This window comes from Parus major, chromosome 4 (assembly GCF_001522545.3).
Source record: "Parus major isolate Abel chromosome 4, Parus_major1.1, whole genome shotgun sequence".
In the NCBI taxonomy this organism is placed as follows: domain Eukaryota; kingdom Metazoa; phylum Chordata; class Aves; order Passeriformes; family Paridae; genus Parus; species Parus major.
This window is the reverse complement of record NC_031771.1, coordinates 3,534,170-3,605,985: the sequence shown is the minus strand read 5'-3', so window position 1 is coordinate 3,605,985 and position 71,816 is coordinate 3,534,170. Positions and strand designations below refer to the sequence as shown.

General features: G+C 45.0%; 1 protein-coding gene and 1 long non-coding RNA gene across 6 annotated transcripts; one reads left to right on the top strand and one right to left on the bottom strand.

Annotated features, from left to right (window-relative positions):
• Positions 1-17,470: 17,470 nt before the first annotated feature.
• On the bottom strand, positions 17,471-52,441 carry UGT8 (UDP glycosyltransferase 8). Of its 5 annotated transcripts, none has more exons than XM_015624597.2 (6): positions 51,911-52,441; positions 36,738-37,561; positions 23,684-23,826; positions 22,156-22,232; positions 20,825-21,044; positions 19,501-19,864 (listed from the first exon to the last, which is right to left on the bottom strand). In XM_015624597.2, exons 2-6 carry the CDS (start codon positions 37,557-37,559, stop codon positions 19,501-19,503), a joined length of 1,626 nt encoding a protein of 541 aa, XP_015480083.1. In that variant the 5' UTR covers positions 37,560-37,561; positions 51,911-52,441. The 5 variants fall into 5 exon arrangements, with proteins under 5 accessions (XP_033369517.1, XP_015480083.1, XP_015480085.1 ...); XM_015624599.2 differs by lacking the exon at positions 51,911-52,441 and adding an exon at positions 51,251-51,337; XM_015624598.3 differs by lacking the exon at positions 51,911-52,441 and adding an exon at positions 39,762-40,076.
• On the top strand, positions 51,294-66,134 carry LOC117244244. The gene is made up of 4 exons (XR_004496948.1): positions 51,294-51,381; positions 61,786-61,836; positions 63,954-64,055; positions 66,014-66,134. It is a non-coding gene; the product is annotated as an uncharacterized LOC117244244 (long non-coding RNA).
• Positions 66,135-71,816: the final 5,682 nt, after the last annotated feature.

Below are 71,816 nucleotides of genomic sequence, written 5' to 3'. Positions count from 1 at the left end.
AGAAACAAGGAGGAATAGGATTATTCTAATCCAATGTGACATAATTAAATGCAGGAATCAAAGGCTCTTAGTGGCACAGAACTTGTTAGAGCCTTGAAGTGGCTATTTGCACTTTATTCTGACATGCTGCAGCCTCTTCACAAAAACAAAGCTCCTCCAGAAGGGATGAAACCATGACAGAGACAGTCGTAAATCACTCGGAAAAAAGGCAAAATAAGCAAAAAAAAAAAAACAACAAACCCATAAAACAACATTACAGCAAAAGGCTGCTCCTCAAAAAACACCCAGCAAAACCAAAGCATAAAAATCCCTGGCAGCACTGGTGATGACATTATTTTGAGATCTTTTTTTCCCCAGTTGTGTCTTAATAATCATCTTGCAAGCTGCCAGCATCAGCTACCAGAAGGAAATTTGTCCTCTGCCAAGATGATTCCAGGGAACACCTGGAGAACAAAGAATTTAAGGTAAAAATGAGCTCATGAACTCATGGTGTATTTTGTGTCTGAGCTCCAGTGTTTTGTTTGGGCAGTTTTGGTGGGTTTGGAGGAAATGGGGGGGAATGATCCCACGGAATCCTGCTGGGATTGATGTGGCTGGGATCCACGCTTCCATGGGAATGCTGCCCTGGAGCTCAGTGACTTCTCACAGTTCTATTCTCCAGCACCAGCCCCATCCCCAGGTCTCCCAACATCAGCTGAAATAAGTACATTTAATTCCAGGAGCTGGAATACCCCACTCGTTTCACTCACTTCTCATGGAGCTTTTCCAGAACGCGGGAGGCGCCTGCTGATGGAGACAATCCCAGCTTCTGCAGAACCTCAGGAGATAAACAGGGATGGGTGTCCTTGAGGGGCAGCCTCCCTGCCTGCCTAATTCCAGAATATGCTGAGCACACCCGGAATTTTGAGTGGGAGAAGTTGTGCCAAGGCCAGGTGTCGGGTGTTTGCAGGAATGAGGTTAAATCCCGGCACTACGGAGCCCGTGGAACGCAGCTCCCACTTTCCATACCAATGAAAAGTCATCCAATTCATTTCTTCCAATAATTCAATACTAAACCAAATTCTGACTAGATTAATAGAAGGATGTCAGGAGCTGTCTTCTCAGGGTTGGGGCTTGGGTTTTTTTCCTGTTTAGCTTTTCCTGTTTTTTCCCTTTTTGCTGTCATCCTTGTTTTCTCTGCTCCCAAGATGGGAAAAGAGGACAAGAGGTCAAAAAAGAAATATATTGCATTTACCCACTCTCTAAAAAAATAAAAGAAACCCTGACATCCCCAAGCTCTTGCCATGGCTTTTTTTTTTCCCCCCCAGCTTCTCAGAAGAGAGAAAAGAGAGGAAAACAAGGCATTTCTTTCCTTTTAACAGGCTCAGAGACAAAGTGGGAACACACAAAAATTTATCACCGTCCCTTTCTGGGTAATCAATACACCTGAAGCAGCCTTTCCCATTGATCCCCCAGCTCCTGTATCCTTGTGCTGGTGTCAAAACCGCATCCAAGGATCCCGGGTGGTGGAGAAACAACAAATAAAAAGTGACATGTCTGTCGTGAAATGTGGATGAGCTGGCTGTGAAACCATTGGGAAGAGCTCCCCGTGGGTGCCTGCCTTGTACTGCTGCCACAAGCTTGGTGCTTTGGTTGGAAGCCCCTTTGAAGCAGGCAGAGATGGGATATTGAGGGAAGACAGAGCTCTGGGCTGATGGAACAGGACATCTTTGCTACCTCCTGTGTCCCACCTTTCCAAGTTTGAACACTCACAGAGCAGCAAGGAGCTGTGTCTTCTCCCCTGACTGAATTTATTCAGGTTCAAATGCCTTTGCTTTTTTTTTTTTTTTTTTAATTTTAATTTAACTGAGTATTTCAGCTCCGTTTCAGGCAAGGGAGGGAGGGAGGGAGGCAGCAGCAAGCAAAGCAGGGACTCACCTTTCCCCTCCCTGGCAGGATCAGGCACCCCGGGTGAACAGCCCCACAGTGCCACCTTGCTCATTTCTTCGGCAGCAGCTCCAGGCAGGGCACAGCTGGATCATTTCCCTCCTGACTCGTGCACACATCACTCCCCAGAACACATCAACACATTAAAAAACCCCCAAAGCAATAAAACAACCCCACTTTTCCATCCCAGCCTTGGGAATTGGCTTCCTGGGCAGTGTCACCAGGATTATAAAGCCACCCACAGCTTTCCCCCTGCTGACCTGTGAGAGGAGAGGGCTCAAAGTACCCAGGGGACTCTCAGAGAGCTCCTGGGAGCAGCATTTTCCCTCCTAAAATCAATTCATGCTCCAGGGCAGAGCTGCCACGGATATACACACACAACCTGAGGCCCACAAATCTACCTCTGCACTCCTCAGCTGCCCACAAATAAGGCAGCAAAGCTTGTGTGGGGGGAAAAAAAAGAAAAAAAAATCCCTAAGAAATCCAGAGAAATCTTGTGGCTATGAGCTGCAATCCAAAGAAGATTCCTGGATAATGAATTAATTAGAATTAAATGACTGAATATAGGTTTTTAAATTTTTTTAAGTCCTTAAGCTCAAAGCTGTCATAAAGCCTGCGCCACTGCAGTGTCTGGAATACTTATAAGCTGCCAAGGAGAGAACCTGCCTTTATTTTTTATGGATTAATTCCGTGGTGCCGGGTAGGAGGCTTTGCTCTCCTAGGGCCACCTGCTAATCTCATTATAAAATGTCTTGTACCGAGTCAGGACCTGCGATGAAGCACCCAGAGATGCTGCACAGGTACAGAGGGGGTCGGCAGAGCCTCGTCCTGCTCTCCCTACTCACCTCCATCTCTGTGAGGAGAGCAGGAGCCCCACACAGCCCCCTGGAAGCCTCTGTTCACACCCAGAAACATCCACAAAACTCCATTTTTTACTGGGATGCTGCAGAGCCTTTTGGCAGCAGCGCTGGGGGGAGATGGGGCGGTGCCATGTCCAAATCCTCATCAATCCCAGGAGCTTGGAGCAGCTCTGAGCCTCCGAGTCACCCTCCCTGCCTCAGCTCCTGCGGGCTGGGCAGACCCAGAACCTGCTCTTCAATCCCCTTTTGTCCTCCAGCAGCGAGCCAAAACCAAACCCAGCATTTACCCCTCTCCTCCTCTCCCTGCACCGGCCCGGGAGAACTTCCTTGGGTTTGTTTGCTCTCTGATCCAGCAGAAACTGGAAGAGGGGCTCTGGAAACAAAGTCACCTTTGTGGCACCTGTCAGCAGAGTTTTATTATTGTTTCCATCCCGATGGCTGTCGAGATAAGAGGAGGAGTTCTTTCAGATCACACAATGGATGTAATTTAATAAGTGATCAACGCAGCAGTGGTGAGCAAGGAACTCTGCTCTTTCTCCTCCCTTTCCTCTGTGGCCCAGTCATTTGTCTCTCATCCCTCCCAATTCCCAGGGTCAATTCTTGTCTGCCCAGGGAGCAAACAGGAGGTGCTGGGCAGAGCCACGTCCCCCCACTGTGGGTGGTTTAATGCCTACCTGAATCGGGAGCTCTTCTGGAAAACAAAGATGATTCTCTGGGAGAAAAGAATTGAGGCTTGCACGTGAATTTTCCCTCTAACCAGCTATTATATCCCTTCCTTTCTGCAAGAAAGAGCTGCAGTATCTGGTGTCCTCCTGCCAGAGGGACATCCCCACCTGGTTTTGGTTTTTTAGCACCCTCTGACACCCTCCACCCAGCGAGGAGAAACCACAAACCCCATTTTAGCCCCCTCACTGAAGGCAGCCAGGCGCTGCCAGCTCAGCTGCGCTTGTGCATCCCAAGAGCAATCGGATGGAGTCAAGCACCGGGAGATTTACAGCTGGAACAGCAGCACCCGCCCAGCTCCGGGGCTCTCGTTTCCCATCCCCATCCAAACACCATCTGCCTCGGCCAGAGCCTGGGAGAGCAGGGTGGGATCACACGGGCTCCTCCGGATCCTGAGAAAACACGCCTGAAAAAGAGCTCCCCGAATCTCTCAGCAGGTTTCCTCATTTTGGGCACTTCACAACCCACATTTACCTTATCCCAAGGTGCTTTTGTCCCCGAGGCCTCCCTGAAAAGGTCCAGCAGCAGGAAAGCGCTGCCAGCATCCCACAGTAACACCTGAGCTGGGGGAAAGCCGCCAAGGCCCGAGCACAACGGAGCTGTCACCCGGCAAATCGGGGACTGCACCAAAAATCCCAACTCCTGAGGAGGTGCAAAGGTAACCTGGGACAGGGAGCAGCTAAACACCACTCCCAGGGAACAGGGAAGAGCCTCCCATCCCTGCAGGATGCTGCTGGATGTGTCAGCATTGTGAGATAGGGGTGGATTGTTCCCTGAATAAAATCTGCTCCTGTGAGCAGAGCCTGGGGGATCCCCTCGTGCCCCACAGCCTGAGGCCAGCTGGGCTTCCAGGTGGAAGCCAATGCCAAACCACAGAATCCTGGAATGGTTTGGGTTGGAAGGGACCTTCAATTTGGTCCAGTCCCAACCCTCTGCCATGGGCAGTGACACCTCCCACTATCCCAGGTTGCTCCCAAGCCCCATCCAAGCTGGCCTTGGACACCTGCAGAGATCCAAGGGCAGCCACAGCTCCCCCAAGCACTCAGTGCCACGGCCTCACCACCCTGACAGGGAGGAATGAAACCATGAAGCTCAGGATAGGGTTGGATCTCTTGACTGTCCTTCTCTTTTTTGTCAGGCACACCCCAGATTCCCCACTCCCTGTCCCGGGGCTCTGCTCCTGACTGATCCCCTCGGGCCAAAGACTATTCCCATTTGTGGCAGTTTGCCGCTTTGGAATAATTTTGGGCACTGGAATGCTTTGTTCTGTACATGTTTCCCTGGCACACGTCAGTCTGTTGACTCCCAGCACGCAGGGAGAGCGGTCTGCACTCTGGGAATGAAAGGGAAATGGAGACAGGCTCTGCCATGCACACGCTCCCAAAATTGCCAGAGCTTTGGATCCAGACACTCAGAAGACATCGCCTCGTTCCCCTGATTTATCTCCTGTTGTTCCAGCCAGAAAAAATACAACCTTAAATAATTCCATCATTTTTGATGTCCAGCCTTTTATAAATTCCAAGGGACATTTGTGGGAACGCTTCCCACTCAGCTTCTAATTTGATGGAGGTTATTTGAAACATGCTGAATATTTTTTTTTCCTCCCTTGGCAGATAAAACAGCCCCTCCAGGAGGACGTGGAAACAAACAGCAAGCGAGGGAGATGAACGGGAAGCCTTCACTCACAAGGTAAGGACCGGATTTTTGCACGCTATCACCTCTTTTCCCCATGGAATGATGAGTTCTGCAGCAGGGCTAAGTGGCATGAAGAATATTCCTTGTTGGAATCCCGCTGTCAGTTGAAGTCTCAGAGGTGAGGGCTGGCAGATTTAACCTGCTTTGCTCCCTCTGACTGCAGAGACAATGCCTGCAGGGACGTGAGCACCGGTGGCCTCGGCAGCTCCGAGCCATCCCGAGGACGGGATGAGCCGGAACAAAGCCCCGGAGGAGACAAAGCGCCGCTCTCAGCCCTGAGCACAGAGGCGATTCCAATCCCATCAGCTCCAGCAGCCAGGACTTCTCCCGAGGCCACAGGAATGGAGTTCTGCTCTAAAGGAGACAGACACACTTGGGACCAGGGGAATACAAGCCCAGGCTCTGGAGAGACACAGCTCTTATAAAACAAGGGAAAAGGGGCAGGGACACCTTCCAGTATCCCAGGTTGCTTCAAGTCCTGTCCAATCTGACCTTGGACACTCCCAGGGATGCTACAGCAAGAGCCCTGCTGCAAAGGACCACAGTTCAGGCAGTGCTTGTGCTTCCTTTCTTTTGCAGATAATCATGCTCCAAACACCTGGAGAAAAAGCACCCTGAAGCGTTTTCCACAGAGCAACAAAACAAACCAATTGGCCAAAGGCTTCCAATCCCTAATTCCCACATAACCACTGGACACCAAGGGATTTCTAGGCCTTTGCAGCCCCCCCAGGAGGATGCTGGCCACCACCTCAGCTCCCACGGCTCCTTCCCAGCTCCACCATCTCCCACACAGCGCTCCCAAAGCACAGGGAGAACCTAAACACCAAAAATCCATGGGGTGGATAATTCAGCTGCTTCAGACAAGGCAGAACCACCAGAGTCACTCGTTCTTTCCACCAAAGCTCAACTATTTGGTCAAAATGTGCATTTTTCGGTGTTTTCCACAGCACAGCACAGCCCTCAGCTCACTCAGTCTGACGCTTCCTTGGGGATGAACTCAAATGTAAAGATGGATTCTGGTTTAATTCTTCAGGGCAGGCAGGGAAAGGGAAAAACCAGTAACCCACATTAAGCCCTCAGCATCCCTAGGTTTGAGTAACTCCTTAATATATTTAGACAGCAATGAAGAAATGTTTCCAACAGAATTTTTTCCATCTGCTCTACTGGGAAGCAACAGCAATTAATTTTCAAAATATTTATAAATTTTGCTATGCAATTACTCTGTGTTTAGGAATTATTTGTAAGCTGTCCATTTCTGTAAATATTTATTCTTAGAGATAGCGATTTGGCTATCCCTTAGGAAAAGATAATTACTTCTCCTCATTTGTGCAGCCCACTCTTAAAAAGAAAATCTCTTCTGAGAGGGAATCCCAGGATGGTTTGTGTTGGAAGGTACCTTCAAGACCATCCAGTTCCCAGCTCCTGCCATGGGCAGGGACACTTTTCACTATCCCAGGCTGCTCCAAGCTCCATCCAACCCAGCCTTGGACACTTCCAGGGATGGGGCACAGAGGGAATAACAGAGGCAGCTGCTTCCCTGGTTTTGCCCCATGTCTCATCCCTGGAGCTGGTCAGGCCCTGTCCCATCTGCTCAGCTCAGAACCTCCAATCCACAGGCTCACCACGCTGCTCCCACTGCCCTCAGAGACAGGGAGGAAGGGAAAAGCCTAGCTCAGAACCGTTTGTCCTGTTCTGGTACCTCCAGCAGAGACAGCCAGGAGTTAGATCCAGTGATCTGATGGAGAGTACCCTTGTTGAGTCCAGATGGAAGAGCCCTGATTAATGAGGATAACACACCGGGAACCAGAGGAATTTCTGAGCACCCTAAGCTGACACCCAGGCTTCACCCCGGGATACGCAGCCCTGTGGCTGCCGAGTGTTCCCTGAGGCACTCTGGGCACTGCTGGGAGCATCCAGCAGGATTTTGCCACGGGCACCGATGTTTGCCATCCCATCTATTCCAGACAGATGCTTTGCTAGGGTTTCCCCACCCCCTGACAAGCAGGCAGGCTCTGAAGGGAGAGCAGTGGGAAGCATTCCACAGCTCAGGCCTCCCGTTCTCTCTGCTGCTCCCATTCCCATTCCCTCCGAGTCCTGGTGGCAGCCTGTCACCTTCCTGTCACTGCTCTGCCAGCTGCCTCCAGGGAATGGGATGGAAAGCACAGCCCTCCTCCTGTGCCTGCCAGCACACCCCCAGATCCTCCACACGGGCTGTCTGTCCCTATCAGAGGGGTCTCTGCCGTGGGGACAGCGATCCAGGGAGCAGGAGGGATGCGGTGACGCTCCGGAGGATGGTGGCAGGCTGGGGAAGGAGCTGTGGCTCAGCACACAGGGCACTCTTGTCCTCATTTGAACACAAGCTTTGACTTTGGGTTTTGGTCATTTCTCTGTCAACAGAGGCACTCTCCAGGTGGCAATCCTGACTGGTAAACAGCGACTCCACACTAACAATCCCAGTGCTATGGAGCAGCCTGACCTAGTGGAAGGTGTCCCTGACCATGGCAGAGGCTGGAACAAGTCGAGCTTTAAAACTCTCTCCAACCCAGACCAAGATTTTAGGATGTTACAATGAAAAGCTTTAGACCCTACTGCAGGAAGAAAAACTGCAAATATGAGTTCAGGCATGTAAATCTTCCCCACAAAGGCACTCACCTCCTGATGTTTTAACCAATCCTCCCCAAAACCATCAGGTTAACTTTGGCTGTGAGAGCAGACCCCCCCCGGAGCACACGGAGCGGCTGTGGAATGTGCTAAAGCAACAGGAAAAGAGCCACAATATCTGAAATTCATCTTGGGAGACCTGCCAAAGCTCAGAGCTCCCACCTCATCCATGGTGAAAGCCTTGCCTACAAGGCAGCACCTGTGGCAAATAAAAATCTCTGACGGCATTTCGCTTCAGAGAGCGCCGTGCATCCTGAGCAAATGAACCTTTTCCCTGCAATCCATCTGCTCTGGCTCCGGGATGTGGCACACCGCTGTGTAACCGGGGACGTGACCAAAACCATCTCCCATGGCCAACCTGCCCCATTCCCCCAGCCACCAACACCCCCAGGCTCCCCCTCCTCGAGCAGCAGGAGATCCGTGGCCACTCTGGGATGTATTTACATGCCAGCTGCCTCTCCTGGTACACCTTGTGTGGGAGGAAGAGCGATTGCAATGACTGCTGTAATTGCGGAGCACAGCCCATTCTGCTTCTTTGTTCTAATCAGGAGTTCTGACAAATCATTTTTCCCCCCAGCTTCTGGCTGGTAAGATCATTTAAGACATCAGGATTTTGGTGAAGCAGGGTAAAAAAGGGATTTTTCCCAGCCTGGAGCAATGGCCAGCACAGCCCCTGAGCATCGCTGTTTATTATCCACCTCATTTACTCTGATCCACAGCTAATACTGACCCAAAGCTCAGAGCCTGTCCAAGTCACACCTCCCTACATGGGCAAGGCCAATGGGGCTGGTCACAAGCAAGCCTTGTCCAACATCATTCTATCTGGGCTATCCTTCCTTCCCTTCCCTTCAAACTATGGGTCTTGCACTATTTCTTCTCCAACCTACAGACCACAAGACTTGGAGCAGGACAATTCAGGTATTTACAAACAAGTGCTACTATGCTCTGTGCCATTTGGACAACACCTGGATTTCTCCAAGCCTTTTCTCCAGCCCCACCAGCTCCCTCACTCTTTAACCTCCTCTCTGTCACTTTTCCCAGGATTTTTGTCCATGCCACAGGGGATTTCTTACCTCTTTGTGCATCTTCATCAACAGGACGTGCCGGCAGCAGTGGAACTCCAGGAAACGCGAGGCAGAACGACACGGCTGCAAACCCTTGTGCTTCATTTCACAGTCCACTTCCCCGACATGGAAGACAGCTCTGTCTCCCTCCAGCCTCTCAGGCCCAAGGCATTCAGCAATTTATATTCATCAACCACCTGACACACATTTTTATGGATTAAACTTCCAGCCTGGAGCCTATTAAAACATCACCAGACAATGCACAAGTTATTAAAAGCTCTCAAGCTCTATCACTGCAGGTAACCCAACATCCTCAAACAGTGCTTTAATGGACACACACAGTACCTGCACCCAAAACATGGGGGATTCACCTCAGAATCACCTCAGAAGGGTGAGGATTTGGGGAACAAGTCACCTGGAAGCAGCTGCAGCAGGAGAATCTGGTCCCCTTTGTTTCCTCTACCTTTCCTGTCCTCGCCCAGGTGCCACCACAGACCTGCAGCTTTGCAGCTCCTGCCTTTGCAGGGCAGTTTTTCTAACAAGCTAAATGCTGCTGTGGGTGGAAGCCAGCCCCTGGAGCTTCTGGATCCCCAGGATTTGTTTTTATCTCCTTTGCAATAATTTTTTCAGATATATATATACACACACATATAAATAAAAAGCCAGTCAAATAGCACGGCCTGGCACAGGTAAATATCCCACAGTATTCAGGAAGCCTGAAACAAAAAACATTGCTAGAACAAAGTCACACATTTACAAACAATCAGGAGGAAATGGGTCCTGGGGGGAAATCACAGGAATCTTCCCACTGTACATGGCACCATGGATTGTCCATGGCTTACATGGAAACAGGAAGCTGGAATTCAACTCCTTCATGTCTCTGAGGGCTGGTTCATCTCTGCTGATGAAAAAGGACCTGAGGTGCCCAAGCTACAAAACCTGGAGTGCCTTTCTCCCCTGATCTGTGGATTGAAATCTCAGAAGAATCATTCCCGTGAGGAACAAGGTCAAGCCAAGCTGAATTCCTTTCCAACCTTTCAAGCACTAACTCGCTTTTTAATTTCTTTTTTAAGCCATTGCAGAATCCATTTGGGTTGAAGCTGGATGTCAGAGCAAAGCCATTAAACAAGGCTGAGGATGCTCTGAACAACCTCCAAAGTCGCCTTGGGGAGGTCAGAGTGTTAATCCATCAGCAAAAACAACATTATTTGTGATATCCGCTGATTTCCACTCTGTGGCTCATTCACACCTTGCCTGAGTTAGGGATGCTCTGAGGAAACACTGAAATCTTCAACTAGCAACTATTCCTCAGTATTCACTGACTGAATATGCAATTTACTCCAGACAATCCACACAAATCCTGAAAGGGAAAACGTGTGGAGAAAACACGCTGGTTTCCCACCCAGGAAGGTGAGACATCCCTGCAGGGGTTTAAAAACATTCCCAGTTCTCAAGTTCATCCTTGAGAGAGAGGATGCAGCAGAATCAAGGGGTAAGACATGACCTTGCAGACCTTAAAGTTATCCCTGCCTAAGGTCACCTTTGTTTGGCAAGGCTGAGGTGAGAGCAATCGGTGCCCTGGGGTTCCGTGCGCACGCATGGATGTTATTCCCACATCCAAAATAAATCCCTGCCTGCCTGCCCTGGCTATAATTTTATATCACATTTCCCTGCCATCACTGACTCCTTTCACAGCTGCATTTACATCCAGATTTTCTTTCCCACAGATTTAAAGCCGCGGAGAGGCAGCAGATTAGGGAAACAAGGCCCATCCTTGGCACAGCGCAGGGGCTGCAATTCCATCCCAGGATGGGGCTGCTCCACGTGAATCCTGCCTTTGTGCTGGGGGCACCAAGGGGAAACCTCTCCCCAATCCCTGAATCACCCCCTGGGGTTCAGTTACAGACAGCTCCTTGCAAACTTGCTTCTCTGAAAGCGCCCGGAAGGAAAGCCAGGGCTGGGCTGGGCAGGATCCACCCGGAGCTGCAGGAAGAGCACCTCGGTTCCCCAACTCCCACCTCGGCATTGGCACCCTCCAATTACAATCTGCCAGGGAGATTCCCTGTAAAATATGGATTTTCCCTGTAAAATAGAGCAACTCCTCGTTCTCCTAAGGAAAAACACACATCACCCTCTTCTTTCCCCAGCCTCCGATCCCAAAGCCCGGCATATTCCTGGCTGTGACTTCTGCTCCTGATGGCAGGGGCTTGGATCTGCCCTCAGAGCCTGGCACAACCCAGGAGATGTCAATATGGGAAATCAGTGGGAAAACACATCTCCTAAACCACAGGGATCCTTTGGGACGAGGGTAACGCGTGGAAGACCCCACCTGATTTATTACAGAGATCAAGGAACAGGGATAGGGAAAAAGATGCTGCACAGAAGGGCTCAAATCCCAAGTGCATTATCCAACCATAATTTATATTAAAGAACACTTAACATCCAACAAAACCCCTTCCCAAGGAGGCAGCTGCAGCTCTCTGGGAGATGCCATAAATGTCACTGTGCTTCCCTTCTTTTGCTGTTTCCTATTTTTTTGGGGGGTGTTATTTGATGATGAGGGTTTCCTGGAGGTCGCACAGCTCCAGGAGGCAGCAGAAGAACACTTTTCCCAAGAAGCAGGACGCTCCTTCCCGGCTCGCCGGGATCGTGACGCCAGGTGGCAGCACAGCCCCAGCCACGGACTGCAGCGGGAAGAACTGAGGGGCTGGAAAACGGGAGGAAAAAGAGGTGGAAAGGGAAAAAAAGCGGTTCATGTCTAGCAGACTGTCTCTGAAGGGAAAGCAGCTCTGCTGCGGGAATAGCTCCAATGGGCTGCTCCAGCTTCCAGCCCTGGGAAAAAGCACCCCAAGGTGCCCAGGAGCTGGCACAGAGGACAGGGATACCTGGACACAGATGTAGGATGCTGAAACATGTACAGGGATGCAGAGATTTGTTATTCCTCCTCAACTCCTCAAAAAACAAAAAAAAAATTTTTTTTTAACCTGAAACTGGGAATTGGGAACTCAAAACATCAGCCAGGCTGAGTAGCAGAGTTTGGTTTGCTTTAGGCCTTTTCAACTGCCTTTTAAAAGCAAACCAGCAGACTTTCTGAGGAAAGCCATCCTGTGAAACAGACAGGGAGAAGCTGGGAAGCACAGAGATATTTCCCAGCCCAGAGATGGCCAGAAGCGAAGCAGAAAGGGTTTTCCAGCCACATGTCAGCCAGGAGGAGCTGGCTCCAAGTTTTTCAAGCTCCAGGGTGAAAATAAGGAGCGTTTTCTTCCTGTGACACAAGCAGAAAGCTACCAGCCTAAATAATCACAGAATGAACCACGGAGTTACTGAACTGTTTGGGTGGGGAGAGGCTGTAAAGCCCATCTGATTCCAGCCCCTGCCATAGGCAGGGACACTTTCCACTAGACCAGGTTGCTCCAAGCCCCACCTCACCTGGCCTTGGACACCTCCATATTCTCCTGGCCAACTTGACCTTTCTGTTTTTATCTCACAGAAAACCTCTTTGGCTAAAATCCCTCCCCAGGCCCTTTCCCCACCCTGCTCTGTTGCTGTGCAACCACAGCTCCTCCCAGCCTTTGTCTGTCCACAGGACTGAATGAGCTGGGAATTGGCCTCTCCTTCCCTGAAACCAATACCTTCCAGGCCAGCAAACCCAGTGGTTCAGGGACAGCACTCGAACAATGGGGTGCTGGAGCAGCCTGCCCAGAAAGCCCTTCCCTGCGGATATTCCAAACCATCTGGACATAATCCTCTGGGGAGGGCAACTCCAGCCAAGCAGGGATTTTTCTGGGAGATTGGTTGTGTTTGCATATTTCTCAGGCAGTGAGGCAAAGCATTAGGAGAAAAACCCACAAGTGAAGGCAGTGAGGAGAGCGAGGGGGCAGCAATGCTTCAGTAGTTGTAGGAATCGTGGTGTCCAGCTCAACTGAACCTCCCCAGAAACGTCAACAAGAGCTGCTCTGGCTCGCATGACCGGTCCCTTGCCATGGATAATAATCTCTCCCACCACACCTGACATACCTTTCCATGGCCCTGCACTGGGCAGGGACTGCTCAGTGTTCTCACACAGCCCTGAGAACAAATTGCTCTCTCTCGGGAAGTCTCTGAACCGTGCAGATTGGGGAGGCTGAAGGAACTCTCCCTTGGCACCACCCACACTGCCCATGGACACTGAGGGGTGGCTACAACCCGGCCTCTCTTTTACACAGATCATGGGGGTTCAGCTAATTCAGCCTCAAATACAGTTCAAACTGAGTTTGTAGGCTAAAGGCTCGAGAAAGCAGCCTTTAAAGAGTGACCAGAACTATACATTGCTTGAATCCCCCCCAGCCTGAACACTGAAGTGCTTGCCAGCCACACAGCTCCTTTATTCCCCACTCCCATAGCTGGGATACAAACCATGTTCCCAGGCATGGTGTGAGAAAAGGCATCTCTCATCCCAGCATCTCCACCTTGAGAGCTCCTGCATGGCCCAGGGCAGCTGCCTTCTCCTGCACCCCAGCCAGGAGCACAAGGGAGAGGGCAGGAGATGAGGAGCCCCTATGCAGAACAGCATCCAAGATCAACCAGCAGTTGGTGGGGAAAGTCCTTCCTGTCCTGGAGCACACAAGGGAAAACTCAGAGCACTGAAGACAACCCTTACATAGCCTGGCCAGAGGAAGGCCACAGGGGTCACCTTTTGGCCAGGGCAATGACCTGAAAAAGGTGCAAGGACACAGCAGGAACGTGAGACAGAGCAGACACCCAGCACCACGGGGGGACAGCCCTGACGCGAGCTCCTGAGAGATTCCACAAACAAATTCCTCATGCCATAGGATGGACAGACAAAGGAGGTGGTCACACACTTGCCCTTCCTCCCTCACCCCTCAAGAATTCCCTCTGTGTTTTCTCTCTGCCAGCACACCGAGGTGTGCCCTCACCAGGGAAGCCACCCAGGTGGACATGTGCTGACTCCTATGACACAAATAAGAGCATCCAGCTTGGACAGGCTTTCCTCCCACACCCAGGAAAGCAGGACTGTCCAGAAACCTTCCATAACAACACATCTGGTGAAATGGTTTGGGTCTGGGGGATATTTCCTGAAGATGAAGAAATTACCCAAGAAGTTTGTGGCAAAAAAGTTGGTCACAGGTCTGGGAACGATCACCTGCCCTAAATCTGCTCTTACATTATTTGATCAGTGATGACCTTTTGTTACTTCCAACAATTGTTTTACCTATCAGATTACTTTAACCCTCTTAACTAAAAGCTTTTTTTTATATCCCTCACCTTAATTTTACACAGCAATCCCATCAGGCTCCCACAGATAGACTGGAATGTGTCCGCTTGTTACCTTGAGAAGCTCTTCTCTTTACAGCCACTAAATGCACACTTAAAACAAAAACACAAAGCCAAACAAAATTAAAGAAACTGATGAATCTTTCAGGAATCCCAAATGTCACACACAGGTGTGGATCCGTTTGCCTTTTTGGGAAAAGCATGGAGTCCCACAGTCCTCACCACATGTCTTTCCTCATTCCTCAGCCCCCGCTTTCTTCACTGCTCCATCTGCTGTTGTGAGGCTGCTCTGAAAGAGACAAACAGACAGGGAATGACCTCGGGTTTATTTCCCTGGGGTTGTTTTGAACCTGGATCTGTCTCACCTGGTTTGCTCGTGGTGCAGCTCCACAAAAATGAGATGTTTTTGGGCAAAAACGATGGGCCACTTGCAGTCCACGGCAGGAAGGGTGGCCAGTGGGAAAGAATCCTCAAAAAAGAATGGATGAAGCTCTTGTACCTGAATAACACCAGCAGTGGGATCCAGGGAAAAAACCATTCCCCCCTTGCTGTACCCAACCATCAAATGTTCCAAGTTCTTATCATTTCATCTAGAAAACCCAACTCCAGCATTTTTTTCCAGTAAAAGCCATGCGGATTTTAATTCACGCGTCTCCTTGTCACGCTTTCCTCAGCGCCACCAAAACTCCCAACCCTGCACCTCTTCCCAGACCAGAGGCTGCAGAGCCAAAAGCAACAAAAAAGCAAAAGCTAAATAAACATTTCTTTCAACAAGAAGCTCATGGGTGAGGCCTGAAGTGTTGAAAGGTCTTATCTGTAGCGAAATCCCATGTCCAAACTTAAATGTGGGCTTGGAAACGCTCCCTGGGGCGAGGCTGCCTCCACCCAGGAGCCAACAGAGCCCGGGCAGGACATACAGGATAGACAGGAGCTTTCCATACCAGCAGAACTGGGAGGCAGCTATTGGAACAGCTTCTGGCAGAGTTACCCTGTCCCCAGGTGAGTTATCCTGGAAAGCAGAACCAGGAGGGCAGGGAAAGGCCCAGGGGGCTTTGGGGAAATGGAAAATCCACACCTGGCAAGCTCAAAAACTTAGACAGAGTAAAAATGCTGCTGAGAAAGACTGATGTACCAAAAAGGGAAAACACAGAAACATCTAGGAAAAGATCCATAAAAGCATAAAAAAAGCAGGGCACAACAGAGTAGAACCTCTTGCAGCTGCAGGCAAATGTGTTAATTCCTTACTGAACTCTATTTTCCAAAATGAAAGATCCTCTATAAAAGAGAACACTGAATATATTTATGTATACAGCTATGCTCCTTAAAAGTAACTTCCCTCTTTTATGAGATCTAGGAAGACTTGTTTTCCCCCTAACAATTAAAACTTGTAGATACTAAATTGCAACTTTGACTGTTAGCTTGTTCTAAGTGATTCTTAAGTATGCAGGAATGTAGTAAAATATTTCTAAAAATAAAGCTCTGGTAAAATTTGATCACTGCACAACAAAATGACAAAGGAAACGAGACCAAGAGATGCACAGCAAAGTAACACTGTCTCCATTACCCCCAGTACAGAAATGCACAAATTGAGATTATTTCAGTCTCTTAGTCTGGAACAAAAGTGTCTGTAGGTATTGCCTGCATTAAGATTATCTGGCTGCCAAAAATCTCTGTGCTCACCTGCACAAGGCCAAGCCTGTGTTGTTTCTGGCCTTAGCAACTATTCCCCCCACCAGCTGTTACTCCCAGAGATCGCATGATTTCATGAAAACATAATTATATTGATACATAATTATACCTAACAAGTACCATGCACAGCGCGATTCCACTAAGTCAGTGCTTCTCTTTTCCACAGACCAGCATTCCTAAACCAGGGAATGCTGCTGTTTGTGCCTCAAAAAGCCACCTGACAGGCTGGAATCCTTCATTCCCTGCCCACACTGCTCTTTTGGGGAGCAATTCCTGAATTGGCTCAGTAGCAACCCAAGGAAGGTTCAGCATTCCTGATCTGTTCATTTCCTTCACCACTGCTTAACACCTGAGGAATGAAAGCCTCATGTACCTAAACAATTGGATGATTCTATCCCCTGCTCTAATAGTAAATTCCAGAATAGGAGTTTCCAAGATTTCCCTAAATACCGTTCAACCTTCCATCCATCTCCTCGGTGTGTGAGGAACACAATCTTCTCTACCCAATTTCTGTTTCGTTACAGAGCAACCAGGAATGCCCAACATCACAAGTTCCATCATTTTACAGCAAAACGAGATCCCGCATTTGCTGGCTTCTGCTGGAGAAAACACAGACACATCCACAAATAAATCAGGTTTGTAACTTTCAAATGGTGTGATTTTCACTAGGATAAGCAAGGCCCAACTGTGGCATTTCCCAATCAGTGGAAGAGCACTGTCTTGGAAGATGAATTCAGTTTCTTTCAAGCATCTTCCCTGTTCAATAACTAACATTTATCAGAGGGGTGACTGAAGCCTCGGTCCTGATATCGTGATGCAGTCTGGAGCTACACATGGATTTTTAAACCCCTTTTTTAACATTCCTTCAGCCATCTGGCTGGTTTCAACACTGGCTGGGCACCAACAGCCATCACTGCTCGATTCTGTGCCTGAAACACAAGAACAATTTGCTTGCTGGGTGGTGAAAGGGAGATGGAAATAACCACAGTAACAGCTTGTGCTTGAACTCTGAAGAAAGTTGAAACACAACAGGTATTTCTAGAGATGAGGTGGATCAGAGTCATGGGGGATTTGGCAATACAATTAAGGCAGCAACTGCCTCTTCTTGGAAAAGAATTGCAGCACTTTGTACCTACACAGAGACTGCTCAAGACATCCATCATCTCACCTAACATGGCTGTGAAAAGCCTTCCAGCCCTGCTCCTGAGGGGATGAGCTCACCACATCCAGGAAAACAACCAAACCAAAACCACTGCGCCACGTACGGCCGCCAACTCCAAAAGACGTGACTTCTCGCTTCAAACAAACATAATTAACCATTTTCTTTTTGTATTTAAAGCTCCTACAGGAAATGGAGCTACACTCACAAAAAACAGCATTATTTTTGTTTTCAAATACATATACTGCACCACATGGAACACTGAGAAGTTGTGTGTACCCCAACAAGCACCCACACTTCCGTACAAACACTGAGAAGTTGTGTGTACCCCAACAAGCACCCACACTTCCGTACACACGCACACGGTGTGGAGACAACCGGCATTCGGTCTGAACAAAAATATACTTGCAACAACAGAATTTCTCTATTAAATCCATGTTTATTGCTTAAGTTTTATCACAGTGGAGATTAAATTATGCTTAATCATCCGGTCAGTGCTTTTGTACCTTCTTGAATGCCAAAAAAACCCCCACATTCTAAACCAAGTCATTCATACACTCGAAGTCTTCTCACCATCCCACCATTCATCGCCTCTGTGTGCTCCTGTAGTTGCCACGGGCTGCGAGATTGTAAAAAGGTATAGCTAAAGAGGCTTATATTTATAATACCATTTTTTTTTTTTGTTTTATCTTCAAGTATTCAGAGAGCAGCACGAGTAGCCGCCCTGCGTATTAGAAACGTATCTGCACTGTTATTTATTGCTGTAGGACCGAGGCTCCTGATGGAATGGTGATGAAATATTGCATCACTGTGTATGAAGATGAGCTCAGCATCCCGTCATCATCCCAACTCCTCCCATGTTAGTGAGCGACACAAGGCAAAAAACGGGCTTCCCTCCTTTCTCTTTCAGCCACGGCACCTCCAACTACAAATAAATAAAGCGTACACTCACAACGTGTGTAGTGCAAATTCCAAGTAAACAGAATGACATGGAAATAAAACTCAGAGTTGCCAACTTTGGTTCAGCAGGGCAAGCAACGATTCCACGGCCGGCATTCCCGCCCCGGGAGCGCGCGCCACCGCCGGCGTCCCGTGTCGGCGACAATGATTGAAGGAGATGGTTGGAGGGCAGAGGAGGGGGACAGGGGGCCACCTCTGCACTCGCCAGGTGGCCAGGCCTCACCCCACACACATCCCCCACCAGCCCCGGGCAGGACTGCTGGACACCGCCCGCGGCGCGGAATTCCTATTGGCAACTAGGCGGAACATGGATTGCGTGGCCCAGACTAATAGAAGGTAATATTTCTGTTTTTCCAGATACAACCATTGAAAGAGAACATCTACAACATTGCGATTCAGAAAGAACTTAATGAGAATTAACAGGAAAGACATTCAACTCTGGGGTGGGGGCGCGAGGGGAGCGCTGTGTGGGGGTTGTTGCCTTGAAACAAACCCCCAGGAGCGGTTCCAGTCTGCACAGCTCTGGGCCAATTACAAAACCTTCTGCACTAAGCACAGGGCTTGGTTTTTACAAGTTCCTTTTTTCTTTTTTCCTTTTTTCTTGCTCTTTTGTTTTGTTGTTTCACTTATTTTTCTTCATTATGCAAAACCTACTTCCCACACAGCCCTATTTGGAACTGAAATAAGACTCCCTAATAATTTCGTGGCATCAATTCTGTATGCAGAGAAAGGCGACAAATCAAAATTTGTCTCGGTTAAAGTTAGGACGCACTGTGGACTTGCTCAGAACCCTTTTCTCCAAAGTACTGGTAGCGAGCAGAAGAGTCATGCAGCTTTATCAGTAAAACAAATACATATTTTTGCCATTTTTCTTCAGTGCTCATTGAGATTATTTATTTTGTTTTTAATTTTCCTTTTAACCTCTGTGTTGTCAGTCCACAACTTGCTATTTCTCGCCTAAAGACTGGGGGAAATCCTTTGTGTTTTCAACAGCATTCTTGTACACAACGGGTTGAAACCTTCCACAAAGGAAACACAGAACTAGCACTAGAGAGTTGTCTCAGCTAAAAGGATGGAGATATTAAAACGATAAAAAAATAAAAGGAGAACACCTCTGCAAATAAAAAGAAACCTCTCCTCCTTTGGGACACACACACTGAGCTTTTAAAAGCTGAAAATTCATAAATACGGTCATTGTATAGAACTTTAGAGAATTAAGGCTTCTAAAAACTTCAGTGCCAAAATAACCTCTCTGCATCAGTATTAAGAATAAAATATTTTCCATTTTAGGTTGTGCTTGCCTTTTTTTTTTTCTTTTTTTTTTTCAAGACTTCTCTTAGTTCTGTAGAATTTTGTCACATAATATTACATACTGAAGGGGAGTGTTAGAACTGCTTACTGAGGTTTTAAGTAGTTGTTAGACTAAAGTTACAGCGATAAAATTCGATTACTGATCTGATTCATTGCTACTTTACACGGGGCTGTTGGCTCATTTCACCTTTTTTTCATGCTTAATGTGGCCGTTCCTTCTATACTTGCCATTGGGGATCCCATTCTGGTAGTGTCCATTAACAGCGCTATGTTTGTCATTGCACCAGAGATGTTTGCTCTGCTTGCAGATTAATTTGGTCATCCTGGCCAAAACATAGTAAAGTAAGGCAGCACCCACTAGCAGGACCAAGGCAATATCCAGTAAGAAATACTGAAAGAGGGAGATGCTGTAAACGGCGGCACGGAGGTGCTGGGCTCCGTTGTGGCGCAGGATGTAATTGATCCAGTACACAGTCCGGTTCACGGGGTGTCCAGGCTGGTCCTTGTGGATCTCCGACAGCCTCTGCGCCCGCTGCCGGTAGCTGGGGGGAGGAAAGCAAACAAGGAAGAGAGGAAAAAGCTGTCATCTCCTGCCCTTGTGCAACTCACACCGGAGAAATGCAGAGCAGCCAGAAACCCGGGGCTGATTTTGCAATAAACCATTTCCACCTGGCTCCAGGGTTTCGCCCAAAGCTTTTGGTTTTTCAACCCGGCAGCTGACCCCCTTCAAATCCTTCCTCTCCTGGCTGCGGGGTCGACAGGTCATTTACACAGCACTTGCCTTTACACCGAGGATAATTGCACAAGGGGAAGGTGGTGAAACTCATGTTATCGAGGCTGCTATCAGCATTCCCCCACTCTCTGCTGCTGCAGATTGACAGCAATCTCCTTTCCCAGAAAGATTCAGCTCCCATGAAAGCAAGAAGCATCAACAGCTCCAGATTTAGGGATAGCCCACTTCAATACCCTGCCAGCTAACCCCTCGCTCTTATTCATCTGGATATGAGAGGTATTACAAGCCAGAAAAAGAACATAACACCTCAAATCATTTCATTTTTTCTTATAAAATCACAGAACTTCAAGTCCCTCTTTCTGAATGCCACCCCATTTCAGCTACAACCCAAACCATGTACGTGTATCTTGCTCCAGGCCCCGCAGGCAGCACCACGGCCACACTGCTCACGTGGAGTAATCAAGACAGACACCAAGGGAACCTCGGCGTGCAACAGAGAATAAGTCAGGACAGGTTTGTTTCCATAACCTCTGTGCCCTCCACATGGCAACTGCTACCAAGAGCAAGTGAGACAATTGAGTTTTGGTGCTGAGCAACGTGCCCAGCACCCACACAGAAACCTCAGCTGTTGGGTAATCCTGAGAAACGGGACAAACACCCAGACTTGCCTCAAGTGTAGGTACAAATGACAAAACACAGTTTTTTTTTCCCCCCGCTGCACCAAGGCTTCATATCCATATTCATGCACAAACACTTGCTCATTCCATACCTGGGGTCATTGATAACTTTGACTAGGGCTTCGTACAGCTCGCTCTCAGTCATGGTCTTCCAGTTGAGCAGTATTCCCATGCCTTTGGCCTGCACACGGGTCATGGTATCGTAGTGGTCTCCAAAGAGGGGAATGCCCACCACTGGGACCCCGTGGTACATGGTTTCAAAAATGCTGTTCAAGCCTCCGTGACTGAGGAAAGCTTTAATGTTAGAGTGACCTGCAACCACAAGGGGCACGAAGGTTACAAAATGCACTCCTGCCTCCTTTGTATTAAGCTACCCAAGCACCTGGGTATGACAAATTTATCACCACTCTTCTACAGCTGCAGCTCCAGCTGGTAAAAAGGACTGCAGCCTGTTCTGAAGTTCTGCCTTAACCCACTCTGCTGAAATTCCTCACACATTAAATCATTTCTTTACACACAGAGAAAGAGAAACAGCAGCCAAAGCAAAGAAAATTCTCATTTGTATGAGGCATGTAAAGTGATTAATGGAGTAATTATTAAGTATTGCCTGCTCCTGAGCAGCTGCAGGTGGTGACTCCAGCAGGTTCAGCAGTACTCCTGGAGCACAGTTTTGTACAGAATTAACTAGTTTAACGGCAGGACAACCCATGTCACTCTCCTAAAGCTTCACGTGCCCTTACTTGAGGTTAGCAAGGCCTGACAATCACAGCAACAGCCTCATGTGATGGAAAAAGCAGCCTGCCTCAGAGCAATCCTGTAACCAAAACAAATCTACCTGCTATAGGAGTCACCTGCCTAATCACTACCTTGTGGGAAATTCTCCGGCTCACACACACACACTGATGTTTAATGCACTCATCAGCTGCCATTGGAGCTCTTTTGGGAACACACAAACATCCAGGTCTCCCACAAACAGACATTCTGTGGCCCCTCAGACCTGCAGGTACCCCCTGATAGGGAAAAGAAAAAAATAAACCATCAAGTTTCATCTTCCCCCAAGATCCTGTAGCACCTCGGTTCAACAGAAGGGTTATCAGCTTGCAACACGTGCCCAAGTTCTGGTAGAGCTTCCTTGTGTTTATAAATCAGCATTTACAGACTCCTAAAACTTATTCTGATGCTCAGTTTTCATGACCCCTCCTTGAACAGTGTTTGAACTTAAGGAAAACATGAAATTCCCATCAGGGAAAGACAATTCACAGAGGGGTGTTCAATTCTCTCCTCAGATCCTAATTTAACATCCTCGCTCCATGACAGAAATTATCCTGGTCTGATAATCACTGCTAATTCAGTAGAGTAATTCTGAAAGAACAAACTGAACTCAAGTGAGAATAACCAATGAACAATGGAAGCAGATACTCACCAAGGAGGTCATTTTGTGGTAACCATTCGATCAGCTTGGTATTGTTGCCTAAATTCCTTGGTCTGTTTCCTGAAAACCTAAACCAGTAACATGAAATGGAAACAGTTATCAAACCCTCCAAAGTAACCACTAAAGGACTGAGCTGTTTGGTTCATTCCAGAGGACTGGAACTGCAACTTCCCAAAGAATCAGCTACACACTCCCAAGTAAGCAAGATGTGCACCTTTGCAACAGGCTTGTACTTCTGTCTGTCAAAAAAAGCCTACATTATTTATCCTAATTTAATAAAATCAATTAATTATGTTACTGGTTTGTCCTCCCTAACCAGAAGGGCATAAAGAGCTGCAAAAAAAGCCCAAAATTTGGCATTGTGACATGAAGACTGCCAAGCAGTACTCACCACTTTTCCGTCCAACACACAGGTTCAGGATCTGAGGAACAAAACCAAACCCCAAATCCCAAAAAAACTCCCAGTTCCATCTGATTGATATATAAACACCCAAATTTTAATAGAAGGCTTTAAATGGAATTGTTGGGTTGGCATTAAAAAAAGCTATCCTCAGGAAAAAAAACCTATTTATTTTCTTCCGAAAGGGGATGCTTCCTAAAGAGACATAATCCACTGAAATCATAGTAAAAGGACAGCAGAAAAGCACTAAAATAAATTTGAATTATTAATTAGAACCCATTGTGGGACTCACAAGAAAACTGATGCTACCTTCACTACCACAGATTCTGTGCCACAGCCTGAAAATTTCCCATTTTTCCTGTTCATTAGTGGGATTTAATCCTCAAACTACATGCAGCAGTGAGGACATTGCCTAAAAAAATTGTGGGGAACAAGCCACCAAGACTGTTCATACAACTCCAAGAGTGTGGCAGGGTCTTGAGACACCCTTGTGAGGTGTAAGACACTGAGTATCTGAAAATAAAATGTTCACATCAACTCCACCAAATTATATCAGCAATGCTTGACATGAGGCAGAGCTGACTAAACAGTTTGGGGATTTTTACAGGGAGTTGAGAACACTACTCAAGATGTTTTTAGAACTGAGAATGCTTCTTTACTGATTCTGACTCCTGAAAATTTCTCTTCCTTCAGTTTCTCACAGAAGGACAAGCAAGTGGGAAAATAAATAATGAAAGCCTGTGTTTACATATGGAAGAAGAAAAGGGGCCTAAAAAAAGTGAGGGAAAAGGGCAAGAAGAAAGAAAACAGAGGATTTTCATCATCAGGATTCATTTTTGAGCCCTGGGGTAGCTCCTTGATTAAAAACAGTGTATCCCAAATGTTCTGAACTTCTCACTGTCCCCAGAGCTTCCAAGGGTACAAACCCACACCTTACTCTGCCACGACAATCATTGCTTCTCCCTGTTAGGAGGATATTGCAACACTTTCATGCCAAGTGTTTTTCCAGAGGATCACACGGTCTGTGCCACCCAGGCAGGCTCCATTCCATCTTCTGCACCTCCAGGGGGAAACAAGGCTGCTCCAAACCACCCCAAGTTCCTCCAACACTGCCCTTACCTCCAGATAACCCTCTGGGGCAGCCTTGCCAGGGCGTGTGCCAACTTATTGGCGATGTCTTCCGACAGGTACTTGACTCCAGCGCCGAAGGAGACGAGGACAAAGCCGTTCTCGTGAGCGCCGTTCACCCACGCCTGGAGGTCCTGCGGAAAACAAAGTTCACGCTGAACACTGCAGAGGCAAAGCACAGCAACAGCGAGCAAACACGGCTTAGGAAGAGCACTTGGAGGCGCCTTGGCTGCTTCAGAAGCAAAGTCCCACAAATCCCAAACATTCCTGGAGTCACCAAGAACAACGGCTCAGGATTGAGAGTCCAGGAACAGCAAAACCCTTCCCTGTTTGTTTTAGGTCCAGAATTAACCACCAGCGGCTTCAAACAATTTGTCCCTCCTTAACTGATCAGTTGGCACACATTCCCAAGTTAACAGGCTGCATTTTAACTCAGCAAAGCATAAACAGATGCATCTCATAGTACCAGCTTGGAAGCCCTGCTCAGGAGAAGTGTGAATGAAGCCCGGGACTCATCTGTGTCATTCCCAGCCTTTAGCCAAGTGAGAGAGGGCTTTAAAAGCCTTGCTTTGCTTTCATTCATGGACAAGGAATAAACACAACTTGAAGGAAGCCAAAGCTTCTAAAGACAATGTCAGTTTCTACAGCTCAAGGAGTAAAGAGCACCCTTGACTTCTTAAAGCATAGACTTAAATTCTGGGTTTTCCCTACCACCACTGTTAGCAGTGGAAACCAACAAAAACCCCAACTCTGCCACTGACATATCAATCAGATGAAGAAAATCTTCTGTTTCTCAGGATATTGTTTAATTCTGGTCTCATCAAGTTGAAGCACAAGCCTGCTCAAGGCCAGTGCAGCAATAGGAAGTGAGCAAAGAGAAAATGAAGCGCCGTGCTCACAATGTGCCTCTTGTCCCGGCGATAAATAGGAGGGCAGACAGTAATGGAGTAACGCCGTGCTATCGTATCCCAGCACAAAACCCAGCACATCTCTCCATTCTCCCACATTGCACCGGGGGTTGTGCACCACTCTCTGCTATAAAGCAAAAAAGATTTCCATTTTCTTTAAAATCCACAGATGGCCCTTTCCCAGTGCACTCTGCTCCTTTTTTTTATTCATGTGAAGGGAGAGGGAGAAGGCCAAAGAGGGGAAGTGGCTCTGACCTGCCTCAAAGCTGAATCATTTATGAGGGGCTGAACTCCTGACACCAAAGTTCCCAAAGTGGTTTTGTGATTTATTTAAAGCTCGTCCTTGAATCTTACTTCAGGACCTAAGGCACACTGCAAATGTCATCACATATAGTCACTGCAGTGCTTCAATAGTTACACATCTTGAAGTCTTTCCCATCAGCTGTTTAAAGCTGAAGAGTAAAGAACTTTTTGTGGGCTCTAGGACAAACCATTCTGTAAATCCTAAAATTGACAGGCCCTGGTGCTCATGGGGCACTCAGCTAGCCAGAGAGGCACATTCCTAAAGGTTTCACAAGTGCTTCCTTGCTGACTCCTCCACGACAGAGGGGCTCAGGGAGCCACAAACGAGGCATTGGAGCTGGTTCCCAAATACCCAAACACTTCAAACCTTGGGACACAAAGGTGAGGGCAGCCTCGCCTGCAGCGACCATGAAATGGAGCTCAGGATACCGAGGCAACAGGGCAGACAACAGCACCATCTCCAGGGCTTCAACAAAGTTAATTCCAACCTGTTCAGAGACCTGCTTGGAAGAATCCTGTGAGACACAGACCGAGCAAGACAGGCTTGGGAGAGAGCATGTTCCAGCAGCACTTCCTCCAAGCTCAAAGAGGTCCATGCTGAGATGACAGAAAAGGTGTCAGGAAGATAAACAAAGATGAAAAAGGGGAAAAAAAACCCCATCACACTTGATTCAGGGATGGGTGGAATATCCAGGCACTGCTTGAGCTTGCAGGGATGGGTTTTGGAAAGCCAAAGCTGAACGGGACCAGGGACCTGGCGACAAAAAGTTAAAGGTGCTTCCTGCTCTCTTCATTTGAGCCTTTGCTGGTTTGGCCTTTGGCAATGCCACATCCCTCAGACCAGAAGGAAAGGGTAAACAGACTGGACGTAGACTACTTACACGGGGTGTGATAGGATGCACCCAGAAATGCCAGGTGTCTGGTGGGGAATGGGTGGGGAAACAGGATAAATAGCAGGTGTCACTTGGGTTTTTATAGATGAAAATTCACAGAGGGGTCTACTCAGCCCCGATCTGATCAGTGGAAAGCGATGGAGAATAATCCTCAATCATCCTGGCATCACAAGGTCCTACCTGTGACTACCTCTCCCTGGCCAGACACTATTCTGCTGCTGGAGGTGAGCCTGTTCTAGCTGAGAACTGGCTCCCAATGCCGCTGCTCCTCCGTGCTTAATGAGAAATTCTGGGAGACTTCACAAGCCCATGTATCCGCACAGTAACAATTATACTTCATTACAGAAGCGTAGAGGAGGTAGAAACACTTCCCTGTAATAGAATTCCTAAAACAGCATTCAGTAAACCCCCAGCTCTACAAAAAAAATAGCTGCTAAGTACTTAGAATTTTATGTAGAGGAATAATAATGTAAAAAAAAAAAGCAACTTCACTACGTCACCTACAGACTTCTGCATTTTGCTGTGGAACAGCCAAGCAACCTGCTCTGGTGGTTTCACAGCCAAGCCTCTGTAATCCTTCCCTTTGAAGGCAATCCCACTGCTTCACTGGAACATAACATGGACAAAGGTGAATTTAAGATCTTGACAGCCAAGACATCAAGGCTGAAAGCACGGGATTTGTTCATCATATTAAACAGGATTACATTAAAAAAAAATAAGTGGAATACAAAATAAAATTGTTTGTATCAGCAGAACCTTAATATCCAGACCAGAGGTGGATGATGCCTGGCCAAAGCAGAAGCAGAGGAACCTGATGCTGTCCTTTGACTTCCTTTTAGAATGCTATATAAGAGAGCACATAATTCCTCAGGGTCAAAACTGCCCAGTGCCAACCTCAGGGAGACACCAAGTTTCATCTCAGCTTGCTGTATTTTGACATCAACTGAAAGGTTCTTTCCTATCCCAGATTTCATTTATGTTTCACATGGTGCTGTCCTCTGACCTGCAGCCCCTTCCCCATCTGCTTCCCCAGAGGAATGCTGGACATCACTACTGTGCATGGGCTGCAGCAAATCAGCTACAGACTTGTCAGAAGGAGGGTTCTTCCTGCAAACATCTGGGTCATTCCTGGCCTAACACAGCCTTGATTCAAGGGGACCACTACAAATGTAGGGAGCTGGGTAAAAATTAGGCAATGGCAAACAGTAAACTTACACTGCATCCTCTTAGAGCTCCCTGTGTTTGTAATTCTCAGGTTTTTTTAAACTTATACTCCTTCCTGTGACAACTTTTTAGCACGTTATTTCTAAACAAAAGGTCAAGTGAAACTGAATCCATATAAGTGGCATTGCCAGCCCTTTGGTTTTAAGGCACATCTGAACATCCTGGTACAATTAGCCAGGCCATGGCACAAAGCCACAGTATTTTCTTGTATTTTGCCTGTTCTTTGTGTAGTATACAAGGTGTAGCTGTGATACCCAGAGCAGATAAAGGAGCAGGCTGTGCTCTAGGCACATCTCTGAAAGGGACTGAATACCTACCTCAGCAGCACTGTGACTGTGGCTATGTGTGTCATTTAATTCTTGCATGTACACTCCTAATGTTCACAGAAGAGAAGCTGGGAGCAATGCTCACAGAGCCTGTACACTGGAACAGCACACACTGATGCCACAGAACAATTTTGTCTGCCTACAATTTCAGCAGCCTTAAGTCCCCTTCCTACCTTTCCACTCTCTAGGGCCATATTAGCCCTAACATTCCCCACAGCAGCCTCCAGGAAACCACAAAACAAAACCCTCAGAGACCCAAGTTCATCCCCCATCAACTCACCCCCTCTCTTCCCCTTAAATCCACTTACACTTTTGACCTCCAGCACGCTCTGCCCTGGCGATCTAATTACGCTCTGTATGAAAAGGCACTGAGTCAGGATGACTCATTAGAGCTGCCCTCATTAAAATCAGCGTTCCCTGATCGGGCACCACTTCACGGCTTCTGGCTTGGAGCACAGCGACCTCCTTTTGCCCACTTGAAAGGATTTTCAGGTTTCCTGTAAACTCAGGATGATTTTAACACAAGCAAAGGACCATTTTGGAGGTCTAATCTAGAGAAAAAATACCAGGGGAGGGAGTTTGTGACATGATGAGCTGCTCTGTGCCTTCCTCAAACTCCAGCTCAAGCTTCAACCGAGCACAGAATTAAGAATTTAATTAAAACTTAAGACATATATTATCAGGACATGCACTTGTTTAAATGGCTCTCTCTTCCAGTGGAAGAGAGCACCTAACCTTCTCCTTCACCCCCAAATGGAAGAAATCTTCAGGTTTTCTTTCAGCTGAGGCAACTTGACAAACCTAGCGGTGACTTAGAAACAGAGCTCGGCTTTTTCCCTTCCAAACCAGCCATCAAACCTTAAAGAATTGTAACCCCCAAACCTTGGTGAACTTGACAGCAAAACTTGCAACAGAAATCCTAATAAAGAATCAGAACAGACACCGACTAAGCTTGTGTGCACTATGTCCATTATAAGTGTAGGCCTGGCAAGTCTAATGCAGCACTTTCACATTCTGAACTGAATTGTCAATGACATCTTCCAGCTCAGCTTTGTGTTTCTTCTAGTTACAGGTTTATACACGTTCACAATATAGGATCCCCTAATGCACATACTACAACCAATTCAAATTTTCACTTAAATGGTTAAAAAAGAATAAATGCAAATATCACCTTATACCTCTTAATTACCATTTCCACAGAAGTCATGTTAAAAATGATAAAAAATGCATACCAAAGTATAAAAAACTTAAAGGACCTCTGCTTAGAACACTGTACCCACCCCTGCCAGGTCTCTGCTTTGTTTCCATGTAAGCTCTGTGCATGCCTTTTGGGAGGAATAGAACAGGACTCAGTGCTTGCACAGGGAGAAGAAGCACTTATTGATCTGTGCTGTACTATAGGAGCGAGGAGGGGAGGAATCAAGAAATAAACCCCATCTTTTGACCGATGTGAGACAGGAATGCTATTGTGCCAGCCCCACTGTGTGGGCTTTGTTCTGCCCGGTTTTCTAATTAGCCATTCTCCGCAGGCCCCGGTGCCCAGCACACAGCTGTGAGCAGGGAGCGAGGGCCCAGCTGGCAGTAACCAGTGGTGCCTAATACTGAGCTTTGTTTCAGATAAACAAAGTGCACAAATACAAACACAACCGGGTGTAATATCCGAAGCTTTCCCTGTTCAGCTGCTCCATCCAAATGTGCAATAGCACAAACGCCTGTTCTTCCAACGTGGTCGCAAACCACCCTTTCCCCAAGGCAGAGCACAGCCAACCTATGCAACTTCTCCTACAAAAATGCTGCATGGAACAGACAAAACCAGATCTATTTTAAAATAAGAAGCCACATTAAGCCATCTTTAGAAAGGAGTCACTCACTGATAAATCAACTCAAAGATATAAAGACCATGTTTTTGAATGCCCAAACTTCTCCACCGGCCTCTGATTAGTATTTCTCTCACATGACACGTTTAAATTCTGTCTTAATAGATTTTTATTTCAGATTTTACTAACACAACATATCAGAACAGGTGGTCTAAGGTCATACAGACACCCTTAGACAACATTTATATCACAAAACAAACAGGATCATATAACCTAAAAGTTATAAAAATGCATAATTCCACAGCCAACTCAGACAAACTACCACTCCAGGCCAAGACAGCTGTTTGTATTTCCTTGCCATGAGTTTTTAAGTCAGTCTAGAACCAAAACGAGGAGTTTTCATTTGCTCAGAGCAGCGAAGGACACAGCACACCCAGCGAACACGGAGGGCAAGAGGCAGAGGATGGAGTCTGCCCCCCTGACTCCAGGCACATCCAGCCGCTTCCGCCGGCTCCGCGTCGCCCGGCACACCTTGGGCACGCTCCAAGGGTTATTTTCCACTGACTCAAGTCCTGCCTTTGAAAAACTACAGCTACCAAGCAGAAGCAGCTCTTCCCTTTTATCAGGACCTGCTCCTTTCCATACCATCCATCTTAATTAAGTTCTTAGCGCAATTAAAAGCAGACATCCAGTGCCCAATGAGGACAGGATCCTATCCCATTTTTCTCTGAATTAAAGACAAGTTAGTTCTTTCTCTTCCCTGGGCTTTACTAATGATAGCTACCATACAAACACGGCATGCAGTCAATGTCCACACAATTTTCTCATGTTTTGTAATTCATACTGGCACAGAGTAGGGCAACTCCAAATACAACACCTTGTGCCCATTAAAGAAGGCTACTCAGACTGTGGCATTAGATAAATCCTTGTTTTCTTGCTGGCTAAGAAGAAAGAAACTTCCTACCAGCTGGGAAACAAACTTAAGATCTCCACTATCAGAACCCTAAGCAGTACTAAGTACAGTCACCACATATTAATCTAACAATGCTGCTCAGTTTTTCAATATTAGACACAGATTCAGCCCTGCTGAAATACAGACAACTTTTTCCTTTCTCATTTCTCACTGATTATTTGAGGTTCATATATATACACACACACTGTATCTGCCTTCTCCAAAACACACAGGGTGTAAAAAAAGTAACAAATCAGTCTTTCAAACCTTACAAGGCTTTCCAGTGCCTAAAATGTATTTTCTTATCCCAGACCTTGACTGCCTTTTCCCATTTAGCATCCAACAGGGACAGAGAGTTCAAGTCCATTTAAACTTGAAGAGGAAGATAGTTCACACTTCAAACCAGAGCTAGGAAATGCAGTCCCCCAAAGGCTTTGCTCCCATACCTGAGCTCCCTCTAGAGCTGCAGGCATATCCAGTGAAGCTCCGGGAACACGCTCTACCCAGAGCTAGAGGTCAAGCAGGAAAAGTGCCACGCAAGGACTTGCCTGATGCAAAAATCCATTACTCACCAGACCTCTGGCAAGCACCCTGGGAAAGCAACCTTGCCTTTCAAATGAATGGGAGGAGTGGAAAACGAGGAGCTTGCCCTTCAGGAGAGGTTATTAAAATCACTGCAGAGAGTAGCGGGTGCAGCAGAGGGATCCTCAAACCCAGGCTTCCAATTCAAAACCTTGCTGGCATTACCCCACAGGCAACATGCTGTTAAAACGTACCCAAAAAAACCTCCTTCCTAAGCATGAGCTTGCCAACATGCACAGAAAAGTTGATGATTGTCAAAAGGAAATGCAAACCAAGGTTTTACCAACCCTCTCAGTTGCTCCATACAGAGCGAAAACCTCCACAGGAGTTAGGAAAAAACCAGTATTAAGTACTGAGACAGTTTTTACTTACTCTGTCTAGGAAGCAAAGTCAAATTAAATTGCTGTTCATACAGGTAAGAAGAAAATTGACAGGAAGCTGAATTTTAAATAGGGGCCTCTATTACAGATACTGACATACACCCCACCCATGAATCCACATGACAATCTCATTTAGGTGGGAAATTTTGTCTGCTGCTGTTCTAGTATGAGACTTGCACTGTGTGGATGCCAAGAGACAGAATTCTAACCTGCAGCTCTAAATCCTTTAATCTAATAATTGCAATTTCTTCTTCATTTTCCTGTTCAGATATAATAGCTTGTCTTTCATCCTGGGTTTTACTTCCTCCCTTCTCTTTTTTTACAGATTTATAAGTACATGTAAAGTGTGTGTATATATACATATTTACATACACAACACCTATGTACTTTTATAAGCCATTAGTCACCACCATTTCTCTGAAAAGCCAAAAATCAGCTGGCTTCTGAGCCTGTGTAAGTCCCACATCCTTCACCCAGACTCCCCTTGGTCAGGGTGAGCAGCAGAACGCGCTGCCTGCAGAATTCCCCCCATCAACAGCCTGGGAAGGCTCAGGAAGATGTCTCCTCACAAAGCACTTGGCTGAAGACACCTCATCCCCCCCCAAATCAAAGTATCAGTCATAAACAAATTATCCACTTCACCTTTAAGCAACTAGGACATCTGAAAAGCTGTCTTAAGATGTATTTTTTTCCCCAAGTCAGTAATATTAATAATTAGGCTTGCTACTTGTAAATGTCAAGTTTTGAGCACATCCCAAGATCCCAAATTTTAGGAATATGGTACCCAAACTCAGGGATGTTCCAAACGCCCCAGGAAATAAAACAATGCCATTTGAAATAAATTCCTATCTTCTGTATAATGTTATAAATCAGAGAAATGTGGGAAAAACACTGGCTCATTATTTGTCCTCTGTAGAGGTCATTCCTCAAAACCTGGAAGAGGCACTCAGTTAAACCACTGCATGTTACCAGAATTAATAAATCTTGTTAGTTTGTGGGTTCCAATACCAACACAATAAATTAGAATATTTAAAACCACAAAGCCTACTCACAGCAGCAGCTTATTAAAATGTTGGTTTTGGGTTTGGTTTTTTTTTTGCAGTATGAATAAAAACAACCAAGTACCTTCTCTTGCTTTTAGCTTTGATCATCTGACCTACCCGACATCTAAGGTCTGGAACTTTTATTTTCCATCCCCAACACCAACAACTGCTTGAACTCAACAAATAACCACCCTGGACTGTAATCCATGAACCAAGTAAGCTTGTTTTTTGGTAAAGCAGAGCACAGGCTCACTGAAGGTTTGGTACTCCTTTGCCAGCTCATGGGATGCCAGCTTCATGTAGGACCTGCCTTCCCCAGGAGTTGAACTGGGGATGCTTCACCAACCTCCAAAATCAGCCCTGCACCTTTCTCCCCGTGTCCTGGGCTAAACAGACAGCTGCTGAGTCACATTTCTTCCCCAATTTCAAATGCAGCAGTACAGCACAACAGACATGGGTCACCATCCCAGTCCTACTGGAGCAGCTGAGACCAGACACTAGAGTTTTAGGACTGTGGGTACCTGGAGAGCTCACACAACCCTTGTCTGTGGATCAAAGCATCAAATTCTGGGGAGGATGAATAAGCTTGATCTAAAATATATCTCAGAAGCAAAACACATGATCATACAGCTCACTACGGAATTTACACAATGCTGCATCATCCTTCAAAGACTTTTTGCCTCTCCAGCTTACAGCCACATGCATTTTAGAACAGCTCTAGAATTGCTTCACATCACCAGGAATTTACTGTCCAAACAGGTCTGTAAGAACCATTCCCCAGACCTTAAAAATAATACTGAAACGATGATGCTACACCAAGAACAAAATCTACTGCTACAGCCTGCAAGGGCTTATAGATGTGTCCTTGAATCTGAATGAAAGAGAAAAGCCAAGTTTAAGGAATAAAACATCTCTCAAGTCTCCCACCTCTTCTTCAATACAAATATCAGTATCAGCTAACAAACCTAGTAAATTTATAGCTGTCAGCAAGGCTCAGGAAGAAGAAAAAAAAAAGGAAAAAAACCCCAGAAAACCAAACAAACCCAACAAAATACTTTTCAGTGAAGATATTTCAAAGCCACCAATTTGCTGCATAGGCTTTCATCTGTATAATAACGAGCTCAGATAAGACATGTCCACGGAGGAGCGAGGAAGTTGCTGTAATTATCTGTTGACAGCTGTGGGTGTAAGGACAACTTATTACTCCAAAATGAGAACAACCCTCCTCTGCAGCATAAATTCAGTTTACTCATGGACTGAGTATTTCCCCAGGCAGCTGCTTGTAGCACCCCACGGCTTCCTGCCCTGATGCAGCGATGTATTTTATCAGGCTGATTAATGCCTAGTACACATCAAACCTGGTCACAAGGTACAAACCCCAGAGGTTTCCCTGTTGGTGCTTAAAAAGGGTGTCCCTTGAATAAAGCCAGCTCCATTCAGGTTTCTCTGGAGAAGCATAGTGAGGAAGAGCAGAGCAGCCAGTGATTTTCCTAATGGCCAATGACAGTTATCTGGAAAATTCTGCCAGGGAACACCATACCCTCAGTAGCTGAAGTCATTGATGACCTTAAGGGCTTGATAGCCAGTCTGCCTCTAGGCTTTCCATCTTTTAAGGCTAATTTTGTTCACACTGTCCTCTCTATAACTCAGCATACACGTTTATGAGTTATTTATACAAATCCTGGACTCTGCACCCATAAATAAGCTAATAAAATTCCACATGCCCGTGGGTTAAGTCACCTTCACCATCTCCTCGTCTTTTGCTGAGCAGCACAGCAAGCAAGCAAGCAAGGAGCACTGTCTAAACCCAGTTCTAACCAGTGAAAACGTCACGCTGGCTCTCACAGAAGACAGCCACAATCGCCTACGCAGAGCTTCGCGAAGCCACCATCAGCCCTGCCAGCACGGCAGAGCCGAGTGACACGGAGGGCTCAGCTTCACCCACCCGCAGCAGGGATCCCAAGGGGGAATGCGCCGTGCCCGGGCACTTCAGCCGCTGTCTGCCCAGGTGAGGCTGACCCTGCCCTGCCGAGGAGGGAGCCGCAAGGCACCGCAGGGAGCCGGGCAGAGCCGTGACCTCCAAAGGACCCGCTGCTCTCGCCGCCGGCTCCCCCTCCCTGGCACGCCGGTCACTGCGACTTCCCCAGGGACACTGCGCCAAGCGCAGCCCGACACCGGGAGCGGGATCCGAGCCTTCCCGAGGCATCCGGGCGAGCTGAGAGCCAAAGACACGCTCGCAGCTTGTGCGCCACAGCCGGGGGCTGCAGCGTAATTGCTACAGAGCTCGGCAGCGGCTGAACATCATGCTTGACACAAGCGAGCTGCAGGATCAGCAGGGAGGATGTGCCCCAGGAGCCAAATATTAATGCAGATGGGACAGCAAAGCTGGGTCAGGTTATGTATATCTACACATACATATAGGTAAAACATATAATATTAACACAGATGACCAGCAAAGCTGGGCCGAGTTTGTTTCCCCTCACACATACACGCTGTTACATGACATGAATATTCAGCACCCACTGCTACGTGCTACCTTTAAAGCTGAGCTTTTCGAACTTTTCTTTCAAGAAGTTCAAGGAACAGGTGCAGAATCTGAGCAGCCACAAAACAGAGCTACTACCCCATGCCCTGGGATGAAGGAATGGCCACCTGTGACACCTTATAAAATCTTGACCTTTATCTCCTCATTGAGTTCTTAATTGTCACTTTGCACCTCTGATTTTCAAGATGCTGCCTATTAACACAAAGAACTTGAAACTTATGCATAGGCATTCTATCACGGTTAAGCAAACTACTTGGTTATTTTTGGTGAGGGGGGAAAGAAGGAAACAACACAGGGGTGCCACCACTGAGGTGCCCAGGCAACCTGCTCTGCTATTTTGGACTTTAAAGAACAACCCTGATTTTTTTTTTCCCCCCCAGTACTTGTCCAGTGAAGCGGACTAGGCTACTTATAAGCAGTTTTGGTGCATTCAAGAAACCAGAAAAACTTGTAATAACAGCTTTAGTGGGCAAATCGTAGTTACTGTGCCCATCTACACACTCCCTTTTTCTAATCAGCGTCCACAGACAAGAAAATTACTTGAGGGAGCTGCTGAAGCATCACCAGTTCCAGCCCAGCACAGAAACATGAACTAGCTTCTCCTTCTGGCTCACCCTAATGCACCAAACTAGAAGCTGCAGAAAATAAATTGGCCAAGGCTGCTGCCTTGGAGATGCAGCAAGAGCAGAGAACAGCCGCAGCACTCGCTATCTGCACTCGCAGTTTTCATCTGCCAGGACAGAGGGACAGATTTGACTTTCATCCCATTGCTCACAAAACACAAACTGATTGCCCAATAATTTACCTACAGGATACACCACAGGGATAGGGAACAGTTTAGGCATGGATACATTACAGGATAAAGGAGGAATGTGCTCACTTGGTCCCTCTCACATACAGTGAGAACTCATGTTTTGAACACTAAGGATGCATTGACTGATAAAACTAAGAAGGTAAATAACATGTCAGCTCACAAATAATTATAGGTAGTTTTTTTCTCCCATTGTAAGAAATATTTGCCACCATTTACTTGACCTACAGGACTGTTTCAAGGTCACTGTCACTCTCCTGTTACACTGAACACCCTAAGACAACACAGACAACGTTAACCTATCGCCCAAACTGATTACTCCAACACCTTTTTGTGCTTACTGAAAAAGGAAATAACAGCACTTTTCACACAAAAAGCAAAGCCTCAAAGAGCCACTTAACAAAGCAAACTGTTGAGCACTGCAGGTCTACCTAGCCCTTTTCATCATCCAGCCAAAAGCATCCATTAAAAATCACCTCCAATTCAAGAACTGTTTGTTTATGCACACAAACAGAAGCATAAATGACATGGTTTTCTGCGAGATGGTTCTGCCTGTCGCTCCCCACTGTACTGCTCAACAGAGGCATTCTTAGGTATAACATATCAAAGATCACTGAAGTAATCAAACTTAATAATTAATCTGTGCAGCCAGGATTTCTGGAGTCAGTCCAGTCACTATCACTGTTTCAGTCTGAAGTTCAGACCCTGATGTCCTGCACGTGCACAGTAAAAATTGGGATCTGAGCACAGCCATGGTGCTGTTGGTGTCAACTCATCTCCATTTCTCACTTGGTACAGCATTTTCATGTTCATGTACACATTGTCTTGGTCACTATCAAACCTAAGGGAGGCACAGAAATACCACAAAAACACCCACAGCATGAAATTACCTAGGTGTAACCTACCAGGCTTCTTTAAGCATATACAGTATCCATGAATTCTACCCTATGCTCATTTCAGACCATTTTTAGTTTGGCTAAAAGCTACTGATGTGATTTCCAAGACAGAATGCACCGTCTTTCACCTCTAGTGCAGCATTAAGCACCTCACTCAAAAGCAAAACACTTGAACCACACAAAAATGCCTCATTTTGTTGAATTTGTGACCCACAGTTCCCCTCAGCACCGCTCAAAGTGACTTCCAGGGAACGTTTCACCAACCAACAGCAGAACATCTGAAAATCGCTGCTTAAAACCTGCCCCTCCTTACATGAGGTCAAGCAGAAACCACAGAAATCACTGTAAAACTCAGCAAACCTTACTTCTGGCAGGGGGCTGGCCGGCTTCGTTAGGATTCCTCCCACATAAACAACGTTGGGTAGCGTCGGTCTCGGGAACTCCAGCGCTACATCAGTACAAAGCATCCACAGGCTGGATCCGTGGACCAAGTCGTACATGGAACGTTCTGGAAGAACCTTGTGTTTCTGCATTATCCTTTCGTATTTTGGCAGAACCAAAAAACTGACTCCAAACCTTGAAATAAGATAAACAACAGTATTTTTAATCCTCTCGAATAGGTTCATGTGATCTGTGAGCAGCGAGTTAAATTCTGGAACATAGGAGAGGGGAGCTGGAGCGCCCACTTCTGCTGGATACCAGAGGCCGGTGGAAAACACGGCGTATTTAACCCCCAAAAGATGGGCTATAACAAATCCACACATCTCATTGGGATCTACCAGGAGCAGGTCAAATTTTTCCTGTTTGAGGGCACGCATGAGGTCTCGGTTGCCGACGATCATGTCGCAGTTCTTGGAATAGTGGTCCAGGATATCGAACAGTTCGAGGGCAGTCAGTCTCCCCGAGAAGATACTCCTCATCTTGGACTGGAGGAAATCATCTGAGGTGCTGCTGTTAAAGATCCCTGGGTAGCGCTGAAGTCTGTAGTGATTAGATGGAGGAATCTCTCTGCCCTCAGAGAGGAGAAACACTGTCTGGTGACCTTGGTCATGCAAGGCTGAGGCCAGAGTCTTGAAAATATAAAGATGGCTTTCAAACATAATTGGCGGCACAACAACGATTTTGGCAGCCCTCGCTATCCCGACAGCACTCCACAGGAGAATGAAGGCTGGAGCGTACGGCTTCATAGCTGAAAGGAGAAATAAGAGCATTACATCCCAGACAAAAGGACTACATTTGGCAGTTTAAGCCCACCACCCTTTCTTTTGCACGGTTATGAGCACTTCAAGTTGTCCTCCTTCAAGCTGCAGCTCTCTACTCTGATTTCAGCACAGTATTTTCTAGGGTTTTGTTGTCATGTAAGCTGCCAGGATAGAGAAGATACAGGGCTTTTTTCCTCCTGAAAGGACACTTAAATTCATGCCATGTTTTTCTTGAGTATCCATGCTGACCAGACACATAAGGGTGGAAAGCAAAAACATCAGGCAGGAAGATGCTACTGTTGACTAAGAGCCAACTTTGAGCTTCCAAAAATGGCATTCTGGTTATAAGAAGGACTTGAATAACAGGAGTTAGTACTGCACACATGAACACAACTTCCACTGAAGCACTTCAACAGGTACTAGATTCTGAACCTACTTAAATCAGCACTTAAACACCTACTTGAACACCAGCTCTACCTACACTGAAAAACCCCACTGCCACCCTAAATGCACAGCTCCTGACAGCAGGAAAGGAAGAAATACTTGTTACACGTGGTTGGCTGATTTAAAATGTTGTACGCAGCAGAGGAAAGCAAAGTGCCTTCAAAGCACAATGAGGACATGTCAGAAACTCCTCAGTCACCATCACCCTCCTAGGACAGAGAAATGAGTACAAGCCAAACCAAACAAGCTGCTCTTCTCCTCCTGCCAAACCGATCCACGTGGAAGCCTGAGTCTGTTGCAGTGTCCTTTATAAATAAGAACAAGAGATAACACTGCTTGGTCCTTGCTGTCTCCCTGCTATTGTCATATAACCCTCCTAAAACAGATTGCTCAGGACTTTTCCTTACTTAATCTTACATGGGTTAGCAGCTAACAAATAGAGCATCTCTTACTTTATACAGCTACTTATAAATTACTATATTCCTATACGCTTACGATGTAAAAATTTAAGGGTTGTTCTGAGTTACATTACTCAGAAAACATTTCAGAGTTACATTACTCTGTACTAAGTTATCTGAAGGGTGTCCCCTCCAGGTAGTTGTAGACAGCAGTTAGGTCTCCCAAGGAAAATGATTAATCCAACTCAGAAAAATTCCATTATTGATTCCATCTCCCCACGCTAGAAGCATTCCCACGGTATTGAGTTACTGCTCCTGTCAACAAGAGCGATATTACAAAACCATGAATGGAGGTGCAGGACTGGGAAACTCAGTCATGTTCCTATCAGCAGCAGAAATCAAAGGTTACAGGAGCCTAAGGGCTCATCATGATCCAGCACGTTGCCACAGGCCGGCTCTACTTCCATCTCCTGATCCGAGGCCTAGAGCACAGCACAGAAGAGACAATCCTTAGCCCTAAGGGATATTTTCCACGGCTAGGGTGACACACATGCCACCAAGAGCCACTGGATCTACAGCCATCCTTCCCTACGATGCCGACAGCATTTCCCCTTTGCTTCCCCTCCCCACACTTACCTGGCAGCCAAGTTTTAAACGGGAATCACATCAGACATTTTACTCCTTGTGAAGGCGTTACAAATACTAACATGAAAACCTGGCAATACAACTAAAACCATTTACCAAACATGATTTTTTTATTCTCTTGCAGCGAATCAGTGTCAAGAGATGACACAACACACTTCCCTGGCAGTCTGCACCTTGTGGCATCTTCAGAACTGGTAAAACAATAATCACTTCTCAAAAACCTATTATGCAACTCCCCTCTTGAACACAAGCACCTTCCATGGGAGCTGGAAAATATATGCACAGGATCTGCCAAGTCATAGAGACATTAAACACATGATGCTGTTAGAGAAATGCAGATTTAAGTGACATTTTTACTGGGAAAAAAATCGCATTGACCTTCTACTGAACTTCTGGCAGGAACCTGCAGCCTCATCATTTCATGCCCCGGCCAGACAGAAGCAGGGAGCTCAGCTTTGAATTCTGCAGGAACAAGGGCAATAGGTAACAGCACTCTGTAAGCCAATTAATCATGAGCCTAATTCCCATTTGGCACACTGGGAACTGGGGAATGGGTGGGTGCCCGGTGCCATCAGCAGGGCATCAACACAGCCACCCAAGCTCAGCTCCAGGTTCTCTCCCAGACACTCCCCTGCTCCCAAGCTGCCCTCAGCCATGAGCTCCCCCACCACAGCAGGTATTCCCAAAGGGACAGACTTGCCTATTCCAGTGGGAGTTTCCAATTCAGCTCATCTCCCGAAGCAGCAAGCAGTGCCCAGGCACAGAAGGCTTTACTGGACAATGCCAGGGTGGTGCTCAGCTGGAAGCCAGCTGATCACAACTCTCAGGGGTTCTTCCTACTGACTCCCAGCCACACTCCCGCAGTCAACTCCCAGAACAAATCACTTGCCAAAACAAATAAAAAGGATCAACGTCCAATGCAATTGCCCTCCTTTTCTGCACACCAGGAGCACAAAAAGGAATTGCCAGGTGTCCTGACAGAAAAGAGGAACGAGAAGCCCAGAGACACAGAATCACACACTTCTCCAGGACGGTTAACAATATAAAACCATTTTGTACCTCTATCTTAAGTCCTTGTTAGGGTTGGCCTCCATTAAACAAGACTGTTTCGGCATTTGAGCTGGCATGCAACATCCTTTTATGGCAGAGGGCAAAAAGGAAAATCCAGATTGGCTAACATTTTAAAAAAATCCCCAAAACATAACATAACCCCCATCCAAACAACACCCACAAAATGATCATTGAATCGAAGCCCCTCCTTTCAGCCCAAAAGCCCTAAAAACAAGGATATGGAGAAGAACCAGATGCAGAGCAGCTTTATAGTAGTGAAACCAGCTGCTGATTGGAAAGGGTTCTCCTATTGGAGCACAGCAAGAAAAAGTTAAAGGCATATCATGGAGTTAAACATTAACTTTATGAGTAGCTGTTGGAGTAGGTTTAATGACCTGCATGTGGGGGTTTTCAAATGAAAGAGAAAGTATGAGTTTTGAAGGGTTGCAGAAAATCAAGCACACTCCTGACAGTCAGGTTGTTGGAGAGGTTTTCAGCCAACCAAAACACTTCTCAATCATGATTTATTGGTTTCAAGGAAGTGTTTTTCCATTCACCCAGAAGGACCAAGCAGGACCTACAACAGGAAGTGTGACTATAGAGAAAATAATGACTTCCAGAAGAAAAAAAGAGGAGGATTTTCCACCCCCTCCACTTCCTTCACAAAGGTGTGACACCAGAAGGTTGGACAATGTGGAAATGAAATGAATGGCATTGAAATAAGTGTCGTGCTAGTGGAACTTTAAAATAATCATTTAAACATTAAGTCTTAATGTCATGTACATAAACATCAAACTTAAATTATTTTAGATACATTCCAATTAGTAATTGGTGCAACAGTCAATTACAGTCCTGGAAGATGTACCCAAGGTTACATTTAGATTTGCTGCCAATCCTTAATCTGCTAATCACTGCTAACAGAACTTTTTGGCACATCTGAGGGGTTTTTTCTGCTTTACACCCCTGGCTGTCTAGCTGCTATTTCTGACACTCAGAAGTAGCTATTCTCAACCCAGCAATACCATTGCCCATGTTTTCCTCCACCGAAGAGAGATCCAGAAGCAGAAGAGCCCCTCAGTCACCTCCATCCAGCACAGCCTACTAGAATGCAAACTACTCCCATACCTACCACTACTCAAAAGATGAAACAGTTCTTAGGCACTTAACACCTAAGGATATAAAGAGTCCTTTTTATTCACTAACCAAGAACAGTCCTGACTTCAAAAGCAGCAAAGGAAGTTTTACAGAGCCTGAGTTCAGGGATGCTATTTGCTTTCTTAAGTTCCTCCCTTCCATTCAGCCTTTCTTTAAGGTTTGTTGAGTTTACCTGGGCAGTTTGAGCTCCCGAGTTTCCTCTGCCTGGAAAGGTGCCCTTCATCCCAAACAGCAGCGCTCTTCTGACAGCAAAGGAGCAATCTCTGAGCTGCTGATCACTCTCACCTTACCCAAAGGGCTCAAATTACTCATTACCATTTCACAGAGACAGCACAGGTTAAAGGAACAGGCTGCCACCTCTGCAAGGCCAAATCTGCGAGCAAATTAGCAATGAAATAACTATGCCCAAACAGAAAGCTAATCTGTGCATCCCAGGAACATTATGATTGATTAAAAAGGAGAAACATGAGACTTTCATGCATTTCAGCGAAGCCTGCGTACTGCAAATTGCCACAATTGTGGTAACAAGCAGATTTATTCCTTCATCTTCCTCTCACTATTGTCCCACACCCTCTACTACACCTCACAGCACAAAATTCAGTATTTTATAAGGAAGAACAGAAACTCTGCTCAACTCCCCACAACTTCACATCAGTGTCTGAACCAATTGGAACAAAAAAGGCAGAAATTTTTCCCCGAAAGACGCATTTAATTAGCAACTACACTTATATTAAAAACTGCAGATCTGATGCAGTTTCCACACAGGTAGAGGGCCCTTGACCAGTTCTCAGTTACGTACAGCAACCACCCATGCCAGGCTCCAGAGCCAGTTCCTGTTCTCCCACTAAGGCATATCTGACCTGAATTACCCCACCTGAGGTCAAAAACTGGCACCATGAGCAGGGCAGCATCACCTCAGGAGCCAATCCCACCCCTACCATGCCCAACTGCAGCCTTCACCACAGACAAACAGGGTGTTTAATCCTCTTTAGATCAGATGTACTGTAGCTGTTGCGAGAGACACGTGGTTGAAAGCACAGCAAGAGAAACGCTGAGGGAAGCTGAAGAACAACTGCTCACGGAGTTCGCTACAAACTGCCTCTGGGAAAAAAAGCAAGAAATCCAACCTAAGCAGCTGCTGACTGTGGTTTACTACTGCTCCTAATAAAAAGGAAGCATTAAAACAGGGAAAGAACCAACCACTGACCTCAGATTGTTAGCTGACATTACCCAATTCACTGCCGCTCCAGCCCTGCCCACTCCAAACCCCACTGACACCAACTCACTCCATGTACAGTTCTGTTTGCTTTAGCTGCTATTAAAAAGAGTTTTACAGGTAAAATGTGGTACTCATCCTCCAGAGGCTTGTGAACACCTCAGTTATACAAACACAGAGCCAAGCCCTACAACCCAGGTTGCACGACCAAAGGCCCTGTAAGCAAAGCCTTTTATCAAGCCCAAGATAGCCAGGAATGACTAACACAAGGCACTTGCAGTTAAAGCATAGTGCTGAAAGACCAAGAAAATACTTCCAGACAAAGGGAAGGTTTCACTAATACCAGCACAGGATCATTCTAGGCTAAATATACTGATGCTCAACCTCAATCTTAGCTGTGTCAGCCAAATGCATGCAGTTGATACTCAAGACAAAATATACATGTACACACAAATATGCATGACGTGCACTGATGCCTAACTGTGGAAGAGCCATCAAAGAAAAGAAAAAACTTGCCTTTTACACATCCTTCAATATCTCTAATTTTTCACATTTCCCCCCACCCAACATTTTAAGATTAAAGAGCAGTCCACACCAGTGTTTTTTTGCCAAGCACCCAGAAATGCTGCCTACATGAGGAAATGCACTGACCAAACAAGGTCTGACAATGAATCTCAGAAAATAATTTCATCATGGAGACAGGAAGGTTTTAACTACTGGCACAACAGATGACAGTAAGAAAGACCGTGATCTTCAAGCTAAAATGTGCCTCCTTAACCATTCCATCAATCTGGGGACTGTAACACATGTGCTTAACCCATAATACTGTTTGCTCTGCTATACATATTGCAGAGGAAACCCAGACTACTATTCCCCTAATCCTTTAGGAGCATTACAGTAAACCAAGCAGACTTCAGGCAGCAAACTGCAGTTGAAAACCAGGAAACACTTGGTACTAAGCGACCCACATGCTGAAAAGCAGCAAAAAAGCATCAAAAATGCAGAAACGTGCAGAGTCTCAGAGCAACAAACCAGGAACTTCACTGGGAAGAGACTCTGGTACCAGGTATTGTACAACCTTTGGATTTATGTCCTCAAATTTTCCCTATCGCACATCCTGTTACTAATTGCTGAGGCACAGTGCGTGCTGTGACTGCAATTCTGTGTTGCAATGTTTTAGATGAGTAGTGTGATCTGGCTTTCAACCACAGGCTCCTTTTCCAACTAAATGAATAAATTAAGAAATTAGTAAGACACGTGTATCGACAAGAGCAGGCTTTTGCATTTACTTGGTACAGTCTCCCAAACAACATCTTCTATCCAGTGATTGGAGCATTTCAATGAGTACAAAAAACATCCCATCCCCAGACAAAAGAGGAAGATCTGTAGGCATTACAAGGTGACTGCAATCCTCTGTCAGCTATGCAGACAGAAAAGGAGCTACTAAGAGGGAGTCAAAAGGATATGCAACTTATAAAATCACTTTTAGTACCGCTTACTGTATGTGCAACGGGTTTCACCAAACTCTGAAGGGTTTTCCCCATGCTTTTGTACTCAACCATGGTACAAAAAGGATTTTAGAAATCCTCACTTCGCAGGTAGCATGGCAGAGGAGGCGCTTCCTCAAAGCACAGGTTCCACAGTTTATACACAAAATCTTTTCAATAAGCATGCTAGCAGGTGGATCCTTCAAAATTTACATGGGAACACAACTCTCATTCTGTTCTACTAGGATGACTTGAAGTGGCCAAACACTCCTGGCAACACTTCACTCTTGCTTTTGGAAGCAAGTGCTCTGTGATTCTTCACAGCTACAGAAAACTGTCCGAAACTTCTGAAAAGACTCATCACATCTAAAAAGATTAAGTATTTACAAATATTATCGTTATGGTTATATTCTAAACCTACTCACGAGGTCCAAATCAATTAATAGCAATAATTTGAACTTTTAATCGAGTCCCTTATAAACCCAAGCAAGGCCTGCATGCTTTGGGGTCCTAATTCTGCAGTAGTGACCCTATAAGCCAGGATCTGATTTCCCTGAGAGTAAAGGATTCCAGTCTAATTAAATATTTCCATAACGTGAACTAAGTCCCACCAGGGCAAAGGCACCTTCCATTCCACGTGACCTACGCTCCTTAACACTCTATACACTAAAACTGAGCAAACAACACACAATAAAAACATAAACTGTATTGAAGGTCAGTGTTTTACAAGTATCCATTTTCCAAGTTCAGCCCAACTAACTGCATGGAATTGAGTTTCATCAAGATGTTAAAACCTGTCAAACATTAACCTCTGTAGACCAACCAGGTAAGGTAGTCAAAACAAATCAAGAGACATTCTTGAGTCATTTTAATAACCCAAATAAAAACAAATAGAGCAGGAACAGCCGGTCCTTTTTGTCCTGTTTTGCACCAGCCATCTCAAACGGGGCGTTTCAACATCTCTATAATTTGTAACACTTGACAGAGTGAGGATTAGCAAAGGACACTCACAAATTGCTCTAAAACCCCCGTGCCTTCCACCGAGGGCAACCCGACTGCGAGTGCCGGCGGCTCGGATTTCTCCGCATTGCCGCTCTCCATTATCCAGCTCCGCTCCCCGTTGCCCGTGGTTATCCCACCCCCGGCACCTTGGAGAGCCAACTGCTCCCTGCACGCAGCCAAGAGCCATCTGTTTGCAGGCCAGATACTCGTACTCCCGGTGGGGAGATTTGTCTGCTTCGTCCAACGCGACGTGAGAACCTCTCCTGATAAATTACGCGTATTTCGGCAACAACGTTCAAGTCCCTGGACAAAATCCCCTCAGCTCCTGGAGACCTTTCCTCCATGTAGGTCCCCAGACCTGAAACCCTAAGTTTCTCGACCTGCTGCAGCCATTTTGCACCAGAAAGAGCCAGAAATCCTGCCGTGACATCAGAGCTGGGGGTATTAACAGAGAGAAGCCAGCAGGTTATCCCACATTTCCACAGGACACCAGTGCTGGTGAAGGTGTTTTTTACCAGCTCTGCTCCTGCTGTGTGACCACCGTGACCTGAAGAGCCCAGGAACAGAGTAACTCACCACAGGACTAAGTGCTGGAAATAAAAGGAATCTTTCTACCTGCAGAGAGGACGAGGCATCAGTGCCACAGCAGCTGATGAAGACAAAGATGCCTCCCACTGAAAGGTCAAAGCTGCCCACCAAGTCTTTGCTCTCACACTGGCATCAAAAGACAGGCTGAAAAAGTGTCTGAATCAAGCGCCAAAAACATGGAAAAAGGGAAAAAAAAAGAAAAAAAACCACTCTGACTCTCAACACTTTAAGTAATGACTGGATTTCCTTTGATATAATGACCCTCTGAGGAAGGGGCTGGAAGAAACTGCAGTGCCCTTTGTTATGACCCTAACTCACTGGTGCCTGTAGTTATATGCCACTGTCACCCAAGCATGAATTCTGTCTCATGAACAAGCCTGAGGACCTGAAACAAGATCAGTTTTCAACTTCAGCCCGTTTCACTGGGATTTTCACTTAACTTCAGTGATTATTGGGGGGATGCTTTGCTTTTTACTCCAGCTGGCTTCAGCTTGGTACAACCTCTCCCTGGTCACGCCATCACATGACACCCAGAAGCACTCAATGAATTTCTTTGTTCCGCTTCTGACTTCATCCTATAGCAAATAAGCACACTTTAACAAGCCACACAAACACAACCACAAAGGAAACTACCCCAGGTTGGTTTCGGCAGTGGGAAATACAACTTGGAATAAAGTAAAAGCACTTGGTTTCGTCATGTTTTGCTCTTATTCAGCTCAATTAAAATAAATGCAGCGACACCAGACATGCCAAAAACATGTAGCTTATTCAGTCTGTTGATTAATAAGTTCTGTTTTGAAATGTACAGGTCGGTTTTCTTCAAATTCAGTTGTCAGCTGTTGCTTCCAAATTCTTCACAATTTGTATTTTGAGTGCCTGCTTTCAACTATCTCCTGGTAGAGTCTGGGCCTAGAGTAAGGATAAAAGTTGCGTAACAGCTTTCCTGTATGGTTTTAACCTGAGATTCTGATTTTAAGATCAATACCACATGACTTACTAGAGCTGCAGGGGTCAGAAATCAACTTGGCAATCTTCTAAAAGGTGCAAAATACACTCCAGTAAGGTTTTGGGCTATTTTTTTTTTTTGGTAGCTGTATAAACATTTTGAAATACACATCAGCTTCCTGAGAATTTCTAGCACCAGTAGTTGAGTAAGACTAGAGTATAATTCCAGAAAGGAATGCTCTAGAGACAGGGCTTGTAGGTTTTCCAAGACAGTCTGAGACTGAAGGACAGTCTGTTAACCCACAAATATTAAGGAAAAGACAAAATAAATCCAAGGGGTCAAGGCAACAATGGTTCCCTTATCCAAGACTACAATTCCCAGAAGGATCTGGGTGTAAAACCAAAACAAATTAACAGTAACCCGTCCAGGCACACACCAAGCGGTTCTACATCGGCACATGTTTGTTCCCACCCACCAAAAATGGCACTTCCCAGGTATTCCTCCACTTGAGGAAAGCAACTAAAACTTCCTCAACATCAACACTACACAGTGATAAATACCTGATGGGGGCTTAAAACAGAAATAACTTCATAGCCTGTACCTGTAGAAATTTCACCAGTAAACAGCTTAAGGCAGGACTGATTATCTAATAAAAGTATAGTCTGAGATAAAATGATTTGGAATACTCCAATCTTCAAGGGTACTTCCATGAAAATAAAGCTAATTGATAAACAAGCAAAATAATTACCAAAGTGTCACAAAGCACAGTAATTAATCACTAATCATTAGGAGTGGTTGAAGAAATATGACAGCTTTACTCCTATATTTTACACACTCCGATCTGTTATTCAAGATTCTCAACTTAAAAAAAAAAATCAATTCAGATAATCATCAACTCTCCTTGGGCAAATTTCCACCCAAGTCCTCACAAGACTGACACCAGCAGCTCCATTTTACTTTTATCCCCACAAGTCATGGATGCCCCAAGCACTATCCAGACATGATACTGAAACACACGTGGAGTTTTGCCCAAAATTTGGACCAAACAAGCATTTTAAGCTTGATTGCTTATGATAAAGTTTTCTGCCCAGGAACCAGGCACCATAGACATCACCACACACCTCTCCAAGTTCAGTTTCAGGAAATAATGTTCTTCTAAGGACCAGCAAGGCTTCATCAGGGGTGCAATTCTCCAACAAAGCTCTGCTGGCATTAACATGCAGGTTTTAAATGAACTATGGTGACTTTGGACTGTGCCAAATCCAGCTCTTCAGTGGCACCAACCTCACCAAATCTCACTCTGCAGAGTCAACCAGACCTCACTCGGCCTCAAATTTGAGTATTTCTCAGTTGAAACATGAAACTGGCAAGATAACCATCATGTCCTGAACATAAAGCTAGAAATAAGCACAAGTAAGAACATGTGAGTACTGTCCATGTGGTTTTCTTTAAATCTTCTAGTTTCTCTTTTTGTTTGCTTCATGCTAGGTTTTTTGTGTTTGGTTTTTTTTTTTTTTAAACTAGTACTTAATTTTAGTTGAAAGGTTCTGCAATACTTTGTAAAACATGTATGTCATGAATTGGTGCCCTTGGCATTAAAGCACCTTATTTGTTTGACTTAAGTCACACAACTTTTAAATTGGATGGGGGCTGTGGAAAAACAACAAAGCCCCCAAAAAAATCAAATACAAAACATACAGCTGCATTTTAATCTAAAATTCTGGATGTCTAAATTTGATGTTTGAAGTTTTGGTTACACTTATGCACTTCATCTTTAGGTATAACAAATAAATTAACTAACTTTTTCCAGACTGCTGGTGAAGCTAATTTCTGCAGTGGAATATAGTCTGGAATTAAGCAACTTGCAAGTTCCTCCAGCTTCTACATTGACACTGTTACCTCCCTCTAAATACACTGAGGCACAGCCTTAATATTTGAATTTTTTTTAAAGCATGCTGTTTCTGCAAGGGCATCAAGGCTCACTTCCAGCTCAGAATCAGAGGCTGACTCAAGACTTCCCATTAACTCTTCCTTTATTTACTGAGTAAGAAGGGAAAATAACCTCAAATTAATTATTTTTTTGCCAAGCTGAACCATCCATTCATAGGAGGAAAGACCAGCAAAGAAGAAAGCTATGCTTGTTTCCCCACACAAAATTATGGGCACCAAAACTCTGCTGCTTAAGAGAAATGGTCATAACAAACCAGTTTATAGCCACAGTTTGGGCTACAAGCTGTTTGGATGCTTATTTTTTACAAGGAATATCAGGACCTCACACCCTGAGCATTTTAGCATCCATCCATCCAAGTGTCATAAAAGATCAAAAATAATTCATCAAAGGGTTCAAGAAACCTTATGGCTCAAGTCTTGGAAACTGCCTCCCAGCAAAGCTGCCCATGGGGAAGGACAGTGAATCTTATTAAATGCTTCCAGTGTATTTTATTTACTTCCTGGAAAACAGGGAGAAGATCCCTCTACAATACCTATTCACCAACACTTGGAGCTGTAGCAGAAGGTCAGTTTTCAGCCCCAAGATCCTTTCTAAAACAATAACAGATAAATACATGCTGAAATTTTTCTGAGGACTAGAAATACCAACAAAAGAGGTGGAATGATGTCAAATGGTTCTCATGTATCAGCATTTCTCAAACACAGTTCTGTTCTCTTCACAAATATGACTCTGTAATAACCAAACTGAAATAAAAATATTTGTTGAAAGTCCAGAGCTGGAGAAGAGAAGTTATTTCATTTGCTAAGCGTCTCACGAATTTGATCTCACCACAAACACAATAGGATTTAATACTGCAGTGGTACTTCTCTTGTCAGTGAAAGAAAAGGGACTCGACCAGTAGGGAATGAACCAAGCTAAACTCCTGCACTATTCTGAAAGGAACAACCTAACTGAAACAGCAAGGTGGACAAAAGAGCCCAAAGCGCAAAGCAGCAGGAAAAGTAGCCGTGGGCAATAAATACGCAGCAGTTTAAGTCAGAACTAATGTATCTCACGCCCAAGAACATCAATTTGAAAATAACCAAGTCAGGCAGACGTTGTTACACTTCTAATTATTTCAGGACACTTTTCGAGCGGTAGGAAGAGTATTCCAGCAAATCATATCCTCTGTGCACGTCTCAAGAGGTACAGAGAAGGCCAATAGCACAAAGCTGGCAAGGCACCACGGACCAAGCTGAAAATGCCACCAATTCAATCCACCCAAACCAAACCACTGCTTCATTAGCACTCACTCAGCAAGTCACTTCCCTCCAATCCACTCACACGGGCAAGGACAGGACTGGGAGCTCAGGTGACATCACACCACACACAAGAAGGATACAGGATCATTTCAGATGTCCTCTCCTCCAGCCCTGGTTAATCCCATGGGTTTCTCCACCCAAGTCCTGCTTCAGAACAACCCAACTGTTCAGAAGCACCCTAAGAAAAGAGAATCTGCAGTTCACAAAACACTGACTTGATTCTCACCACTGAATGGCAACATTTAACAGACACATCGCAAAACAAACATTTTACTTTGTCAAAGGAAAGACAATCCAGGAGCATTTTGAACCAAATACTCATTTCCCTGCATTTCAACTGAAATAGTCACACAACAGCACAAAAACTGCCTCAGAGCACAACACTCCAGCACAAACTGGTTGGTCTTTTGGAAAAGAGAAGCCACTGCAGTATCCAGTGTTCAGCCTGGATCAATGACTGAAACAAAGGAACAAAAACAAGGAAACGTGAAGCAAAGGTTAATTGCACACTATGTAGTGTCAGTGCTTTAAAACTAGCTCAGCTAAAAAATCTGAGTGACCTTGTGTGATAGTTGCTTGGAAAAGCAGGCAGGCAGCTTCAGACTGGGAATGTTAAGTGAGAAAAATGTTGGCAGTGAAAGGCAGGACATAAGTAACATCATGTAAATTATTCCCAAAATCTAAGTTACTTGGTCATAACACAAAACAAAAATTAAAAATAAAAAAACCCATTAATTTCAAGGTGTTTTCTTTGGGAGAGGAGACCTTCAAGGATGCCTACTACTAGAGTTGCTCCCTGCTGTCCATCCCCAGGGAACTCTGATGAGCATGCAAAACGGGCTGCGCAATTCCCAACGATTGTTCCACGGCTCAGACGGGCAGGCAGGCAAGAAGAGACAAGATGCCACTTGATACCCGCTTAAACACCGCGACTCCAGCGCGGTGTCGCCCCAAAAGTTCACGCTTGACCGTTTTCCTCCCTTTTCAGCCCGACCGCGAGGCGCAGCAGCAATTACGCAACGCTGTTCCTCCGGAGGCGGCCGGGATGGAACCTTCGGGCGTTATCCAGGGACGGCACCGCATCCCAGGGGCTCTGGGAGCCATCCCAGGTCTACCTTGTCCCTCACACCACGTCCCCAAGCCGACGGCCGGGTGGCAACCCAACAAGGCGGGGGTGGGGGGGGACGGCTCCGCGCCCACACACCTCGGTACCCCACCGCTGACAGCACCGCGGGGGGAATGTCGGCGACACTGACTACTTAGCGGGGACCCGCCGAGACAAGCCGAAATTTGGGGCCCGAGTTTTTTTCAATTTTTTCTTTTTTGGTGCCCGAAATAAGTGGCGACTTCCCGCGTCCCCCCCGCTCCCGCCCCTCAGCGCCCCGCGCGCGCCCAGCCCCGCGCGCGCGTCTCCCCCCTCAGGGCTGCAGAGCCGCCGCCGAGGAACCCCGCGGGCGGGGACCCCCCCTCAGCCTTCCCGCTCCTTTCCTTCCCTCACGGCGCTCGAACTTCCTCAAGGAGCAGCGCCGGCACCCGCCGGGCTTCCCCGAACTCGCCGCTGCAGCGCCGGACGACGACCATGCCAGAGCCTGCCCGATGAGTGCCCGCCTGCCGCGCCACGCAGGTACCGTGCGCACCGCCCCCAGGCCCCTCTTGTCTCCCCGCCCGAGCGCCCCTCAGGAAAAGGGCGGGAAGGGACGCGTCCTTCTGGCACCCCTCAGGACATGGCGCTCCTCCACACCCCTCAGCTCCCTCCTCAGGTCACACCGTCCCCTCGCTCGGAGAGACCGCATCGACGCGGCTCCGCTGCGGCTCCTTCTCTCTCCCAAAGCTCCCCGGTTCTCATCCCCACCTCCACGGCTCTTCCCCTCAGCCCTCCGGCTCTTACCCCCCACATCCCCACCTCTTCCCCTCAGCCCTTCGACTCTCACCCCACCCTTGAACGGTTCTCTCTCACCCCACTACACCTCCGCCACGGGCGGCCAGAGGCTTCCCCTTGAGCTAGGGGAGAGAAGGGAAAGGAGAGAAGGTAGACTGGGATAAACAGAGAGATGGAACGACAGCCCCTCTTCATCTCCCCCCTCGCCCCACCCTCTGCTCCGCGCCACAGCCGGGACCGCCTGGCCTCCCGCGGTACCGCCGAGGCCCCTCACCGCTCTCCCTTCAGGGCTGCTCCTCCGCGTCGCTGCCTCTGGTAAGGAGCCGACGACCGCAGCTCCGCTCGGGGCTCTTGTCCTTCAGCCGGGTCCGCCCGGCCCGGGCTGCGGCGCTGCTGCGGCGCCGAGAGCGCCGGGCCCGCCGGTGCCTCCGCCCGGGCTCTGCTGCACCTGCTGCGGGGCTGGGCTGCCCTGCGAGCAGAGGAGGCTCCCTCGCTCCGTCCTCCCTCAACTTCGCATCACTCCGGGCTACCCCCGCTCCGCCCCACCGCATGCACCGGCGCTGCCGCTCGCCCCCGCGTCCGGGGAAAGGCTCGGCTGCCCTCCCGCCCCATGCACTGCCCCGCTGCCGGGACGGCGGGCAGCTCCCGGCACAGGGCAGGTCCCCTGCGCCCGCCTCTGGCGGGAGGGACCGGGGCCGCCTCCGCCAATCAGCCCCAGCGCGGCCGCTTTTCGGTTCCAACCCCGAGCCGTGGGTAGGAATACCTTCTCCCGCACCAGGTTCCTCCGGGCCACGTCCGACTACCTGGCTAACTAAGAGCAAATTTAACAACGTATTTAACCTCTCCTACCGCACACGACAGGCTTTAAATACAAGCGCTAATTACCTAATTGGTTTTGCGTGTGTGTGTTTGTGGTTTGGGTACATGCGGATTTAGGGTTTTTTTTTCCCTGCTGCTTGCTTATTATCTAATAACGATGTATCGATTTACAGTAAACCTGTAAGCTTATAGCTAAAAGACAGTCAAGCTCACTGAAACAGCGAAATTTGCCCCTTACCTCTCCCACACTCTAAAATCTAATTTTTTCCCTGTTTCTTTCGACTTAGACATTTGCTGGAGTTTTTGTGATGAGCTTTAAAGGACAAGAAGTGCCAGATTGTCTTTCTGATTTGACAGATCAAGTTACTGCTTTAATACAAGTTAAGCTTTGCCAGACAAAACAAAAAAGTTAATGAAATTGGAATGATAGGTTAATGAAATGGCATGGTAAGAAAAATTAACATAAGCTTTAAATTGATTTCCATTCCAGTCGAGATAACTTGCAAAAGAAAATGGAACTTTACTTTCATTCAAGTTAATCCATTTTATTTGGGATGTAATTTTTATATATATATATATATAGAGCCTTTTAAGAGGTCTGCTGTTTCTCACATACAGAACAAATCATTAACGTTTCTCAAACTTCACACCCCTTTGGATGTCCAGTTAACATTAAATAGTGTTAAGCTTTCATAGGTGGTACTGAAGCCCGACAAGCTAATGGTGGCCCTTGGCTTAGGGTAAATACTGAGCTCTAAAAATGAAGTTCTGAAGTTAAATGTCCCAAAATCAACTCTATTTACACTATTGTGTCAAAAGGTTTAGTTATTTATAGGCAAAGTAAATTCCAATTCATATTAGGTAAGAATTGAATAAATTCAGTTCCTTTGCATATCCAATATATCTATGATTATAATTCCAAAGTGTATAAGGTATACAGCAAAATACTGAAACAGGGATTTCTTGTTCCCCAGTATATACCAGACAAAGAAATTCTGTGCTGGGGAAGTTTCAGAGTCTTGGAATCTGAAGTTGTGATAAGGAAATCAGATTCAAAGGAAATTAGAAAGATTCACAAAATGCTATAAATATGAAGCATTCTTAATTTTTGTTAAAGTTTTACAGAGCTAATAAATACTTGAAAGCACTTTTGAAGAACCTTCTTTTGTTGTCCAAAGGGACACCTTCATGTTATTTTTCAGGAGAGGAATTTAATTAATTTGCTTTTAATTTGGTCAGTGATGTCATCAAAGTTATTTTTACTGGCTGAGGAACAAGAAATGCCTCTTGACGTGACATACTTCTCCGAGGCTGTAGAGTGCCTTCAATCCATCAGAATTAAGTTAGAACTTGATTATGTTGGAGGAAGACAATGGTTCCCTGTTGCATTTTCATCCTGGTGAAGTTTTTATCATGCTCATAAGAATCAATAAGAAGTACTACACTATTAATTCCAGATCTGTGATTCTGCAAATCCAGTTAATTGAACTGGACAATATGTGTAAGTTATATTGAGGATTATGTTCCTTGTGCTTTTCTACTGATTTGCCCACGTCTGGCAAAAGAGGAAGGAATTTCTCCAGCAGATTTCTGGATCAGGATGATTCACATCAAGTTCTCTAAGTGTTTTCCCCTCAGCCTTGATTGTTTTGGCTGTACATGCACATCCCTCCAGGGTTTTTATGGAGTAAAATACAAGTATCACCTTCCTTTTAACTCAGATTCCAAGACAGTGTTACCTGCTTTTGCTTCCTAATTGATATGCAGTCATAATCAGCCAAACTAATTTATTTAAATAGGGTTTGCAGTTCCTTAGCCTTCCCAGTATGCCAGAAGGAACTAATCATCTGAAATGTATAGTACCCAATTTAACTGCACTGTTACCAGACAACCAGCGCTTCCAGATCTGCATGCCACATCTCTGGAACCTGCTCACAGATCCCCATAAAAGCAAGAAAAATGCACAAACCGGTCTGCCTTGGCTGTAGGCAACTGTTGGCCTTATTACCTCACACGAGTGACACTAACACACCAGTTAATTCCACCTGAACCGGTGAGCCCCATAACAGTGTGTTACAGCTATAAATCCCAGCAAAGGACTGGTCATCCCATGCTTTGTGGCTCATGTAGGTGTGAAATGGTAATTTCGGGTTAAGTGATGTACATTTGGGTAGCAGCAGACAGTTTTTCTCCTAGGTGAGAGATCTGTCATGCACCTGCAGTCGTTCTTTCGGTGCAGCCCGTGTAACTACAAAACACAACGTTCTATTTCCTGGGGCAAGAATTTTATCAAAGGAAGAAGGACTCATTTATGGACATATTTAGGTGATACCTCATGTCTCATTCATTCCTTGTCTGGCAGAACTGTAAGTTTCTGAGGAGGTTTGTTGACCATGGGGTCAGACATGAAGAAAAATGTAAAAACCATAGATGCCACTTTACTGTGCTTTGTTGTGAGGGATGTAAGAGAAGGCACTTAAAGTGTTTGAGCACATCAAGCAGCTCCCTTTTGAGGAAAGGCTGGAGAAGGTGGAACTGTTCTGTATGAAAAGGGAATAGCTGAGAGAGGACTTGGTCAAGATGTGCAAAACCATGAAGGGGATAGAGATGACAGCTACACAGCTGCTATTCACTAGATGCTGTGATTCAAGAACAGGTGACAGTAACTGCAGCAGGTTAAAGAGATGAGAGGAAACTTTTCATGAAAAGCAGCTGACCTTGATTTCCTTCATTACCCCCAAGAAGTTAAAAAGGCAGGGTGGGTGAAGAAAAGTAGTAGTAATGTAGTGAGTAACTTTGCGGGTCTGGGGCCTCTGTTTGGTTCGTGTAGTTTTGTTTTGTTTTGTTTTGTTTTGTTTTGTCCCTGTGTAGTACAAATATAGTGCCTGTGCTTTGTGAGTGAGTAATAGGGGAGGTGGTTGCTAGACTGGGTTTTGTTGTTTTTTGAGACTTTTCTTTTCCTGCTGTTAGGAGCAGGTTAGTAGCCTAGAAGAACTTTGTCAGTTGCTGGGGTATTTCTTGTGTTGAGGGCTCTAATCTAGAGGGCAGAAACACTCATGAAGGTTTGTTTGGTGTTTTTGTTGTTTTAAGGAGACTTCTGTGTGTGAAAATGTAGTCAGAAAGTCTTCTAGTGGTCTTCCTGTGAATTGGTGGAGACAATGTCTGTACAGAAATTGTTTCTGGGAACTTAAGCTGTGTTTATCCTTGAGCATTTTCAAGTGTTTGAGTACGGTCGTTGAAGCACAAATAGGCAGGAAGTGTTAGGTACTTTGTGTGTGTGAAGTAGTTAAAGAGAATTGTTTGTTACTTGCTTTGGTAACTTTTTTTTAATTTGATTAGTTTGTTACACTTAATGGGGGTTTAGTGAAGTAGGTTCAAAACCTGTGTAATTCCCTGTTTTATTTCTGTGTTATTGCTCCTTTTCAATTGTTTAGCCACTTCCTGAGTTGTGTGGTAGCCTGTTCTTCAGCATGCTTTTAAAGAGGAATTGAGGAAGAGAAGAACGAATGTTGATGTTCACATTTTTGTGAAAGTTGTTTTAAATTCCATTTCATGAAGTTAACCACAAAGTCTGTAAAAAATGTACATGTGAAAGCACTGTTCTCATAATTGCTGTTATAAACTTTTGCACGTGTAGTTTGCTGTTTTATAGGTTTTTGTTATCTTACCAAATAAAGCCACATATTCTCTTCGTTCTTCTTCCAAGAGCAGCACTAGGAGTTCATATCTTTAAGTCTGAGGAAAACGATATGAAACAGGTGGTGCTGGTGGTCTTTTTTCAGCTTAAAATACTAAAAGGTTTTCTGGCTCTGCGGGGATGGTTTGTTCTAGTTAGTTTATTAGACAGGAAGAGGTAATTATAAAAGGCTGAGATAATGATTCTATTTTACTAGGTAAAAAAGTTTCTAAAATATTGAAGCTTGGAGCCAGTAGTAACTTTATACCTAGTGTTTGCAAGAGGCTTTTTCAGACCCCACTGTCTTTATGTATCTGTTTTAGCAAGTACTGAGTTCAAAACCTGGCTGTAAAGAGAGCCACACAACTCAACAACTTCCTTGGTTTTATTCTGTTTTCACATTTCTTTGTGAGTGACTTCAGGAAGCTCTGCCTAGTTTTATTTTTATGTTTCTAACTTAAGTTATCCACAATAATAATCTATGGCTTGTGCATCTTTCTTGTGTAAACAGAAAGGGCTAGTTTGTATTTAATAAACCAAATAATGATAGTGCTTGGATGCTCTACTAAAAAGTGTTGCTGTTGGACTGAAAGGAAAAAAAGAGCAGTAAAATAAACAAATGTATTGCTTCACTGTATTGTATTGTATTGGGTTCTTGCACCATTTCTCATTGATAAAAGAGCTCTCACCACACCTGTTAGGAAAACACCAAATGCCAAAGCTCTGTGCATCTTGTTTGTTCTTCTCAGCCCATCTGAGCGGGAACTGTAAGGAGCAGAATAAGTGTGTAGCACTTCAAAAGGGCTTGAAGGAAATACTTAAATGAACTGAAATCTGTTTGGTAATTCCATACTGACACAGGTGATGGGGTGAGGTACAGATAGTGCATGTCTGTTTTTTTGTTTTGCAAATTATTATAAGAGAGTCTTCATAGCCTTTGAGAGAGGCAAAACCATGATAAAATGTAAGTTTTGAACTTCTTTAAATGAAATTCTGCATTTCCTTTGTGTCTCATCCAGTTGGCTCTTTCTCTCTTTTTACTTCTTTTTTTCTTCTGTTGTCAAGCCCTACTGGTTTTGGTGTTCTGAAGTCTTTTTGGTCAAAGATGGCACTAAGCAGCAGCCTGAAAATGTTAAACAGTCTGCTGGAAATCACATCCTTCCTTCATCTGATGTGCTCTGTCTCCTCAGGTAGTGCTGAGCTCTAATTGGTAAACTAATTGACTGTAACCTGTTGTACAGCTTTCCTTGTTGTAAAGCTACTCTGATTTGGAGATGAACTTGGTGGGTCTGTTAAAGCCACTGTAGGACTGGGCTCTGTGTGAGTTGGTAGTCCCAGCCCAGGAGGTCCCTTCCAATCTTGAATTGCTGATGGGATATTTCTGACAAATGAGAGGTGAAGAACCAGAGCATGGCTCTCTAGCCTTCTTTTTGGGATGTTTGCAAGGGGTGCAGGGTGGAGATCCTGACTGCAAGCTCCTGTTCCAGGTGACTAATAGAAATACCTTTATATACAAAGTTGGGAGAGGTTGGTGACAGTGACTTCTAGCAATGAGTAAGAAGTAATGACCCAGCTCTGGTGAGTCTCATCTGCTGTGGGAATTGATTATGGCCATTGATGTAAGTCTAGAAAGGGGAGCATTCCCATTCTCAGCTCTACAGTGCTTTAGGAAGTTGGGAGCTTCTAGTCCTGAGCTTATTGTGCAGCTGTGGGCCTCAGCAGCAGTGCTGGTTCATCTTGTAACTCAGCTGTGATTGGGAATTGTGCCAAAGACACTCCATGTACCTACCACATGCCAAGAAGCTCTTTCCCAATGTTTGGGTAGCCATCACCACATCCTTGTGCCAGATCTTCCAAACAAGTTCCTCACTTGAGTGTCTGTTTCATTTTGCAAGTGTTATGATAAGCTCTGAGCATGTCGTGCTGAAATCATGCCAATATCAGAAGACCTCTTTGTGCTTCAGCTGGAGAAGCAGGCTTCCCAGGAACTCCTTCTGCTTTTCTATTCCATCTTTACAGTTATAGACTTTCATCTTGATGCATTCCTGTCTGCCTTATAAACTATTTCCCCTCTTCTGTGCTTTTAAGTAGCCCTAGTAATAAAAATGTTCTGTCAAGCTGTTTTCTGAATGCTGCCGGAGCCTTTTTTTACCTCAGTGTCACATCTGCTCAAGTGTAAGGAATGTATCCATACTGTGCTATTCTGCCATCAAAGTCTGTTTGAGACCACAGCCTTTTGCAGCTGAAGTTGTGTCTTGTTCATACAGCTGCACCTTTTAGAATCCTTGCTGGGTCATTTCACTTTGTCTCTTTTGTGGCTTTGCCATTTCTTACTGGCTTATCTGTTTTTAGAGAGCATGTCCAGTACCGTTCCCTGCAATGTCAAGTTTTTCCTTGTTGTTGGTTTCAATTATTTCATGCTGTCCTTGTGCTGAAGGCAACCGGAGACCTTGGAGGCCTGAAGTGTAGAATGAATCATTTAGGGCAGGCAATCGGCTTTGGAAGAGAGACGAAATTGAAAGTCATTTTCTCTCCAAACTGTTCTGGTTAATTTAGTTTTCAGTGTAGCCTTTCTTCTTCTCTTTTATTTAGGAGATGACCTAAGTACCAAGAGAAGGATGGGAAAGACACTTCTAAGAATGTCAGGAACCCATTTCCATTCCTCCCAAAAGTAGGGAAAAGAATAGTCTTAACAAATTAGAGCTCCAACGAGCTAAAAAGCAATTTTTAATTATATGTGCAGATATTAGAAATCTATTGGTGTGCTGTGTCATGACCCTGATGACTTACTTGTTTCTTTCAAGTCAAAGGTCTCCAATGAATCATTTTATGTGTATTTGTCCAAGTTCCTCATGAATTTCTTAGACAGTAACTTTTGAATATTTCGTGCGTTTGACAATTTTGATGTAATTCTGAATAACGTAATGTGGAAGGCTGCATTCAAATAACAGCATTAAATAGAAGAAGGGAAATATCTCGAAGCAAGTAGCAAGTTGGTACAGAATATCAGCAACCTGATTTATACAAACTCAAGGAAGTAAATTTTCAACAACTGCAGAAAAAAGCAACTAGTGTTTTGTATTATTGAAAATCTGTTCTTTCCTTTTCAAATAAGGGTTTTGTCTGTTTTTATTTTTTAGGAGTATTTTCTTCTTTTTCCCCTCTTGGAAGGGGAGATGTGCCTTGCTTTAATCCTTTTTCTTTGCGTTGTTTATTCATTAGCACATTCTGAAATGGAATGAACTAGCTTGTATCTTGATTCTGTGGGTATCTGCGTAACCCCAGCTGTGCTTATGATGCACCAGGTACACCGAAATTGGATGGCAATAATGTCATTGCTGATGGATGTGCTGGCCCAGACTTGTGACGTGGGGGAGAGCAGATGCTGCTTCTCAGTACAGAGCTCTTCCATTTATTTACAGCCCGGGGCTGATACCATCACATAATGATGTGCTTCCTGTGTTTGTCTCCTCATATCCACCATCTTCCTCTGCAGGACCTCAGTGATTTCATTGGTGCCATTGTCTCTTGCTGAGTACATCCATATTGAAGCCCTCCTAGGAATGCTGAATAATACATGGAATGATTTGCTAAGGGAACCTGGATCTTATTTCATATCAAGAGTGTGTTAAACATATGCACAAGCATGAAATGTTGGGAGCAGTGAACTGTTACACTTGCATTTGTCCCCTTACCCTATTACTCTAGCTGTAATGACTGAGCTGAAGCTGGTCAACATGTATTTAGGGGAGGAAAAAATCTGCCATTTCATGATTGATCTCTCATTCTCTGCTGTAGTTTTACCAGCAATTTTGGAAGGTTGGCTCTTTAATTGATAAGGCGTGGTAGAGCTTGATCAGTTTGTGGAGTAATGTATTTTTTCCCTTTTGTTATGGTGTAAGTTGTTGTGGTTGAGGAGGGTTGGTTATTTTTATGTATGAGATCATTAACTGAGACTTAGTAGCAGGCTGTTGGGATTTTTGATTTTGTGTGCTGTGCATGGAGAAGCGTACTAAAATCCATTACAGATCTGTCACATGTAGATTTGAGTATTTGGGAGCATCAATCCATCTTCCTTCTGTAGAAGTTTGGGAAGACAGTTTTGGAGGTAGTTACTGGCTACAGTTACTCCAGATACAGGCATCCTTGAGAATGAGAATCCTAAAATAATCCAGATTGGAAGCTATGTCTGGAGGTCTAATGCACCCCCTGCCCAGAATTTATCATCTTAGTTTTGGGTGCTTAGGGCCTGGCTACTTCAGTCTGGAATATTTGAGTATCGGGGTTCCACAGCCTGTCTGGCAACCTTGTTCAGTGTTTGACAACAATGTTGGTTTTTTTCAAGTATCTAGGCAGCTCTTCTGGTATTGGCCTTTGTGTCGACTGCCTTTCATGGTATCACTGAGCACTTCCCAAAAAGCCTTGCTGTTTCTTTACCCAGTCCCAGTGGACAGCTGAAGACAATAAATAGCATCTCAGGTATCTCTTGAGATGTAAGACACTAGAGAATCAGTTCATCTGCATTCCTTCCATCTGGCCAGTGTGGATTTTGGGCGAGAGTATGGAAATAGCCCTCCACAGCTAATGAAATCATGGCTTGTGTTGTAACTCTGGTGCTGTGGGGTTCATGTGGATCAGAAAGAGTCATTCCCAGAAAGTGTTCCCGACTGGGATTAGATGTTGAAATCTGCTAGGGCTGGAGGGAAGGTAGATGGGGTTCCTCCCTTTGATTTTGTATCTGTGAAACGGGTGAGAACACACTTGGGAAGGAGCTCCTTGCAGAGGAGGCAGCTTGAAGGGGTGGAGCAAAGCGAAAGAACAATGTAGGATTAGTTAAAACAAAGGCATCGGTAGTAGCAAAACCAAGAGTTAAATAGAGGTGGTGCAGACACAAAGAGCAAGTTGGGTTTAATGTGTTGTGGACAAGGGATCACAGAAGTTTCTGTAGATGTCTTAATTAGCTCAGACTTTCTCTTTTTAATGCTACAGTAATGTGTCTGTGGACAAGTTAGGAGTGTAAAAATTGATACAAATACTGCTAGAGAGGCATCACAAATACCACAGGGTTTGGTTTTTCTGGAGTGGAGTGGGAAAGATTATTGGTTGAAGGGGGAGGAGTTGTTCTGCTTTTTCAGCCACTGCTTTGAATAATGAAATATTTATTCCCTTGGAGAAGAACAGCTGAAACAATAGAGCTGTGTTTATAGAAAAATGGTCATTTGTCCAGACTCTGATTTCTGGTTCATCAATACCTCTTTGTGAGAGGTACTTCCCTCAAATATGCCTTTGTTTCCAGTGGAATGCAACCAGGGGCGTATAGTGCAAGGAGTCTCAGTTGGGCTGGCTTAAACAAACAATAAAACAGTGCAAAGACTGGAATTAAAATGTATATATTTGTTCTGTGCCATGTTCTATTCATTACCTGATTGGAGCATGAGGCAAAACAACATATCTTGAAGCTTCCAGCTGGCTGAGCTGTGTATCTGTACAGCAATGTTACATGTGTTTTAAAACATGATTAAAAAGACAGCTGCCAAGCTTTTCTTATGATTTGTTTAATGAGCTTCTGAATGGTAGGAATAACCAGAAAAGTTCTCAATTCTTGCTTATTTGTAAAGGACAAGCACCAACTTTTTTCACTTTTTTTTCCCCAGACCACTGAGCCCAGTGATCCAGTGTAATGCTTGGAGGGACTATGACAGGTGGTAAGTGAGATGGCTTCAGGTCACATTGAGTGTAATTCATCTCTTTTCTGAAAATGACATCTGCTTGCCCAGAGGGTGCTGGAGTCTATTTTCTTCTCTCCGTGGCCTGGTATCCTTTGCTGGAAGCAATCGACAACTCGGCATCATTATGAACACGTCATTGTTTGTCATAACAGGGTCTGTTAAGGCTCCCTTGGTCTGCCAGGGAACCACAACGTGGCCTGGAATCCAAGTTTAATAACATAAGGGTATGTTTTTAGTTTGATTTGTTGTGCTTTTTTTTTCGCTCTGTTCTGGTGTGTTGACCTTGCCCAGTGCTTTGACTTGAATTGTTTGGTTCTCTTGAAAGCTCCATCTAGTGGTGCGAGCTCATCAAGGCATTAAGGAGTAGGTTCTGTTGCTTCTTTCTGAGGTTAAGCTGTCTCTTGTTTTGTCTTGGCTAAAATTATGGACCAAGAGCATTTCTCTAGATTCCCTTCCAGCCTGGTTCACATTTGGAAAAATTTTGCTTCTCACCTCTGTGGTGCCCTTTTTAAAAAAAATTTTGACTCAGAGGTTAAGTCAAATGGGTTGATCTCCCAGAGGTGATCAGTGCTGAGTGTAAAAGATGATTGCTGTGTTAGAGGAACAGGTGGTACTGCACTGTGGGCTGCTCTAGAGGCAGAGATGAGTCTGCAGGAGAGGGGTAGGTGGAGGAGAGCTGCTTTTCAGGGTTTTTTTTCCCCAAGTGGATTGTGCATATTTTGGATACAGCCAAATGGTAAGAGGTAAGGGTATTGCCCTCTCTGCAGCAAGAAGGGTGACATTCAAGGACACTGGGTGCACACTTAAGCAGGACATGAAACAAGGACAAGGATGGCAGCTGCAGAGAGACAGAGACAGCTTCGGCTGCCTATTGCAGAGGCAAGCAAGCACCATGGGATACAGGGTAGGAAGTGACCAGAAGTCAGAAAGGAAGGAACTGTAGGAGTGATTAATCATGGAGAATGTGAAGTCAGTGAATTAAAAGCAGCTGAATACAACTGTGCACATGTGTGAGGAGTCCATTGAGAAGTCACCAAAGAATTTGTGCAATGACTTGGACATGTTGGTGACAGGGCTGGCAGTAGCTGCTGTGTTGTGTCCATATTGTTTTGTGACAGCCTGGGTTTAACAGGGTGGATATCATTGTGCTACTAATTTATTGGCTCTGGTGGCTGAACAAAACACAAATACATGCAGCACTCTAACATGAGTAATGCTTCATTCTGACTCGTTATTAGTATTCTAGTAGCAAAACAGAAGAAATGTTCAGCTTTTGGTATAGTAATTTTGGTTTTTTCTTTACTTTGGACAACCACAGTGATGGGCAGATGGTGTCACACCTTGCTGTCTTGCCTGGATCAAACATTCTGTGACTGATAATGGGAAAATCTCTCTTGGAAAATTTCTCTTTCCCTTCCAGATTAGCACTACCTGCCCTTTTTTTTGTCACCATATTATAGAGCACCAGAGGGATCTTTGAATTTCCTTCAAAATATAAAGGAAAAAGTGTTTACTGATGCCCAGTAAATATGCCAATATGTGAGGGCAGCATCTTGACTGTTCCATCATAGAAGACTTATCCTGTAGTGTGGTATAACCTGCTTGATTGAGCATTTGGAGGGCAAAATCTGAGTTGGATCATCTTTAAATAGGAAGGGACGTAGAATCCTGTGTTTTTAGGCCCATGAAAATCACACATAACAACCAAGATGAAAATGATGCCTTTAATGTTTTTGATTGCAGAAACATTTTCAGACTAACCTCATTCAGATTTCAAGCAACTGATATGAGGTTGGTGGTGAAGTCAACAGTAAGAAATGAAAAAAAAAGCTGCTCATCAGTGTCCCACTTGGCTGTGAAACTCTTGGTTACAACAGAGCCGAGGTGGTTTTTGAACAGGCAGCTTAGCTCCAAAGATACACTTAATAAGCAAGAGAGACCAGCTGTTTGACCACAGAGGGAATGCCTCTAGACTGATAATGAAGGGGAAACAGACATGTTTTTTGTGTGTGTGCAATGCCTAGCATCGCCACCAGTTAATGCACAGCATTAGCAACATAAATTGTATTCTGTTTTATTCCATATTGTGGCAGTGGATGTCCAGAAAGAAACGCAGAAGGAGAAAATCTACAGTCAGAAACAGGGAGGACAGTGGGCAAATTGTGGTAATGTTTCCCATCTAGAACATGGCTGAGGTAAGTGAAATTCAAGTATGTGAACCGTGCCGGAATAAAAGTTACCAGCTCCTTTTCCAAAATTGCAACATCCTGGTAGATGAAGCGTTTTGTAAATAGTGACATAACTGGAAAGAAATGAATGCTAAAGGTTGGGAGATAGGATGGGAGTCAATTTGCATTAAGGAAACGGTCACGTAGTGATGCAGTATCAAATTATGTGTGAGAAAAGGAATTGATTTAGATACCAACAGTATGAGATGGGAAGCTACAGTTCATGCTTGGAACTTCCTGTTGTAGACAGGTTATGTTTACCTGGTCAAGGCTAGGAACATTTGGGGCCTGAATCAGTGCAGGTTAGCCCTCATAACCAAGGATTTCTACTGGTGTTGTACTGGTATGTTGTTCTTGGTGTACCATGCACACACAAAAACTCCAAACGAAAAAAAATCCCCAAGTATTAAAAACAGAAACAAAAAACCAAACAATCCACAAGCCAACAAACCCAAACACCACCCCAAAAAATTCAACCAAACCAAAAATCCCCACCAAAAAAAGCCCCAAACCAAAACAAAAGTAACCACAAAAAAAAAACCAAAAAAAACCCCAAACAAAAATACCAGGGAAAAAAACCCTTGGTTTGTAAGGTGGAATTATTTGTTCTAGCTAACACTTGATGTACTTGCTAATTCTGACCAAGTTAAAGACTAAATAAAAGCAAGTAATTTATTTAAGGTCTGTAATGCCAACAAGGTGAGGTGTTCTTTGCTGTGGTCTTTGGTTGTGTCTCTTTGCAAGGCAGTTGATTAATTTTTTTCAATTTCTTAATTAGTCTGAGTGGAACTTCATCTGTGTGGTGGAATTTTCATTACCTCACTGGCACCTGTGCCATGGTGCTGTAGCTGATGAATAAGTGTGTTTCCCAATCAGAGTTGTATTAGTGTTTTGGGTGGTTTTCTTTTCCTTGCCCTTTATTGGTCTGTTCTGTGTAATGGCTGTCAAATTATTTTCTTTCCTTTCCATAATGCTGCTCATCTTCTTTTGCAGTAGGAGATGTGACCCATTGCCCTGAGTCCAATTCCACTGCAATGCAGCTGGGCTAACAGAAATGTTAAAAGATCTTTTAAAAGAGCAGGTTTATTGGCAAAGGTCTTGCCAAATGTGCCTTTAGTGGTGGCTACGTTCAGCCTGACATAAAGAGGACATGTACTGATATTTGAAAGGGTAGCCATTGAAAAGTGGGTGAACCCTCAGCAATGCCTGGCAGCTATTTGCCATGCAATGCACTGAAATCCCCTGTGTGCCAAGCAAGAGAGCAGCCTTTGTGCCTTGAGAAGTAAATTGCTAAGTATCATTTTCTGGGTTGGAGGATCCTGAAGCAGTTTCAGGTTCTGTACCCCAAGGCTGCATCAGATAGATGATATCTGGCATGTGTGTCATTGTATGCAAAGGGTTTCAAAATCCAGCTTGCAGAACATCTACATAGGAGTCTGTAGTTTTATTGTAATGCTGATGGGACATGAATGCTCCTTTTTACGTACAGGGCAGTACTCAGGTGTGATCCCATTATTAAGTTCTGCATTGGGCAAGAATTTTTTGCATCCTGAGTCATCTTATTGTGGTGTTTTTCAGTCAGAATTCACAAAGGTGACCTTCTCCTGAGTCTTCTGTGACTTTGTGCCCAAGGTTTTGCCCAACAAGACTACCTGTCCCTGCGAGCCTGACCTGTCCTAGATCACCACAGCAATAGAATTAGTGTCTCAGTTTACTGTGGAAATCCTGGTTTGGCACAGCTTTTGGGACACATCTCCATATCTTGCTCCCAAGAGCCTTTTAGCTGTCTGAGACACTGCCTGACAAGTGTGTGGCAATTAAGGAGAACACAAAAGCTAACCTGGAAATTTTCTTAAGTTCAGCAGGGGGATTTGGGGCAGGATAAGCTGGTTTGGTTTTTGGGTAATGCACTTTGCTCCTTACAGTTTTTTCAGGAACAGAACTCAAAACCAGTTTTATTAATGTGAGATTTTTCAGCATGCAATTCTCCAGGTAAGTTGTGGATCCAAGGTAATTTGCTTTAGTATGTGATGCTTGCATGTGTTCTTAGATGTACATGAACTTTGCAAGTTGTGTTTTTTCCACTTTTTCTCAATATCTCTTCAGTCAGAATTATTCATGCGTTGGTATAAATGAGAGAAGTAATCTTCTGCTCTTGTTCTTCTTAAGGGGAATGCTGTGAAGCGTGTGAAGCATTATCCATGGGGGTTTCTCTATTCCTATGCAATTGCTCTTTTTATTAGACTCTGTGATAATAAAGATATCCCTTTATTATAAGCTAGGATGTCTGTGCCACTTTTTACTTGGTCTGTTAATTCTTTATTCTTCCAGCTCAACCAGTCTTGCTATTGGTTCATTTTTAACTTCTTCAGGATTTCTGTCAGTTACAAATTATAAATGTATCATATCTGTAAGAATCAGTTTATGTCTATATTTAAAAAGATAATCTGAACCCAAGTGTTGGATCTTTCTCCCCCCTTCATTCTGAAAGATAGTGGTGAGGGAAATTAGGATGAGAATTCAAGCGCAGGATCCGACAACTGATAGTGACTTTTTGGTGAGCTGTGTCAGTGAAGAAGGACTTCAGTGAGGGGTAAATGTGGGTTTAACTCTGGTTTGGCACAGATACGCACTTCCTGCTGCTGTAATCCATTGTTTTAATCATCTCTCAGACTCTGCAGGGGAAGGCAAGGGTTGGTATGTGATACCGTGTAAGGAATACTACAGTAACAAGCTCCTGTGAGCTGTGCTGAGCGTTCAGATTGCCTGTGCAATCAGTGTTCAAGATCATCATGCACGGGGTACCACAGACATTTCTTTGGCTTTTGAGTAGCTGTCACAGTGAGGGAATCTCACTGTGAATCACAAGGAAGTTCTGGGCAAATGTTACAGTTGCCTTTATTGATGGTATGGGAACAAAAGCGTGCTAAATGCAGTTCTCATCATCTTCATGCTTGATGTGCTTCCTCGTAGGCAAAACTACTGGGTTGTGTCATGGCTTGGCACTTGCCTTGGCAATGAATGCCAGCCTGACCACGGTGGCTGGGCTGGATTCTGCCCCAGACAGGTGTGGGGGTGTCAGTGCACAGATAGGCATCTCTGCTAGATTCATATCCCGGCTCAGGCACCATCAGGTGAAGGGTTATTAGTGTTGGTCTCTGTCTGGGCTCACAGGTATGCTTGGGAAGCAATTTGTCTGTGTGCCAGAGCATTGTGAGGGCTTGGAGCACAACCTTGACATGCAATACTTATTCTTTGCATGATGACTTGGAGGGAAAAAAGGCCTAATGCATACCTGCCCCCCTCCCCAAGTGTTACTGCAGCACAATCGTAGCTTAGGAAAGCATCCGTGTATTTCTGATGGAAGCTCCCATTGTCACGCACAATTCAAGTTGCTAACTCCATTTAGGTTTCTGTATGGTGCCTTTGGTATACAAATGGTAAAATCAACTAACTTGTAGCTAAAGTTGAAAAGGCTCCAGGTCAGAACTCAGGAAATGAAGTTCTAGTTTCTTCCTTTGCCAGATTTTTGTGACTCACTCAGATGACTTGATCTTTTACTGTTTCAATTTACTGCTTTGGAAATTAACATAAACTCACTTATTTCTTCCCTAAAGTTTTTCCAGCCATTGCTGAGGCATAAAAGATAATGACTAATTTCGGATGGTTTCCTTAGGATCGGGAAGGAGTGCTATTAACTTTGTGGTGTCATTCAGAAAAGTTACTGAGGAGACAAATGCCAAAAGTAGAGCTGTATCATCATCTGAGTATTGCACAGTGATTCCTCTCGGTGTCTGACAGGAAGAAATCCTCAGACAGTCAAAGGCTATGTAAAATTTATGGAATAGACCTTTCGGAGGTTAACATTAGGAGGTTATTCTAGATATGTAAGAATTTGCTATTTTCAGTGCTAAGCAGCATTCCTTTGTTTAAAATGCAAGGTGGCCAAAACTAAGAATCCAAGGTGTTTTTGAAGTTATTTTATTGGCAAGTAACTTGATGCTAAAATGATTTTGATCTTTCTCTGTTGAACTATAATGGTAAGGACCGATAATTTTATTTAATTATTCTGGGTCAGTAATGTGGTCAAGGATCTTAAAGCTAAGTCAGACAATGATAATCTTTGGTACTAGGAAACCTTTTGTGCCCTGGCATGCTTGAAGAAAAGCTGACTTAGCTTTACACACTTCCTGTAATAGCAGCTTTTTCCAAGGTGTTAAGCACTGGTGGGACTCAGAATCTGTGCGCTCCTCAGCACAGGAGAGACACGGACATTGGGGAGCGTGCGCTGCCAACGGCTGTTCCAGGAAAAGCGCGTCCTGTCTGCAGGGAACGGCTGGGAGCCATGTGCTTCTGCAGCTCGCAAGAGCAGGCTCAGGGCCTCAGGCAGCTCAGCTGCCTTGCTGCTTGATGCCAGAACAGGAGCTGCTGGGCACAAAATGAAACAGGGGGCTTTGCTTCTGAGCATCAGGGAACGTTTTTTTGCCATCAGAAGTTGGCCGGGGAGGTGTGGCATCTACTAAATCACAGCCAGATCTGAGAGCATGCCTGGGACAGCACAAAGTACCCTCTGAAGGCATCAGAGCATAACTTGAGGAGTTCCCTTCCAACCCCAGGCTGTGATGATGTTAATGATTGATGAACAGGGACATCAGAGGGCCAAATCAGTTATGCTTTGAAGGTTTAAGCTCTGACTCTCTGCCATAGCTCTACTAAATGGACCCATTAGTGTGGAGAAGTGTGACCTAGCCACTACCCATAGCTAAAATGGTACTAGGGCTAGGAATGCCTGGTTGAGTTACCTCACTTCTGTCAATCTCTCAGCCGGGTACTTTGTTGATTTACAGCAAAACACCTTTAATGGTACTTATCAAACAATAAATGAAGTTATTTTGGGTGAAGAGGACTGATGTCAGGGGAATCCAAGTAACTTCTGTCCTGAGCTCTGCAACCTTTTTCATCAACTTGTGAGAATTCTAACTTGTTTTTCTTGCTGATGAAAATTGTCTTGCAGTCTTTAGGCCTGTGGAGAATAATTGCAAGAATTTAATAATCCAATATGGAATTAAAATGTAAAATCCCACGATGTTATACTATTTTGTAGTCTTCTTCTCAATGGGATTTTTTAGGTTTGTTTGAAAGGCTTTTGCTGTCTCTGATTTCACTGTATTGTTAAACACTGCACTCCTTACGAGATACCAGGAAGTAGCACTGCTCAAGGTCTTCCAAACAACAGATGCATTTTGATGTCACTCATTAACCAGTTGTGTGAGCCATTAAAAGCCCACTTGGCAATTTGACAGCTCTGCTCCTCATAATCAGGACTCTGAGAACCCTTGAATTTACCTTAGCTATGGCTCCACAGAGAAATCTGTGGTGTTTGTGCTTGGTAAGGGGCAGGTGGCTGAATAAAGATTACAACTTTGAGTATGTTTGTGAACACAGGAAATCATATGTATTAATAAGGCAAAATAATAGGAAATAATACATATTATTTTTGTTCTAATCCCAGAACACGCTATTTAGTCAGGCTGTTTGTAGATAATGGAGACTATTGTTTAGTTTTTCTTGGGGCAGTTATTGTCTGAGGATTATTGTGGGAGTGCTGCCTTAGGTGCCTGGCTTCATGATTTAATTCTCCTGTTGCTTCTTACGTAGTAGATTCATTCCTCTGTTACGTATTACAAAATTGGGAAGTCCAAGAAGTGAATCTGCACATTTTTTACAGGAGGTGCTTCCTACTTGTACAGATGGCAAACTGATGGTGATTTCCTCTCTTCTAGAAAGGAGAGACTACATAGCACTATGTTATCCAGATATAATGGAAAAAAAGGGGTTTCCTTTCTGTTTTTTGACCTTAGGAAATGATTAATGAGAAGCCATTCAGCTGATGTAATAAAGTTTTTCCATGGTACAGCTGTGAAGTAGCAACCCTGAAGATTTCCAGATGAATGTAAACGCGGATATTTAGCAGCTTTCTCAAAATTTGCTCGGTTGGAAAGGCACACTTAGTGGGAGGATCAGCAATGAAAACAATGAGATTAAGTGCTTGAATTAGTTCATTTCTCCTCGTTTCTGAGCTTGCTGGGAGGATTCCAGAGCAAACTGAAGTAAATGGTGGGGGTGAGAGTCAAGCAACTTAAACCACGGGCTGCTTTGGTAGTGATGGCTTGTTAGATATGCTATGGAGGAATTGTGTTTATGTGGAGAGTTTATGACAGGAAAACTGTGATTATAAGATTCTGAATCCTTTATCTCTTCTCCTTATTACAGTGAATTCCCCTTCTTTCAGGACATTCAGTAGCTGCCTACCTGCTTTGTTTGCTGGTGTTCAGCATGTACAAGACCACAAGCACATTTGGTCTAGTCACAGATGAAGCACTGGCTTGAGCAACAAATCATCAGAGGGAAAGGTGTTAAATCATTTTGAAGCTTTTGCGTTCTTCTGTCATATACTGTGTGATTTTCACAGCTCTGTGTCTCTGGCCTTGCATTAACTACTCTTGTTAATTTTGTGGTAGGGAGAAGCACCTAAGCATGTTGATATTGAGGTTAGGTTAAATCTTAACCTCTGTAGGTTAAGATTTCAGTACTGTCCTCTCCAATACTCTGGGTTCACTAAAGGAAAATCAGTAAAATTACTTGTGTAACTGAATGTTACATTTCAAAATATTTGTCAGGTGAGTTTAAAACAAAACAAGCAACATGTATTTCTCCACAGCAAATGCCAAATAGCATGGTAGATATTGGTAAGAAAAAGGCCATGTTTGATCTATATACATTGTTACAAGTTTCAGGATTCCCCAAGTTAGTGGCACAGAGCTTTCCTGTGTTTGTGCTTTGCTATGAAGTAAATTAACAAAATACAAATTGTCTTAGATTTCAATGTAGGTAAGCAGACAAGTTTAATGTGCTCTTGGCTTGCATTTTTTTGCTGTTAGACCTGTAACTACCAGTAATATTTTCTACCTTGGTGCTCTTTGATGTGCTCCTGAGAAGATTTAAAAAGCTTTGCTCTGGTGGGCGGGGCAGTTACATCTAGCAGAAGAAGCTCCACTTAAACACGGGATTCTTCTGTGTAGTGTCCCTCCACTTTGCATTTTTTTCTCATGCAAACAAAAAGTACTCTTTATGCAATAGATGTAATTTCCTCATCCCCTGTTGCTGTCGGGAAGTATGAGTGTATGCCCTCTACATAAATCCCACAGTGGCCAGGGAGGTGCTAATGGCTTACAGAGTCCCAAGCTGCTGGAGAATACCCCTTTTAGGCATCCTTTTGTGGGAAAGAAAGATGCAGAATTAAGTAAGAAATGAAGCACTGATGACAACCAGCTTTTACCTTGCCTTCTCCATGGAGAGCTATCAGATTTGGGTTTATCTCCTGTGAATAGGATCTGTTTTTAAAGCGGTGGTGACTCCTCATAGGACCACAAGCTGCTTTTAGAACTGGCAAGTGTCAGAATATTGTGGAATGTAGCTTGGCTTTCCCTGTCACACTCTGAGTGTTCCCTTGCTGTTCTTGTTTGTAAGAGACAAGCCAAGGCATGGCTGATTCCAGAGGTACAGCAGTGCAGAAGGTGAAGCTGAGGGGCAAAAAAACCACCAGCTTCATTTCTTATGCATGAGCAGATCAAAGACACTCCCTTCCTAAAAGGGAGTCTTCCTGCAGTTTTGTTTTACAAGGGAAGCCATATATTTAGCTTAATTGCCGCCAAATTTTATGATCAT

What these genes read in the sequence shown, in the direction of transcription:
- UGT8 (XM_015624596.2), bottom strand. Translation starts at nt 39,479, where the DNA reads ATGATGAGGCTGCAGGTTCCTGCCAGAAGTTCAGTAGAAG. An exon ending in TGCCAGAAGTTCAGTAGAAG is followed by an intron (nt 37,562 to 39,439) that starts GTCAATGCGATT and finishes TTCTCCTTTCAG; the next exon opens with CTATGAAGCCGTACGCTCCA. An exon ending in CCCCAGAGGGTTATCTGGAG is followed by an intron (nt 22,233 to 23,683) that starts GTAAGGGCAGTG and finishes TTACTGGTTTAG; the next exon opens with GTTTTCAGGAAACAGACCAA.